Source organism: Tetrao urogallus, assembly GCF_951394365.1.
Source record: "Tetrao urogallus genome assembly, chromosome: 18".
In the NCBI taxonomy this organism is placed as follows: Eukaryota; Metazoa; Chordata; class Aves; order Galliformes; family Phasianidae; genus Tetrao; species Tetrao urogallus.
In genome coordinates, this window is record NC_136831.1 from 10,115,796 (window position 1) to 10,186,756 (window position 70,961).

Genomic DNA, 70,961 nt, shown 5'->3' on the forward strand with positions numbered 1-70,961 from the left:
CCTGGAGAAGATGTGCCGCACTTTGGAAGACCAACTGAGTGAATTTAAAACAAAGGACGAGCAGAATCTGCGCATGATCAGTGATCTCAGTGCTCAAAGAGCTCGCCTGCAAACAGAATCTGGTTAGACACCTCAGCTCTAGCTTGGAAATAATATATTAACCTTAAGGGCATAATTTAATTTAAGATTGGCTGCTGAAATATTTTCTGACTAAAAACATTTTCCAGGTGAATACGCACGCCAGGCGGAGGAAAAAGATGGTTTAATTTCTCAGCTGTCCAGAGGGAAACAGGCCTTTACACAACAGATTGAAGAACTAAAGCGGCAACTAGAAGAAGAGATAAAGGTGAAGACCATTCATGGTTTCCATGCAAATCCAACAGTTCAAAAAGTGATCTACTTAAGAGTACTTAATAAATGACTAGAACATGCAGTCCAGGCCCTGTCAGTGCAGACTCCCAGCTTTCTATAGAGTACTGAGATTTGGCTTCATTTTTTTCATGCTGTGCATAAATCACTGTTTCTCTTGGGAGAAAATACAGTGTCCAGGTGATAGTAAGAGGAGATTTCCCAGAATACCATAATTCCTTATTGCAATAATTTAATTCCTAGGCCAAGAACGCCCTCGCCCACAGCTTGCAGTCTGCCCGCCACGACTGTGACTTGCTCCGGGAACAATATGAGGAGGAGCAGGAAGCCAAGGGTGAGCTGCAGCGTGCCCTGTCCAAGGCCAACAGCGAAGTGGCCCAGTGGAGAACCAAATATGAGACGGACGCTATTCAGCGCACAGAGGAGCTGGAGGAGGCCAAGTATGTGGAGGGGAAGGCTGGTAGAAAGTAGTGGAAATTTGAAGAAATCTCTGAGATACTGAAGGGCAAAAGACAAATAGCAGTTTGGAGAGGAGTGATAAGAAGGGAAATTTGTGCTGTTGAGATGGTGGTTTCAAAAGGACAAATAGGCAATGTGATAGAATGCAAGACAAAGGCAGTGTATGATGTATGCAGTGAGATGAGGAATTGAGGAATTTCTAGACTTGAGGAAAGGAAAAGGGAATAAAGTTGTGGAGACGCTCTGCATTAGGTGCATCTGGGGAGTACACTGCGAAGTGCCTAAGTACGGTAGTGAAAAAGACAGAAAAATCTCCACTTTGCTCCCAAAGTCTGAGCTGTGCTTACAACCTTCCAGGAAGAAGCTGGCACAGCGCCTGCAGGAGGCAGAGGAACATGTTGAAGCCGTGAATGCCAAATGTGCTTCCCTGGAAAAGACAAAGCAGAGGCTGCAGAATGAGGTGGAGGACCTGATGATTGACGTGGAGCGAGCAAATGCTGCCTGCGCAGCTCTGGACAAGAAGCAGAAGAACTTTGACAAGGTATTCTGGGCTCCAGGCCTGTGTTTCCTGGGCACACAATGATTGTCGCATCCGAACTCACGATCTGTTTTTCCTCAGATCCTGGCGGAGTGGAAGCAGAAGTACGAGGAAACGCAGGCTGAGCTGGAGGCCTCCCAGAAGGAGTCTCGCTCCCTCAGCACAGAGCTGTTCAAGATGAAGAATGCCTATGAGGAGTCCCTGGACCACCTGGAAACGCTGAAGCGTGAGAACAAGAACTTGCAGCGTAAGTCGCTCAGCCTTTCCTGCTGGCAGGGCTTTCTCAGAAGCTTTCCTGCCCACCTCTCCACCTGGGTTTGTGCCTGCAGTGATGGGAGCAGACCTGTTATGCTGGGGTCACAGGGCCTTTCCCTCTATGCTCTATACCTGACCATGTGAATGTTCGTTCTTCTCTACAGAGGAGATTTCTGACCTCACGGAGCAGATTGCAGAGGGAGGAAAGGCGATTCATGAGCTGGAGAAAGTCAAGAAGCAGATTGAGCAGGAGAAGTCTGAAATCCAGGCTGCCTTGGAGGAAGCTGAGGTACATGCTCATAATAACCGGCATCCACACTAAAAATATCAGCAGGGAGGAAATCTGTCTAAGAAAGGCATGGTTGTCCTCTGTTCTGGCTACAGGGCATACCTACCTCAGATTTCCTGAGATATTCTGTATTCAGCTAGAAAGTAAGAAGTCGTTTTACTTATATGATAAATGATGACAATTATTTGTCCAGGCCTCCCTGGAACATGAAGAGGGGAAGATCCTGCGTCTCCAACTGGAGCTCAACCAGGTCAAGTCTGAGATTGACAGGAAGATAGCAGAGAAAGATGAGGAAATTGACCAGCTGAAGAGAAACCACCTCAGAATTGTGGAGTCCTTGCAGAGCAGCCTGGATGCTGAGATCAGGAGCAGGAATGAAGCCCTGCGGCTGAAGAAGAAGATGGAGGGAGACCTGAATGAAATGGAGATCCAGCTGAGCCATGCCAACCGTGTTGCTGCAGAGGCACAAAAGAACCTGAGAAACACGCAGACAGTGTTGAAGGTCTGTTCAGCAAAATACACATAAGGGAATGTCTTCCCTGACATTTTAGTCACCTTGGGTTTGCTGTGCCCCTTGTCGTTTCTCTCGTCTCTTCTACAGGATACCCAGATACACTTGGACGATGCTCTCAGGACTCAGGAGGACTTGAAAGAGCAGGTGGCCATGGTGGAGCGCAGAGCAAACCTGCTGCAGGCTGAGATTGAGGAGCTACGGGCAGCCCTGGAGCAGACGGAGCGCTCGAGGAAAGTGGCTGAGCAGGAGCTTCTGGATGCAAGTGAGCGTGTGCAGCTCCTCCATACCCAGGTGAGGCCTTGATGCTCCAACGAGTTGTGTAGGCACTGTTACAGTGGCAGGAAATAGTGGTGCCAACAATGAGAACATGGTCACAGTCCATCAGCTTAGCCCACCACTGAAATTGTGTAAACAGCCATTTCACAAAGAATTCCACATTTAAAACGCAAAGGTTGAAGAGTAAAGAATTGGTTTAGACTGTAGCTGGTGTATTCCAGGTCTCAGAGTACAAGTCTTGCAATCTCTATTTGTACAGAACACCAGCTTGATCAACACCAAGAAGAAACTAGAAACAGACATTGCCCAAATTCAGAGTGAAATGGAGGATACCATCCAGGAAGCCCGCAATGCTGAAGAGAAGGCCAAGAAGGCCATCACCGATGTGAGTCGTGGCCCTTTCACTGCTGACGGCCGACACATTTCTCCCAAGAAGTCTCTGACTCCAAACTGGCTTTGTTGCTTTGCCTCTCCAGGCGGCCATGATGGCAGAAGAGCTGAAGAAGGAGCAGGACACCAGTGCCCACCTGGAGAGGATGAAGAAGAACCTGGACCAGACAGTGAAGGACCTGCAGCTCCGTCTGGATGAGGCAGAGCAGCTGGCCCTGAAGGGAGGCAAGAAACAAATCCAGAAGCTGGAGGCCAGAGTGCGTAGGACTGGTATTTGTGCAAGTGTGTGCAATGCCAGGTCAGAGATAGCAGGGAAGCTCCAAAATGGGCTTTTCATTGCAGGTGCGGGAGCTGGAAGGGGAGGTTGATGCTGAGCAGAAGCGCAGTGCTGAAGCTGTGAAGGGTGTGCGCAAGTACGAGAGGAGGGTGAAGGAGCTGACCTACCAGGTAAGGCTGATGGCATCTTTGTGTTGACATAGCATTCTATAGGAAGCCACTGCATTTCTCTATGAACTCCAAGAGGAAATGTCATTTTGTGGTGTGGGGAAAATAATTTCTCTCTCATTCCTGCTTACTGTCTGCTTTAGTCTGAGGAAGACCGGAAGAATATTCTTAGACTCCAGGATCTGGTGGACAAACTGCAGATGAAGGTGAAATCCTACAAGAGGCAATCTGAGGAGGCTGTAAGTATCACTCTGAGTAGTGCTAAGAGTGCTCTTCAAGGAAAAGAATATGAAAGATTTGGGAAGTTTGATTTGTCAATTGTGGTGGGCTTCAAGTTCTTTGACACATTTATTGATCCACTTTGCCTTTCAGGACAAAAGTAATGAGATGATAAAAAGGAAACAGGCCAAATGCACTTAAATTGTTCTGGAGTATATAATGGAAATGTTTCTAAAATGCATTTCTTAGCAATAATATTAAGTGCACAATATATTAAGAATTTTTCTAAAGAAAATGTTTTTGATCTATTGAGTTTTAAATAAGCGTCTTAAGATAAATGCTTGTGATCCTTTGAAATTCAAAGAACTTGGTAATCATTTGGAAAGACAGGAGCTGGGCTCTTCACGACCAACTCCTTGTCCCTGTACAGGAGGAGCTGTCCAATGTCAACCTCTCCAAGTTCCGCAAGATCCAGCACGAGCTGGAGGAAGCCGAGGAGCGGGCTGACATTGCAGAGTCACAGGTCAACAAGCTCCGAGCAAAGAGCCGGGAGTTCCATAGGAGGATTGAAGAGGAAGAGTGAGGATGTCATGAGGCAGCAAAGCAGCCTGAGGAGTGCACAAAATGTGTCACTTTCTTTTGCAATGTCTTTGTAACCATGTCAGTGTCTAGAGAATAAAAACCATAGATTAATATACATAAGCACTACAAACAGTGGCTTCCTTGTTGTTGTTGTTATCTCCTTTTTGATCTTTTTCCTTTCGTTTTCCTGAATTAGCTTAGGATATTACTGATGCAGCTACATACATTGTTTTCAGTCTCCTTGCACTACTCTTGCCCTCATATATTCTTAATGCTTCTCCTACTGTCCTGTCAGCACAGCTTACGTGCCATGTGAGTGGCAAGAGAGAGCGATCCCTTCCCTTTTTTCCTTCCCTGCTATGGATTGCAATCATGGCAATCACAGATCCTAAACTCTGGTCTCTAACTAAGCTGTCAGATGGCGCAGTGTATCACACCGTGAAGGACAGACAGTTCCTCAGCAGAAACAATTTCCTGCAGACACCAAAATTAGTGCACTGTCATGACACTTTGATGGTGCCTCTAAACTGTGCATTTTCTCTTACTTTAGATTCTCTGAGCTGATGCCATCTATTTGTGGTTTCCCTCCAATGTGGCAGAAGGCTGAGCCCTGCCTGGGGCCACCTACCGAAAGGAAGCCCCCTCAGGGCTGATTTTCCACACGTTGCATAGAAGAACGCACCTCCTCAGCCCATCACCTGAATGTCAGCCTTGTCAGCTCTTGCACAACTGGCTGCGTGCAGCACAGCCTCAGGCAAGGGAAAAGAAGAAAGCTGATAGGTGTTTTACTCCCAGATAGATGGACTTTCGTTTTGGCCTACACAAAGGCTGAGCTGACAGTATTCTAGGGTCTCAGAAGGGAAGGAGGAAATTGACAAATGTTTTTCCTTCCATTCAGACCCTGAGGTGGCACGCGAGACAGGTATCACCCTGGTCTCCTGCCCTCCATGAGCTGTCTTGGCTGAAGTCTTTTGACACACTGCCTTTGGTTGAGGTGAAAGTCACATGGAGTGCATCACTGTATGTCAAAAGCATGTGCAAAGATATCAGCCTAAATGCGTATTTAACTGGCAGATATATACTTCCTAGTATTTTCTCTCCCTTACTTTCAGGAAGACCACATGGACCTGGAAGATTCTCTCGGAAAGAACAAAGGCCACAGGGCTGAGCATACAATGAATCATAACCAGGTTAGTGGTAACTGAGGTCCGTGAATTTAGTGATTCTTTATGTCATTTAAATTTGCACAATTACACCCAGTGTAGCAGCATTTCCCCTGGCTGAAATGTTCGCCATTCACTCCACGCTGCAGGAGCTCTTGGTGCAGACTGATGTGGAGTGGATGAGGAGCCATTAGCAGTTGCTGAGGCGCAGCTGGCACTGAAGGGAAGTAAGAAGCCCATGTAAGAACAGAGAACAGAGGATGTGTTGCTGAAATTTTGTGAGAGTCTGTGGGTTTCCCACTCTGAATATTGTACAAGACCTGCTATTCAAAAGTTGAAGTTGGTCCTCCATGATGTACCAAGCCTAGCAGGGCAGCAAGGATGGGAGTGGGGCTAGTGCTATGGGCTGAAGGGAAATGACTGTGCAGAAAATGACTGTGCCCAAAGCTGAGACAGGTAGCCTCTGAGTGCTTTCAACCTTGATTTGCATACAATGTTTTAAATGGAAAGCTTGTGAGTGGAGCTTCTTGGGTGTCACGGGAAGTGATAAGGACAGTCTCTCGGTCTAAGCTTTGCTAGTCCATGCCAACAGCTCTACCTTCAAACAGACACACTGCTGTGAAGTTGCTCCACAGCTGCATATCTATGACAGTATTATCTACCCTACCTGGCTTCCAGGTGCAACCTCAAGAACCTCATGCATTTTCATCCCTTTCATCCAACTTCCTTGCCTGACAGTGTGCACAGCTCTGCCGCAATAACCACGACCTCTGTGGTCAGCACTGAATATCCAAACTCACCTATAATCAGTGCTCCCTTTGGGTGGCTCTAGAATCCTTGACCACACACATCTCACACCTGCAGGTTTCTCCAAAGCTGCCAATGAGGCTGAATAGAATTTAGATGTCGTAGCATCTAGTGAGCATCCCCATTAACTGTAATGGCAGAGCAAACCTGTACAAACATAAACCTCTAAGACTCTTTGAAATTCTACACTGCAGACCCTGAACTGCTATTGGCTCCACTGTAGAAGCGCAAGGATACATCATCACATTAAAAGAAAGCAAGGCAGCCACAAAGACAGCCAAAGGGAAGAGATAAGGCAGCAGCTCTGAAGAAGAATAAGCAGGCTCCTGGACAAACTGGTAAGTGTGGCGTTTGAAAATAGTTGGCCTGTACAAAGCAAAACATTACAACAAGCACTGATATGAAAGGGAAGGTAACTCTCTGAAGATGAAGCAGCTATCAAGTTGTAAGTCTAACTGCGTCTCCTCTGATCACAGTGTGCACCTGCACAAAGTTACCTGCCGACGCTCCCAGATCCTAAACTCTGGTCTCTAACTAAGCTGTCAGATGGCGCAGTGTATCACACCGTGAAGGACAGACAGTTCCTCAGCAGAAACAATTTCCTGCAGACACCAAAATTAGTGCACTGTCATGACACTTTGATGGTGCCTCTAAACTGTGCATTTTCTCTTACTTTAGATTCTCTGAGCTGATGCCATCTATTTGTGGTTTCCCTCCAATGTGGCAGAAGGCTGAGCCCTGCCTGGGGCCACCTACCGAAAGGAAGCCCCCTCAGGGCTGATTTTCCACACGTTGCATAGAAGAACGCACCTCCTCAGCCCATCACCTGAATGTCAGCCTTGTCAGCTCTTGCACAACTGGCTGCGTGCAGCACAGCCTCAGGCAAGGGAAAAGAAGAAAGCTGATGGGTGTTTTACTCCCAGATAGATGGACTTATGGCCTACATAAAGGCTGAGCTGACAACATTGTGGAGAGTCTGAGGTTGTAGGGGAAGGGAGAAATTGACAAATACTTTTTATACAAAGGAAAATGTTACAACAAGCACTGATATGAAAGGGAAGGTAATTCACTGAAGATGAAGCAGCTATGAAATCAAGAGCCTGTGTCTGTTCTCCTCTGACCTATCACAATATTTACCTGCACAAAGTTACCTGCCGACGCTCCCAGGGATGCGGTCAAAACAAAGCAGGCAGAGGAGTGCCTGAGTCTGGGACAGGCGGGCCTGAGGCCTGCCCTCGCGTCCCCAGCGAATTCTCAGCTCCCTCCTGGCTCCCATCTCCTGGGCTCTCAGGTCCCACCGCGTCGCCCAGCAGCTTCACAAGCGTCATCCCCAGAAGCGCTGACAGGCTGCGGGGCTTGTGCACAGAGCTCTGCACTTGCCTGTGCCAGGAGGATGGCTGTCATTTGTCTCCCTTCAATCCTCAGCGCCCAAAGCTCAAAATAACCCCCCTCGCAAGGCTCCTGCGTGGGGCCGGGCCTGCTGCTGTAGATGATACGCCTCCATGAATAGCACTCGAAGACATTCCTCAGCGGGTAGCTTGCCTTCTATATCTCACTGCGGCGTGCTGCCATGCAGGAGCTGGACAACTGTGCTGTGTCCTAAGATGGCAGATGCTATTCTTGTCCCAGAAAGTCTTGCTCCGTCCGGCACAGCTCCTTTCTCAGCTGAAATGTGAACAGTCAGAAGCCGGCCGGAGGGGCCCCTCTGAAGCCAGTGGAACGGCAGTGTGTGAACGTGGCCCCTGGGTGCTTGCCCTGCTCTGCTGGGGATGTGCTGTGCCACCAGGAGCACGGCTGCTGCACAGCTGCTGTTGGTGTTCAGCTTGGGGTGCGTGTGGTGGGGGTGATCACCTCTCCTGGGTATCAACAAATGAAAAAGATGAGCTGTTGCCCTCAGAGTTCACAGCTGCTTCTCCTTGCAGCCTCAGTGGGTGAGGGACAAGTCAGAGCTCACTCTCAGCTTCAGAGGCTCGCAGAAAGTTCAGCCCCCACAGGCAATCAGGCAGAGGAAGTCAAGGCCCAGAGGCATCAGCTGGGAGAGTGGCTGCGCCTGTCCCCTCGTCCCCTGGCCCGTTTCATCCCCATGAGTTTTCTTTCCCCTCAGCCTCGGGCTCCAGCAGCTCCTGTCAGTCACGGGGAGCTCACGCAGGCAGCCCTGCTCTATTTGTGCTCCGGGCACAAGTTGCCAGCAGGTGGCAGAACGGAGCCGCTGAGGCGGTCCCTCCTTCGGGTGCCGTGTGTGCTACAGCCAGCAGCCAGCTCTCAGGAAAGCTGAGCGCTTCTAAACCTGGTGAAACTACCTGGCCCAGATGTTATCACCAAACGCGATCAAATGGGTTGAAATCTTACTAGATTTGTCTCCCAACTTTTTGTATCCACTGGACCAGGACAAAGACAGGTTGTCTGGACCAAAAAAGCCTTGAAATTCAATAGTCATTAATTGATAAATAAGAGACTGAGCTGACATGAACAGGCACTTGTTCCTGTGCAAGGCCTCATTTGCATTGGGCCCTCTGCTGAGAAAAGACACCAATGGGTTCTTTGAAGCATGCGACTATTGGAAGGCCAGTACGAGGCATTAACCGCTCTGCCAGCTCCACCACGCGCCTGACTGATCCTTAGGGGAGAGCGACTGTAGCAACTCTTCTGCTAGCTCTGCTCTGGCTGGACCTTTACTGTGCAGGGCTCTACAGGAGAGGCTGGGACTCTGGAACCCTGTCACAGCGGGAAGAAATCCTGACTCTCATCTCCCTCCTCAGCCTCTCCCGTCCTGAAGCTTCATCTTGCAGAGAGTGCCCTGCGAGGTGTGAGAAAAATAGCATGTAAGGTTCTCTTTTCTCTCTGAGATCTGTGAGCAGGACCCTGGGAGACAGCTGCTTTGAGCAGCAGTCACTCACAGGCACTGGACCACAGGCTGTCTCCCTCTAGCAAGAAAAGTGGCACCACAGGAGACTGCCAGTGGGGCAGAAGCAGGTGCTGAGGACCCGACACCTACATTATATGGTTTCCAGGGATAGGTGTGTGAAGGTCCCAGGACACTAATGGCAGTTTGACATGGGAGCACAGCAGAAGTGTCCATGATGCACAGCTGTACTTTAATTAAAAGTTATTACCAGCGTGAGTCTGGAATAGACCTTTGTCCATACGGACTGAAGTCCCTAGGATAAAATTCACTATAGCCAGCAAAGAGCAAAGAGCAAATGAAAGAGCGAAGAGCAAATGAAAGACATTCTTTCATATCATTCTTTTGCATTTAAAAGCAGAGATGTTCACTTTCACACTTGGAAACGATGTAACACATGAGATGCCATTTTCACCACACAGAGAATATTATGATTACTTGGATGGTGACCATGACACTGTGGAGTTTTAGATCCTCATAGCAGTAAGGAGGGCGCAGAAGAAGCTCACAACTGGGCTTCAGGAGATTAGATGTTGGCTTCTTCAGGGACCTGCTTGGTACAGTACTGTGGGATAAAGCCCTGGAGGGAAGAGGGACCCAAGAAAGCTGGATAATATTCTAGGATCACTTCATCCAAGCGCAGGAGTGATGCATCCCAACAAAGAGAAGTTGGGCAAAAGCACCAGGATGTCTGTAGGGATGAAGGAGATACTCCTGGACAAAGTCAAACATGAAAAGGAAACCTCCAGAATATGGAAGCAAGGATAGGTAGCTTGGGATTAACAGAGAGACACTCAGTGATCAGGTTAGGAAAACTGAGGCACTGATAGAACTGAATCTGGCAAGAGATTTAAAGGGCAACAACAAAGGCTTCTAAAAGTGTGTCAGTAATAAAAGGCAGATTAGGGAAAATGTGGGCACTCTTCATAAGGAAACAGGAGACCTGATCATCCATGATATGGGGAAGGCTGAGGTACCTAATGACTTTTTTGCCTCAGTCTTCACCACTCATCTCACGGAATTGAAATGCAGAGACTGGGAGAATGAAGAACTGCCCACTGTAGAAGATGATCAGGAGCAAGATGGTTTAAGCAATATGAATGTGCACAAATCCATGGGAACAGATGAGATGTATCTGAGAGTCCTGAAGAAACTGGTGGATAAAACTGCTAAACTACTGTCCATCAAATCTGAGATTTCATGGCAGTCTGATGAAGTTCCCACTGGCTGGAAAAGTGGGAAAAAAATAAATTTAAAAAGGAAAGAAAGAAGAGATAGCTTCAGGAACTTTAGCTCAGTCTGACTCATCTCTGTGCCTGGCAAGATTGTGGAATAGGTCCTCCTGAAAAGTATGCTAAAGCACATGGAAAAAAAAAAGAAGACATGACTACTGGCAGCCAACCCATCTTCACTAAGGGCAAATAATGTTTGACAAATTTGGTGTCTGTCTACAATAGAATTACAGTGTTGGCAAATAAAGGAAGAGCAATGGACGTCGTTTACCTGCACTTGTGTGACACATTTGACACTGGAAGACACGGAATCCTTATCTGCAAATTGGAGAGACATAGCTTTGACGGTTGGACTGCTTGGTGGACAAGGAATTGTCTGGGTGGTCACTCTGAAAGAGCTGCAGTCAATGGCTCTATGTCCAGGTAGGAGGCAATGAAAAGTGGTATTCCTCGGGGGTTGGTGCTGGTATTGACACTGTTTAACATCTTTGCTGGGGATGTGGACAGTGGGATTGAGTTCATCCTCAGCTAGTTGGTAGATGACATTCTGCTAAGAGGTGTAGTTCACACAGCAGGGGGGGAATGCCACACGGAGTGAATATTTGCTTTTCTCAGGAGCGGATTATTTGATGATTGCATAGAACACTTTTGAAAAATGTTTTTTGAGAGAGAAAATTTTCCAGTAGTGTAGGAAGGAGATGGAATTGCAAGTAAAAAGATGATTTATGAAGGGTTATAGACTGATGTTTGTTGTTAAATCAAGATATAAGAAAAGTAAAGACTGTGTATGGGAGTACAGAAATAATTTTCTAAAATGAAAAATAATTAAAGGTTGTAGGTGGTTCTATGATCAAAAGTATAACTGTTTAATTTGCATTAAATATGATGTGGAGTAAAGATTTATGAAATATTTGAATGAGAAATGAGAGTAGCTATAGTCTAGCATGATCTCCTTCGGCCTATGATTTGAATGGTTAGATAAGCATCTGGCAAGGGCTGCCTAGATAGTAAATTATATGAACTTTTGTAAGTTCATATAGTAATATCATAATATCATAATATAATAGTAAGTAAATAAATAGTTTTCCCACAACTGAAACATTGATGATCACCATGTCTATTTTTACATTTATATCTTATAGTTACTAATCCTATGTGGAAAAGCTGCCGTAATTTCTGAGAAGGTGTATATGTCTGATTTTGCCTTGTAATAGCCAGCAGAATTCCATGGAAGTGTTATATCTGTCATATATATTATCTATAAAAAGATTCTTTTTCAGTCAGAGAGACTTCCCATTTTTGGGTTCTGTTTATTTGCCCACCTGAACAGCAAGGTTTGTTTGGGGATATCTGAGGTATATAAAAACATCGAGTTTCAAAATTGATAAACTTATTGCCTTTAATTTGAGACTGTAAACACCTGTTTAAAATGAGAACTCTGATTATTTTTATGGACCTACTACGAAACTATTTTTTCAGAACTATTCAAACTGTAAAGACATCCCTAACAGTGCTATGTATCAGTATAATAGTCTAAACTTGATACATTAAATACTGATAGAATATGTGAAAAGAAAAGAAAACCAGGCATTCTCACAGTTTGTTTTCTGCTGAACTAACAGTACAGTTCAGCTGGGGAGGCCATGAATGATGACGAATTATCAGAGCCCAAGTAGTGTACCAAGGAGAGGGACACCAAGGATTCCTTCCTCGCTCCTGCTGCCATCAGTGCAGAATAATAGCCTTTTGCACTGACACACTATTTATGGAGTTGTGCTGCCTGCCAGCTGACAAGCACTAACTGACCAGGGGGAAAACACTGCTCCTGTGCTGGCCATAAAGGAACATCTCTGCAAGAAAGTTTAAAATAGATACAGTGCATATGTTCCAACAGAACGCTGCCCAACAGCAGAGGACCTGCGATCCGTGAGCTCTGGTCTGGAGGGACGTGTATTTCCTGAGCAAGTAAGAGCTATTCTGCATTAGGGGAATAAACTTCTTGAAACATGAGGAAAAAAAAATTCAGTTCTAAAGCTCCTTGCACTTACTGATCGATCTGGCATATAAGCAAGAAAAGTGTGTACAAAAAGAGGTCCTTTCTTTCCCCAATTTCCCTCAAATGCAGAACCAAACTTCTAAGAGTAGAGAGTTCCAAGAAAGATAGGACTGTGGACAAAACACATCAGGTTGCTAAGGGGCAAACTGTGGGCTTACTATGAGTGTAGATTAACTGTAGAATACTTTATTGAGACATTTTGTAGATATTCTCTGTAGTTTAATCAGTCTTTTTGCTTCCTCAAATGTGTGACTTCATATGAAAATTAGAAGTGTGAAGAATATATTTATTTGTAGCATTCAGCGAGAGATAGTAACAAAGTGAAGAAAACTACGTTTACTTGTCTGCTTTTCTCTGAGTTATCCTCAGTAGTGCATCACAGCAATATGCCATGCATTCGTAGAACAGTCGACAGGTTGAAAAAATATTTGGACTAATTAATCTGTTGAAATTCATCATGAGCTACTGAATACCAAGACATCATGTCCTATTTAGGGTCTCCATAAATACATACTGCTGGCAGTGGGTGAGTTTTGATGAAATGTCACTCTGCATTGCCTTAGGCAACATGTGTCTCCTTCCTGGGCATCACTTCCAAACACAGAAAGTTGGGCCACAGGGACCTTTGATATCAAAAGTACAGCTCATTCTGTGTTGCCTGCAGGGAGTAATATCATGCTCCCTCTCTCCTTTCCTTCCCCTTCCTTCCTCCTCCCCGATTCCTGCCACTTGCTGTTTCCAGGACTTTTTAATCCGGTGGTCTCCTAGCCTGCACACTCCACTCACCAGCTCTGTAACAGGAGCCCCTCAGCTGCTTTGCTGAATTATGGAAAGGGCATCTTGAATGTCATCTTGTTGGCCAGAATGTGCTGCCCAGATCTCTTCCACTGCTGTTAGTGCTGCAGAAGGGAGGAGTCTCAGTAATGGTGCACCTGTGGTATGCATCTGAATCTGCTCATTTTCTGATCACAGATTATGGGCTTTGTTTGCCTCTTGTGTTCAGTTAACTCATTCTAGGAACTTCCAAGAACACCGCTCTGTAGGAAGCTACTTCACAACACATCTGTCACCAGTGTTCCTCTTAGGAGAGACCTGTTCACCTTCCTTGACATTTAGTGAAGGTAAATCATAACTGCATTCCAAGCTGCAGAAATTAGTTTCTGAATGGAGCACAAGGGACAAGGCAAAGCAAGGCCATCATAACTTCTTCATAACCAGTCTGTGACTTTTGCTTGTCTTTACAAGTGCTCACAGATAAACCAAGGAAGTTTTGATTGCATTCACCATAGCAAAGAATGAGTGATTCACAATCATTTTCAACCTGTGGGTTTTAAGTCTCATTCATTATGACCCTAAGTAATTCTTCCTGGGAAAGCGTTTATTGCTTCTATCAGTTCTCTCACCTCATTCCTTCAGGCACACTTACTGATAGTGTTTGTTTAATGGCACATTTCCCATCTAGATGGTGCATCAAAAATATGGAGTAAACACATTCTGCAGGAAGCAATGAGAGCATGCACCTTAGCAATAAGCTGAACTGATAAATTCCCCTTTAACATGGAAAATGTTTTCGTACCGCCTGCGGGGTCTAGTCACATCCTATCAAAGGGTAGGGATGAAAGGTTTTGTCATAGAGTAGCATTCTGACATTTCTGCTTGTCCAGTGCTAATGTTCCTGTGAGCTCTCCTATTACACTGAGAGCAGCAGAAATGTTGGTACAGCAGAGGTTGGGCATTCTATGTCAGGATGTCCAGCAGGAGCTACGGAGCAAACTGACGTCTAGACAGACCTTATCATAATAGCAGCATGGCCAACAGCAGTGGTTGCATGCTGAAAATCATGAAAAGATATATATATATTTTAAAGTAGCGAGGAAATCAGGGAACTTCACCCATTCAGCAGCACAGACTTCTTGCTCTCTGGTTGCTCCATGGGTCCTGCTATAGCCAGGAGACCTTGAGGAAGTCACTCAATCATCAGCTGAAGGGATTAGCTGGAGCAGCCAGCTAGGGCTGCCAGCAGGGCATGAGCGGGTGGGGGCTGCAGAGGTAAGGAAGGAAGGCCTGGAGACATTGGAGGAGGAAGGGGTACACAGCTGGAGGAGCTCCTGGGAAAGGAGCAGCTAATGAGAATGATCAGGGATGCATAAAGCATGTAGAGCCTGACAAGTTTTCTGTTCTCCTCTAGCGCAATCCTCAAAGATTAACCACGAGATTTGCCCATATGTACTTTATCCACACAGCCCCACTGCATACACAGCAACCTCCACACAGCATAGAACAGTAATGCAGAAACTTCAGGGCTAAGCTGCAAAGGATTGCTCCTCCTCATCCAAGTCTTTTTGCTAAGTTCAAAGAAGGCCTCCTGCCACCCAGCAGGACATGGGCACAAAGAGTGGCAGGAAGGCCTGGAGAGATGCAGAGTATGTTCTTAGCACCTCCTGCTATACAGTGCTGATGCAAGATGTAGATGCCTAGTCCTCTTCAATATAGCTAAGAGCACAAGAGACTTCCACACTGCTCTCAGAGATTTTTCACCTCTGAAAGATTTCACCTCCTACAGTCAGGTTAGGAAACACCTCTAGAAGTTGTCTTGTGATAAAAGTAAGCATAAAGCCACCTATGGCTAGAGCTAGCTACCCTGGAAAATGGTGAGCATGAGACTGGAGGGGTCTAAGTGCGTTTGTTGGGATCTAAGTGCATTTGTCTCTATGGGAACTAAAGCCATAATTTGGGAACAATGTTGGTGTAGGTCATGTGCCTGCCTGCACAGTGGACAAGCTTCGAGATGGGGTTGTGGACAATGCATGCAACCAGAATACATCCTTACCTGCTGGTAAGGGACCAAGATCTCAGAGGCATGTAAAGGATGCTGAGCATGCACATCGCTCCTTAGCTGAGAAGAGTGCTGCACACAGACCCCACTTTCTGGGCAAATGCTCTGTGAATGGGACTCTCAGACAGAGGGCAGTTATGTTGGGATCTCTGCCCTAGTGATGCCACATTTAGAATACCATGTTCTAGTCCTGGTCTCCCTAGACAGGGATCTTCTCTCATGTATCTAATGATAGGTCTGGAGGGAATGGCTTCAAGCTGCGCCAGAGGAGATTTAGGCTGGACATTAGGAAATACTACTTCTCTGAAAGGGTGGCCAGGCACTGGAATGGGCTGCGGGGGAGGTGGTGGAGTCACCGACCCTGGAGGTGTTCAAGGAACGTTTGGATTTTGTGTTGAGGAACATGGTTTAGTGAGAACTGTTGGTGATAGTGGATGGTTGCACTGGATGATCTTGTAGGTCTTTTCCAGCCTTGATGATTCTGTGATTCCGTGTGACTCTGCGAGTACCTTATTTTGTTTTGCTTGCTTTTGCTTTGTCTATTAAGGTATCTTCACCTCAGCTCACAAATATTCTCATTTTTACTGTTCCAATTCTCTCCTGCTGAGATAGTGAGCAAGCAGTTGTATAGCACTTAGTGTCTATCACAGCTAAAATGCAATTGCAAGGCAGAATTTGGGCTGCAAAGTGCTATGGGCAATGACAGTCTAAGGGATGGAAAGGCATCTAGGCAATCCCCTGACAGGAAGTGGAGGACAGTTGGGTGGCATCTTGCCCATGGCATAGTTGCTTTGATTCTGTTGATCTCTTCTGTCTTGCTTACTGGATTTGTTCCTGTGGTAGAATATAGGAGCCTGTAGAGGCTGCTGAGGGAGCTTGTAGACTGCTGTCCCTTGAAATTGCAGATACTGAGATGAGAAAGCATTTATCCAGCTGTGCAGAACTGTGACAGTTTGGGTATAGTACTGCAAAAGGTGGAAGCTCACTCTGCTGTTGCTATACAAAGTTTGCATGTCCTTACTCTCACAGAGAATCATAAAGTCATAAATCATAGAACAGTTTTGATTAAATTGGGCCCCTAAATATCTTTTTGTTCAAACTCCCTTGCCATGAACTGGTCACCACCCACCAGCTCAAGCTGCCTGAAGCCCCATCCAGCCTGGCCATACTCACCTTCAGGGATGGGGCACCCATGCTTCTTTGGGCAGCAGTGCCAGTGAACCACCTCTCTCTGAGTAAAGATTTTCCTCCTAACATCTAATATAAATCTCCCCTCTTTTAGTTTAAAACCGTTGCCCCTTGTCCTATCACTGTCAGGCCATGTAATAAGTTGGCCTCCATCTTTTTTTATAATCTCCTTTCTAAGTACTGAAAGGCTGCAATGAGGTCCAAAGCATTCCCTTCTCCATTCTAAACAACCCCATAGTATGTGGTCAAACTAGAGCCATTCTCAGCCACTCTGCCACAGTCCACAGTGCAGACATCTGCACATCCATGGGATGTTTCCTAGTGGAGCAGAAGCAAACATTCCTGAGCCCTCTCCATCCTTGCAGGACTGACGAGCAGGGAATGCAATGGGATTTGTATTTACAGAAGCATTACAGGCCTCTCCTAGGAATCTTGCATGGTACTTGCAAGCATGAAGACCAAGAATTTCATTCTGTGTGCTAGAGTTCAGGTTGCCTTACCTGGTCTCTGATGCAGGCTGCTATCCGCAGGCACTCTTGGCTCTCCTGCTTCTCCTGCATTGAACTCCTTTTTGATATGAGCAAAATTAACCAAGCCTCTTTCCAAGTGAAATTGCTGGTGACATGACACTGAAGGGACAGGGTGAGATCAATGCCATCTTGAGATCTCTTGCTGATCTTTAACGTGAATGTGTTCTCTTCACATTTGCAGCCAAGTAAAAGGAGCTGGTGCTGGTCAAGATCACAAAAAGCTTCGTGAAATTTTGGGAGAGCCTGTGGATCCCAGTGCAAAGGAAACAACTAAATATCTTTTTAAAAGCATCCTCCATTTGGCAAAGAAACTTCATGTTTCAGTATGTCCTGTTTTTTGGCATCCACTGACTGGATACCCACCTGACTTGAGCACACCTCCTCTAAATGGCCATGAAATCCATTGTGCAGCTGCTCTAGGATGGGTGTATGGCTAACTGAATCTAGAGACATTAACAAATGTATCTGATGTTCTCATGAGAGCATGAACTGTGTGACAGTGATTGTGATGCTGTGCTTCTTCAGAGAGATGACAGCTCACTAACAGGTACTTTTCATTCACCAGATTGAATTCACCAGAGGCCAAGGTTAAATCTTCCATCATGCATACTGACTCCCAGGAAGATCCATTCTTAAATTTTCCTAGGTCATTTTCCTTGTATGGTCTGCCAGGATTTACTTTATTTGATCTTCCCTAGGCAGAAAAGATCAATCCATTTGAAATGGAGACCAGGCCAGTGGCAACTTTTCATGTCACTGCAACTGTCCAGGAGGTCATGTTCAGAGCAGCTCCAGGTAGAAGGAACAGAGGACTTAAACAGAAGGTCTGCATATGGTTCCATGGTAATTACATGGAGATATTGGATGTGAAATTTTTTTCTAACTAAACAGGCTACAAGGTTGATGCTGTTGCTCCAAAATGCAGAGATGAGAATGTAGTTTGCATTGAACCATGAACTCAGGAGTGCTTGGTTGTGCTCCACTGTCACCCTTCAACACTGTCATGAGTGCCTCTGCCTCCTCTCTTCATGCTCACTGAACACAAGACAAGGAAAGTCAACATCATAACACAGCAATTCTGTGATTCTGTGATAACCAGGAGTTGGTGTTTGTAGGGTAGCATGGTTGTGCTTAGCCAGGCCTCTAAGTGTCTATCAGGTGTGAGTTATTTTGGTGCTGAGAAATAATTGGAGTTATGGATGTGCTTGACTGTTTCAGCGTGAAAAAGGGATTGAACAAAGTAACTTCAAGGGAAGGTAGAACCATATTTGTTTATGGGTCTTTTTTTGTTTGTTTGTTCTGTTTTTATGCTTTTTTTTCCCCTCTGCTTGGTGAATTTTCCTTTGCTTTTCAAGAAATTGGGGATGGCAAGGCAAAGTACTGTGTACTCTGAGGAGAACTGTGATGCAGTAGTGACAGACGCAGGGCTACAGTGAGTTTTCTGGAGGAAAGATCCAGTGCTTCATAGCATAGATCCATTGCAGCATCAGGAATCTGCTGTCTTGTGAAAATAGCATGTGAACAAATGAGGGCTTCTGGAGCCAGTCAGACACTTTACATGGCCATGGTTAGATCTCTGCTGCAGCCATAGTAGATAGACATTTAAACAATACTCAGAATTATGCTTTAATTTTTAGGTAGTCCTATGTGCAGACAGGAGTTGAACTTGGTAATTCTCTCGTGTAAAAAACTTGGTGTAGTCTTTCCAACTCAGAATATTTTACAGGAACTTTCAGAAAATGGGGTATAATCTGTTTCCAGCATGTCTGGATGTCGTCTCCACTGTGGGAAGCGTCAGCACTATGTTCACCACTGTACTGCTGTGCAGGACTGCCTGCATCCATGGATTTCTCACGTTCTGCATCTTCCAGCTGTGCTGTGGTTTCCTTCTCGTACCACTGGACTCCAGGCTCTGCAGCAATGAAAACAGGGATGGCAGAACATCTGTGGTGTCAGGATCCCTCTTCCCTCCTCCCATCAGGACATGGCTGCCTCCTCCTGCAGACCCCTCCTTGTCAAGGACAGGTGCTGACTTGGCTGCCCCACACTTGGACAGAGCAAGTGGGTCAGAGTTTTCTGGGGCTTAATCCATCTGGCTTCTGGATCCAGTAGTTCAGATTACTGAGTACTCCTATGCATGAAGAGGGAATGCCCAGTGGATCCTGTCACAGAAAAGTATTGCTTGTGTAGGACTGATAATCTCTATAAATAAAAATAAATCTGAAGCTCGCGATCTGTAGACAAGAGTTTTTTAAGGGATATCTGTCTGAGTATCCTTATGCCCAAAATTTTTAAATCTTGTGGGTGAAAATTCGTCAATATAGTTTGCCTGCAAGTATGATTTAATATATTCTTCATCTTCCAAAAGAACAACTGGAGAATATGCTAAAAAAACAACAACAAAATAACAAGAAAAAAAAACCCAAAACAACAAAACAAGACAAAAAAAACCCACAACAATTTTGGTCTTGTTTTCTCCTGAAAGTTCTTCTGAACTGCCCATGTTGACCTCCCAGTTTTCTATTTTCTTCCAATAACCTTATCAGCTTCTAGTCTCTCCAGGTCTAGTACAAAGAATAAGGAGTTCTCCCTTTGAAATCTGCTCTGACAAGTAATGCACTGTTTCTTGTGAACAGTAATGCAGCAATGTCAACGCTGCAGTTCACAATTTTCCTTCCACATCATTGTCTAACATCAGCCTGTTAAAACTTCAGGGCAAATATGATGGTTTTATACTCTATTTAGTTGGTGTGGAATGGAAAGTAGGCAAGACTCAAACCAAGTGTTTAGACAGTGCCAGTGCAGCGAGGCAATTCTGGTGATTACAAGCAGTAAGCACTGGATGCAGCGCTATCTGACACCAGAGACTGCACTCAGAAGTAGATTTATTTAGTACTGAAGATGCAGTCTTAATAGTTAAATCTCCTTACCTACACTGTCTAATCTTTATCTGATCAAAAAGCCCAGCAGGTTTGAGAAGTATTACTTCCTTTACAAATACAAAAGAAGGGCTGTCACTTTTTTCCTGCGTCCATTATTTCTGGTCTATTATAGTGCCTCTGATTTGTCCAGTACACACATCATACTTACTGCACTATAGTTCTCTTGATTTCCCTGTAAACCCTTTTAATACCATAGAATACCATTAGTCACCTGAATTTCCAGGGAGCAGTTTCCATGCCAAGTTAGGAAATTTAACTTCATCTTTGTTTGTCTAGACCTTTGGACGTCTGCATCTGAGAAATAAGAAATAAAGTTTTTGCAGTGAAAGTGCAAGACAAGAGCATGAAATTGGCATCATCATCAGAAGCTAAGTCCATAATTGGCAGAGGAATAGCTGCAAATACAACATTTTGAATGGGAGACAGAGAACACAGTTGGAATCATGGTGGTATATTGTGCATTATTGGAGCATGGGCATGGGAGGGTACAGGCTGCTTAGGAAGAATAGATAGGGAAGATGAGGGGGATTTATGCTTTATGTTAAGGTACTCCTTGATTATGTAGTGCTGATATTTGAAATTGTAGATGAGAACTGAGATGAGATGAAAATGAGGCAAATTTTGATGGGGTCTGTTATAGATGCCCTGTTTAAGACAAAGCTGGGAAAGACATTTACAAACTAGCAGAAATCACTTCCTTAGAGAGGATTTCAGCATGAGGTCACCTGCTGAGAGAGCAACAGTACTGGACAAACAAGGCTGGACTTCTCAAATAGTGCTAATGACAGTATCCTAACGTAAATGATGGAGGAGCAATGCTGAGTTCTGGAAGCAGAAATAAACTGCTGTCAAATACGCAGCTCAGTCTGAAAGTAATGTCTCCTATTTATTTCCATAGAAACTACGACAGGTAAAAAGAGCACAGGAACGCTATTTGAAAGAGCACATTCTCACCTACAAAGTAGCATTTCTTAGCAGAGTCACCACCATCAGCTATGCATTTTTGGCAGCAATGAACAGGAGTCTGTATGCTGCACTCATAGAAGTCTGCACCTGTGGAAATGACCCATTGTTTCACAGCACCTATGACAGTATTGTTGCTGAAATGCATCACCCACTACCTCACTGTGTTCACATCCACTGTTTCCTCTCCATAAATGTTCAGCAAGCACTGATGAATGTGGGTGGATGCCTTTTATTTGCATGGAGATGTTCAGTGACACACCTTTGGTTCACATGCACTTTCATGTCAGAGTGCCTCTTTGTTGCCATCTGTCATAAAGCAAGAAAATGTAATGGAATATTGTTGCAAAGGTCCACCCTCTGCTGCCATCCCAAGAACATCTGCTTCTCATGTGATCCAACAGAATGAAGTAGGGGGCCTTGCTTTTCGAGTGGCCCTCATATAATCCCAGTTCAGGCTGCATTAAACACATGATGACTGTGTGAAGGAGCTAGTGGAAAGTCAGGGAGGTAAGCAGCAGAATTGAGCACTTCAGACTTCATAAGACCAGAATTCACCTTATTCAAGGAACTGTTGATTCAGGGAATACCCTTGAAAGCAACTACGCAAAAGAACACTGCTCAGGAGAGACAGCTTGTGTATAAAAAAAAATACTGAGACCTCAGGAACAAATCACCTTGTTCTTCAGGAAGACTAGCAATTTCATCTTAGCTTCCTGGTGACTTAAACCACAAAATTATACAAGATGTGGAAACAAGGACTGGCAACAAAATAGTAGTGTTGGGCACATAGGGAGATTAAGCATAACAGTTCTGTGGGTATGATGCAAAAGAACACTCAGGGGAAACATGCCTCCCAATGAATTTAGGAGACCACCTGGTGCAGGATGATACAGAAAATACTTCAGTATGCAGCAACTTTTCTTCATCAGTCTTCACAGTCAAAACTTTCACTCAGACATCTGCATCTTCCAGCAGTGTTTTTTTCCTCCTTTTTTTCCTGATAATTAGCATACCTTTGCTCTGAACATTCACTGTAACGTCATGAAGTAGCTGTCAACATACTAAAACTGAACTGCCTCCTTTCTATGTGTTTTATTAACAGAATCATACAGCATTTTTGGCTATTTTAACTCTTCAAAGATGTTGCCTATAGTCATACTACAATTATTACCACGTAGCAAATGTTCAGCAATTTTTCACTTTTAACTATGTCCACAGACGCATTTGAATGAAATAGCTCAAGACTGCTTATCCTTCAGACTAATCCCTAGCTAGTGTTTTTGTGAAGCACTCTCTGACAGTGTTCACAAATACAGTTTTGCCACTACAACATAAAGTTAACATTTTCCCATTCTGTATGGAGTAGTTCTAGTCCCTGTTGCTGTTGCATTCCTTGCTCTAGCAGTGTGGTACTCCTCTCTGAACTGCAAGTAGTGATCACGTCCTGAGAGGGTGGTTGATGAGAAGTGAGAAGAGACTTGGTGAAGGACTTGAAGCTGAAAACTTGAAGTAATCTACTTCTGAATTCCCTGAACAACGTAAGCATGGGCAAATGGTGACACAAGTTTTCAATGCTCAACATGATGTCTTCACAATTTCCAAATATTTTGAGTACAGTCTATTTGATTTGAATCTGCTGTACAACTGAAAAGAAAGAGCAGCAAATTGGCAGTATATGTTCCTAATCATAGAATCATAGAATCGTGGAATTGCTCAGGTTGGAAAAGACCTTAAAGATCATCGAGTCCAATCACAACCTAACCATACTACCCTAGCAGCCCTCCGCTGAATCATGCCCCTGAGCACCACATTCAAATAATAACTGAATGCCTCATTTTTTCCAAGAATCCATGACTGACTGGCTGCAGATCTTTTCTCAGACTGCCGGTGTTACACAAGACAGTCTGTTACCTCCATAGCTCTTGTGTCGATAGTACTGTGATGTTAAACTTTTTCTTGGATTGTGAACGTGTAAATATAAACCTTTTGATGGGATGGTAGTGCTGGATAGAGGATTTATTAGAATGCACAGCATCTACAATGGTACGCTGAGGTAATATATGAGATTGTGTCTACAAACATGACTGGGTGAGGGATACTGTCCTGGGGAGCTGTAGGCAAGGAAGGGATTGGGGGCATCTGTAACTGTGGTTTGACAAGAGGGGATTATTTATGTAGATGACACATACATCAAATGCATGTGAAATGTGTAAGAGAGTGACCAGAGAGAAAGCAGAAGTTCTAGGGGAGTCCTTTTTTAATGACATACACACAAAAGCATATATTATCTATGCATACATAAATATATATTTTAATTTGATATCTCAAAGTCAGCTCAGGAATCTGTGTAGAGTTCCATTTCAAACTAAAGTCTCCTGTTACTTGGAAGAGCCTCCTGAACTTCAACTCAATGTATTTCAAACCATCTCAGCTATTGTGACTGTCCTATATAGAAACTGCAGCTGTAATACATTTTGACTTCCTGATTTTTAGAACATGCAAATGCAAACAGTTCTTAAAAACAATTTGCTGATTTTTGACCTACCTTTCCTGTTGCTTTCAGTGTGTCTGTTCCTAAAGCATCATAGACATGCTGTTGTTCCCATTGTGTGACTAAAGAACTGTGGTATAAACATACCAAGCAAACTGCCATGGGTCAAACAGCAAATCACTGAGAAAGCCAGCAATAGAAACCATAAGTTCCAGCATCCAAGTTCTCTAAGTGCCTCGAGTAGTCTAGATTTTCTCCTTAACACACTTGATAAATTATTTATAGATATATTCACATAGTCAGTAAGATATAAAACCATTCTAATTATATCATTCAAATCAAATGACAATTATGTCTGTAGTTTGCCAGACAATGCTTTGCCAAAGAAATTTTGCCAGAAATGTTTTGACCGAAGAAAGGGGGAGCATCTACAGCTTCTGCAGACGAGACACTATAAAATCTCCCAGGGACAAGTCTGGCCTGTCTCCACAGAAGGCTTCAAGGTAAGAGCATGCATTTTGTGAGCTTGGAAAAAGAGGACACTGTCCTTGCAATAATCCAGTCAATTTATCCTGCCCCTGCCGACCATTTCCATTATGGACTGTCCATGTGAACAAAACTGTTTATATAATTTCAGTGCATGTCTGTAACTGCAATCTAGGAATCTTCTCTAAAACTCTTTGCTGCATCAAGAAACAACTGCCATTCCTATTTCACAGGACTGACAATTTTCCCCTATAGAAGTCATTCTTAAAGGGCAATGCTAAATAATGCACTCCTACAGTACAGACTGTTTACAGGATTATTTACAGCTGCATGATTTCTCATTGTATCAGGCTTGTACAGACGTGCTTAGGCTAGACTGTTGAAAACAGGAAAGATCTAAAAAGTGAAGTAACTTAATTAATAGTCCACATGGTAATACTTTTAAAAAGGAAGCACTGTCTTAATGAATCATCATTCATAATTAAGGACCAGACAGAGAGTGGTTTTCTCCAGCTGTAGGTTCTTTTATGTGAAGGTCTCAAAACTGATCAGAATTGATCAAAGAGAGATGCAAAACTGTAGTCAGTATTGAGATGATATTCTATTATTTATTGTTGAGGTTTTTCAGAAGTCCAAGTCCCTCTCTTGAGTAGTACTTAGAACTTTTAAGTTCAAGTCAGAGTGAATGTAAGTGGTTGTTGCTAAGAGGCTTTCCTGAAGATTAACTAGAATTTTATTAGCTTCATTGTAAGGAATTTATCAGTGATCCACAACATTTTTGCCCCACCAGATTCTGCTAAGGTGCCTTCAGTGAAGAGCAGCCATGGCTTCTTCAGATTCTGAGATGGCTGTCTTTGGAGAGGCAGCTCCCTACCTCCGAAAGTCAGAGAAGGAAAGAATCGAGGCCCAGAACAAGCCTTTTGATGCCAAGTCATCTGTCTTTGTGGCCCATCCAAAGGAATCCTTTGTGAAAGGGACAATCCAAAGCAGGGAAACAGGGAAGGTCACTGTCAAGACTGAAGCTGGAGAGGTGAGAAAAAAGCAAGCTTCAGATCAGCATTTAATCTTCACTCTGAGCTTTTAGCTGACATAGGCAGATCTTTCACTTCCTTTACAGACTCTGACTGTGAAGGAAGATCAGGTCTTCGCCATGAACCCTCCCAAGTACGATAAAATTGAGGACATGGCCATGATGACCCACCTCCATGAACCCGCTGTGCTGTACAACCTCAAAGAGCGTTATGCAGCCTGGATGATCTACGTAAGTACCAGCAGCTCTCTTCCTTGGCTGGTAGCTGGGGAGGACTGCTGTGCCAGGCTGAGTGGAAGCCAACGTGCCGTGTCCCTTCCTTGCAGACCTACTCGGGCCTCTTCTGTGTCACTGTCAACCCCTACAAGTGGCTGCCGGTGTACAACCCGGAGGTGGTGTTGGCCTACCGAGGCAAAAAGCGCCAGGAGGCCCCTCCACACATCTTCTCCATCTCTGACAACGCCTATCAGTTCATGCTGACTGGTGAGTTGATCCCAAATTCATTCTACTAAAATGGTGTTTTAAAAATAAGGAGAATTTTCCTGATGACATATTATCTGTGTTTTGTTTGAGTTTTAGCATTAATCAGTGCTTCTTTAAACAGGCTTTTTGACATTTGTATTTCTACAAAGGAAGTACAGAACCACAGATATTTTGTTAGGAAAAATGATATGCTAACTGCTACCATATATGCTAATTGATGAGTTTGCTTAATCTCCTGCAAATTGCTACTGTAACGAGCTTTAAGTAGGTGGAAATATAGGAGTCTTTCTTGGAAACACAACAAACATGCAACAATCAAAATACAGTGTTTGAGATTAATGGAAAATTAATGCACTCAGCTGTAAGGATCCGTATTTGCTGAGTATTGTATTCCCATTACAATCAATAAAGGCCTGGACCATGTAATGAATGTCTCGAAGGAGTAATTTCTGTGTCAAGAAGACACCTAGTGTCTGGTCTAGATTATACTGATCTATTGAGAATGAGGATAAAATGAAATGCTTTTAGAAAAATGATACAAAGGGAAAATAAAAAGCTTTTAACAATCAATCTACACTGGCTTTCATCAATTTATTTGCTTTAGACTTTTTCTTCTCCTTATTTTCTCTTCCAATGAGTATATTTAAATCAATGGTTCAGATTTTATATCTTCTTTTCCCGTTCTTTTGTTACATGATGGAAAGTAAATCAAAATTAGAATAAAGCCTGTCTATTTATGATCTCAGAAATATATAATTTCTGTATATGTAGAATAAAAAATGAAATAAGTGAAACTTGATGAGAAAGATTGGTTAGACGTTATTGTTTGTGAGCTCTCCAGATTTTCCCAGCTATATTTCATCTCCAGGAGAATTTAAGTGAGATCAATCCCCAATCTCAATAATTTTGTCATATATACTTAGCACTGATTAGAGAAATCAGATGAAAAAAAAGAATACCTTAAAAGGCATATCAAAGGCATATATCTTTAAAAGAACATAAAAGTTACTCTGAAGTGATATCTTTACTGAACTTGCTGAGAATTCGTGTACTGGGGCTACATAGCATTGCTACACATTAACTGGAATATCCAGGGATTTTCATTGCTTTCCATCCCCGCACCCCCTGCAGATTTCCATTCGTATTTGTCTCCTAGATTTTGTGTTTCTTGTTATTGATGAGCAGTAGGAAAAGCTTTTTTTTCTCTGTCTTTTCACAGACCGTGAGAATCAGTCGATCCTGATCACGTAAGTATGCTCCTGCTTGAGTCCCTGCGGGGCTGCCCTGTGCCAGGGGACCTTCTTCCTGACCTCACGCTCTCTGCTTCTCTGTTTGGCTCGACAGCGGAGAATCCGGTGCAGGGAAGACTGTGAACACGAAACGTGTCATCCAGTACTTTGCAACAATTGCAGCTAGTGGGGAGAAGAAGAAGGAGGAGCAGTCCGGAAAAATGCAGGTAAGTTAGGGAAAGTAGATAGAACACTTGATCTGTGATTGCCCTTGCAACTAAACAATATTAATGAATAATTATCATCCTGTAGGGAACACTTGAGGATCAAATCATCAGCGCCAACCCACTGCTGGAGGCCTTTGGAAATGCCAAGACTGTGAGGAATGACAACTCCTCACGCTTTGTAAGTTGCTGCTTAGGACAAAAACTTTCACAGAATCACAGCATGGTTGAGGTGGGAAGGTGTGTTTGGAGGTGATCTGCTCCAACCTCCCTACTCAAGAGAACATACCCAGAGCAGGCTGTCCTGCAGCACGTCCTGGCAGCTTTTGAAGATATCTAAGGAAGGAGATTCCACAAACTCTCTGTGCAATCGGTGTCAGCCATCAGCACAGTAAAGATGGAACTCTTGTGTTCCAAGTGTGTTTGTTTTTTTTCTCCTACTGTGTTTTGCCCTATCAATAGGCAAGACTGGAAAGAGCCTGATTCTGACCTGTTTGCACCTTCCCCTGAGGCATTTCTAGACACTGAAAAGATGCCCCTGACATTTCTCTGTCATTTCTGTGCCTTCCCTCACAGAAATGGTGTTTCAGTCCTTTATTCTCCTTGCTTTATACAGGAGCTGTGAAATGCATCCAGGCTGAAATTGTTCTTTTTCCCCTCAACAGGGTAAATTCATCAGAATCCACTTTGGGGCCACAGGCAAACTGGCTTCTGCTGACATTGAAACTTGTAAGAGATGCTCCTGGCCTGCTCACATTCCTTCCCAAATTCCCACCTCCATGTCCTGTCTTGTACCTGACTCTTTCTTCCTTCCTTCTCAGATCTGCTGGAGAAGTCCAGAGTCACTTTCCAGCTCAAGGCAGAAAGAAGCTACCACATCTTTTATCAGATCATGTCCAACAAGAAGCCGGAGCTAATAGGTAGGAAGGAGCATTACATCTTTTTGGAGATGATCACTAAGCAAGTATTTTCTCTGCTGCCCAGCTGAAAAACTAAGTTTGTATCCTTTCTATCCCTGCTTTCAGACATGCTCCTTATTACCACCAACCCATACGATTATCACTTTGTGAGTCAAGGCGAGATTTCTGTTCCCAGCATTGATGACCAAGAAGAGCTTATGGCTACAGATGTGAGTAACATACAAAACGGGTAATTTTATGGTCAGCGGCTCTTTTACAAATGTATTTATTTTACTGAGTCTGTTACCAGAGTGCCATTGACATCCTGGGCTTCACTGCTGATGAAAAGACTGCCATCTACAAGCTGACAGGGGCTGTCATGCACTATGGGAACTTGAAGTTCAAGCAGAAACAGCGAGAGGAGCAGGCAGAGCCAGATGGCACAGAAGGTATCATCTAACTCAAGATACAGTATTTGTCACTGAAAGAGAGCTAAAATCAGGAAGATTTCAGGATTTTAGTATGTAAAATTAAGAATTAAAAAACAGAATTCAATGGTCATGTAATTTTTGATACACCTACCTCATCTATCATATTTCTGTTTTAATTCTTTGACTACTTATTAAATAAAAATCTGGTGTGCGCTGGCAGGAATTCAGGAACCATAGGCACTTGCTGCATTAATGTTATTGGTCATACACTTGTTAGGATAGATTTATATTTTGGGGTAATTAAGTGCTCTAGTTCTAATGGCTCTAACACCTATTCACCCTCACCTGCTGGGAAGGAACAGATATGTGAGATGCATATTTGATTCCTCTCCTGTACAGAAGGACCTAAAGTCCACACCTCCAGTTCTCTGAATCAAGACTCACTTGCTATAGGAATAGAAAGTGTGAAGTATTGTAGTCACGTCTGAAAGAGGATAAAAGCAGTGAGTTCTCCTTAATAACATTTGTAAAAACCAAAGCTTAGAAAGAACTTTGTGTCCTATAGAGAACAGAGACATTAGCTTTGTAGCTTTAACTCAAATATTTCTTTGCAAATTTGTAACAGTGAACATGGCTGTTACTTTTGAGACAATCTCTAAGGACCAAACTTAAGGCACTGTCCAACATTTAACTCTCTTCTTACTCTTTCTTGGTGCTTAGTTGCTGACAAGGCTGCCTACCTGATGGGTCTGAACTCAGCAGACCTGCTCAAGGCACTGTGCTACCCTCGAGTCAAAGTTGGGAATGAGTATGTGACCAAGGGTCAAACTGTGCAGCAGGTAAGAAACACAGTCACCTGAAACCATGCTTTGAATCAAGATCTCTTTGGTTCTCCTCTGCTCCATTATCCAAACCCTTTCTCCATGCATCAGGTGCACAATTCAGTTGGTGCTCTGGCAAAGGCTGTCTATGAGAAGATGTTCTTGTGGATGGTTGTTCGCATCAACCAGCAGCTGGATACCAAGCAGCCCAGGCAGTACTTCATTGGTGTCCTGGACATCGCTGGCTTTGAGATCTTTGACGTGAGTAGCACAGCTTTCCTAGCAGTTTCTTAAAACAGCAATTGAGAATAAAGGGAATTCTGAGACATATTTAAGAGAAGATACAATCCTCTGCACTTTTTGTTTGGAATTGCCTTTTCCTTAATCACAGAAAAAAAGAAAAAAAAGAAAAAAACAAAAAAAAAAAAAAAAAGAGGGAGACCTTAAACTATAATCCATGAAGAAGAATTACACAGCAAAAAATCTTGCTATTATTCCTGAGCCTTGCAAACATTTTTTGCAACTCTTTTTACTTTCGGCAGTTCAACAGCTTTGAGCAGCTGTGCATCAACTTCACCAATGAGAAACTGCAACAGTTTTTCAACCACCACATGTTTGTGCTGGAGCAAGAGGAGTACAAGAAGGAAGGCATTGAATGGACATTCATTGACTTTGGGATGGACCTGGCTGCCTGCATTGAGCTCATTGAGAAGGTATATTTCCATCAGCAAAAAAGATAAGCCTCAGTTAATCTTCTCTGTCAAATGATCATGAAATGCACAGAAACAACCTTCTTTTTGACTCTACCTTCTTTTTAATCAAAAGATGCCTCCTTTTTTATCTGTTTCTCTGTCCTATCTGTTGTGCTGTCTTCCAGCCCATGGGCATCTTCTCCATCCTGGAAGAGGAGTGCATGTTCCCCAAGGCAACTGACACCTCTTTCAAGAACAAGCTCTATGACCAGCATCTGGGCAAGTCCAGCAACTTCCAGAAGCCCAAGCCTGCCAAAGGCAAGGCTGAGGCCCACTTCTCCCTCATACACTATGCTGGCACAGTGGACTACAACATCACTGGTTGGCTTGAGAAGAACAAGGACCCCCTGAACGAAACTGTCATTGGGTTGTACCAGAAGTCATCTGTGAAGACACTGGCCTTACTGTTTGCCACCTACGGTGGAGCAGATGCAGGTCAGTTCTGTAAATTCTATCCTTTCATAAACATTCAAAGTTAATTGGAGCAGGGAACACTAAATGTTTAATGTCTCCAATATGCAGAATCCATATTTGGTACTCTTCATTTTTATCATTTGCAGAGGCTGGCGGAGGCAAAAAGGGTGGCAAGAAGAAGGGTTCTTCTTTCCAAACTGTTTCAGCTCTTTTCCGGGTACAGTAATGTATTCCTTATCTCTTTGTAACATGGAGAAAGGGTAAAAGCAATATTAAATATTAAGGTACTACTTTTGAATTACTGTGAAGTTGATAAAATTATTCTCATTACTGTTATTTTCAAGATTAATTTTAATATTGTTAATATGTATTGCTCAAAATCAAGCTTTTATGCTTCAGTTATTAAGAAAAGAGAATCTTATTTTAGTTTGTTTGTTTTGAGAAGATTGTACTATTTTTTTAAGTCTTTGGGTCAGACTTCAGCTGTAATTTTAGCATACCTGCATTTCTATGAGGCTTGTATTATGGTGAATTCAGAGTCTCCTTAGAAACATTTTCCAAGAAGGTATTTAACTTATTTAAAAACAGAATAAAACTGATTTTTACTCAAACAGATTAACTTTAGTAGGTAGAACACAAAAAACTTCATTATTTTGTGTGGAAGTGAGAAACTGTATAATAGTTTCCACTGGATTAACAGCACAATAGCAGTATTTCAGAATTCAATAATGACCTTAACTATCTACAAATGGAATAAATGTTTGGGCTTTGTGGCTTTACCGGAGTGTTTGGAAGCAGAGCTAATTCTGACAAGTCTCAACAGTCATTCCCATAAGCTTGATGTATCAGACACTAGACAAAACTGACATTACTTACTGATCCCTCTAGGAGAACTTAAACAAGCTGATGACCAACCTGCGGAGCACTCACCCCCATTTTGTCCGCTGCATCATCCCAAATGAAACAAAAACACCTGGTAAGAAGCTTAAGCAAAAAGAGATTTTCCTCTTTTACAACCATTCCCTCTTTGTAGAAAACTGGTATTCATTTATGCAATGAATTGTTAGGTGCCATGGAGCATGAACTGGTGCTGCACCAGCTGCGCTGTAACGGTGTGCTGGAGGGGATCAGGATTTGCAGGAAAGGCTTCCCCAGCAGAGTCCTCTATGCAGACTTTAAACAGAGGTAAAAGGCTTTCTCTCCTTACTGATTTTAGCTATGCTGAGCACCCTGTACAACTGATTAAACCCACTCTATTTCCTACTCTATGCACTGCACAGAATTTCTTTATTCTTTTCAAAAAAGAGGCTAATCCTACGGACTCGTCTCCATAAATATCAGCTTAAGTATCAGTAATACTGAGGTTCTGCACACATCTGTTTCATTAGCATGAAAACAGTTCCTATAAAACTATCATTTCTCCCGCAGAACATCAAGGCATTCAATACAAGCAGTGTTTGCTTGTTGAATACATCCTAATCTGTTTTTGACTGCAGATACAAGGTTCTTAATGCCAGTGCCATCCCCGAGGGACAGTTCATTGATAGCAAGAAAGCTTCTGAGAAACTCCTTTCATCTATTGATGTGGACCACACCCAGTACAAATTTGGTCACACCAAGGTACCAACTCTCCTCAACTCAGTCCCTGTATCTGTGTTTTGTTCTCTCTGACAGTGATGCACTGCGATGTTCTGTTTCTCCAGGTGTTCTTCAAAGCTGGGCTGCTGGGACTCCTGGAGGAGATGAGGGATGAGAAGCTGGCACAGCTCATCACTCGCACACAGGCCAGGTGCAGGGGCTTCCTGATGAGAGTGGAGTACCAGAGAATGGTGGAGAGGAGGTAGGTGTTCCCCATCTTCACTTAAAGGCACTTTGGGGAAAGTCCTAGTGATCATATCACACAAAATAATCAAATGTGCATTTTAATTATGCTTCAGAGAGTCCATCTTCTGCATCCAGTACAACGTTCGTGCATTCATGAATGTCAAGCACTGGCCCTGGATGAAGCTGTTCTTCAAGATCAAGCCCCTGCTGAAGAGTGCAGAGTCTGAGAAGGAGATGGCTACCATGAAGGAAGAGTTTGAGAAGACCAAGGAAGAGCTTGCAAAGTCTGAGGCCAAGAGGAAGGAGCTGGAGGAGAAAATGGTGTCCCTACTGCAGGAGAAAAATGACCTGCAGCTCCAAGTACAGGCTGTGAGTTTATCATTCACTTATCACAGAGAAAATAAGTTTGCATGTTCAGATTTTTCTTCATCAAACAGAAGGTCAGATTACAGAATACCACAAGTCAGAAATTTGGAGATTTATCAGTCATTTGTATGCACTGTTTAGGAAACAGGTGTTTCCACATGATAAGCCCTCTTGAATGCCCGTACAAAGAATAAGTGAACATGAAGTTGGAGTCACTGCTTTTGCTTTGAGCTAAAGAAGTTATATCTACAGCTAGTAAACATGCAATACTCAGAGTTCTACCTAAACCCTCGACACCTTCTGAGCAATTGAATTCTGCAGAGGCTGTCTTCATAGCACCAGGATGTAGAACAGTGAATTCCTTCTGGAGTGTAAATGCAAGCCAGAGTTTAAACTACTATAAACTGTTCAGGGGAAGCCATCCACCCTTTTCTTATTTACTATAAACTAATAATTCACTCTGAAATTGGGAAATACATCTTCTTATTTCCACTTAGTTTGAGAAGATACAGACACCGAGTTCCTGTTTCTGAGAAACAGTCATACCACCTGTGGGTCTTTTTCTGTCCTCCGCTATTAATTCCATAATAGACTCTATGTGCTTTTGATTTAACTAGTGTAAATCAAGGTCAAGTTATAATGAAAAAAAATATTTTTAAAGTTTTTTTGAACACTGAAATTTTTTGCATCTCTTTTTTTTTTCCTTTTTTTTTTTTTTTTTTTATTTGCACTGTATGGTAGCTTATTGTAAACAGTGCTCTAAGAACCCTGTAGAGACACAGCACTTTACAAAATAAAACACTGATTAAAAATAAGCACAAATATATTTAGCATTCAAGAATCACTATAAAAATCAGCTTAGATTAGATAAATTAACAGATAAAACCAGTACACAGTACTTAATTATTCAGTTATTTGAACATTCCAATAGAAAAATAGGAAAACTGTGTTATCTATTTTCCCTGGTATTTGAAGAAAAATAAATACCCCATTAAAATCTCTTGTCAGATATTTACCTCTCAAGAGTATTTGGAAAAAAGCAAATTTATAATATCAAAAATCTCACCAGAGTAAGAGGATGTGGTGTTCAGTTGAAATCTGCATATGAAACTCCATACAAACTTTGGGAAGATGATAGGTAGAAGATGTGCATGAGTTATACCCCATTTAATGAAGGAGCATTCTTAATAAATTTATAGACTCCTTTTCTTCCTTTAAATTGTTCCTTAGATTACCAAAACTATTACTCCCCACAAAAAAGTGTTTTCTACGGGATTAAATCACAAAAGAAAATTCAATACAGCATTTTTGAAGAAGAAAGAGTCTGTAACATCTTTGTTTACTGTGTAAGTGAGAATTTCTCACACTTACCCCATCCATCAGACGCATTTAGGAGAGAAAAAAAATTCAGAATCAATAGTTTCCAGAGAAAGGTTGTATACCCTTCCCAAAAACAAACAAAAAAACAAAACCAACACATTCAGCAAAATAAGTCAGTTGTGTGAGTAATAGACAATTTCAGCCCTGCTTTTACAACACATTTAGAAAACTTCAGAACATAAATGAAGAAAATATGTGTCTTCCCCTCAGGAAGCAGATAGCTTGGCTGATGCGGAAGAAAGATGTGACCAGCTCATCAAAACCAAAATCCAGCTGGAAGCCAAAATTAAGGAGGTGACAGAACGGGCTGAGGATGAGGAGGAAATTAATGCTGAGCTGACAGCCAAGAAAAGGAAACTGGAGGATGAATGTTCAGAGCTGAAGAAAGATATAGATGACCTGGAGTTAACATTGGCCAAGGTTGAGAAGGAAAAGCATGCCACTGAGAACAAGGTATGAGGCAGAAGTTGTCACTGTGGAAAGAATTCTGCTTTGATACACAGTATGAAATTGTAAACAACATTTTTTATATACATTTACTTTCCACTTGTCAAAGGTGAAAAACCTCACAGAGGAAATGGCAGGCTTGGACGAGACAATTGCCAAGCTGACAAAAGAGAAGAAAGCCCTCCAAGAGGCCCATCAGCAGACACTGGATGACCTGCAGGCTGAAGAGGACAAAGTCAATACGCTGACCAAAGCTAAAACCAAGCTGGAGCAGCAAGTGGACGATGTAAGAACAAAAGCATATGGCTATTATAGGACAGCTGTGGAGATAAATATGGCTGGCAGAGCACTGATGATCCCATTCTATTTAGCTGGAAGGGTCCCTGGAGCAAGAGAAGAAGCTGCGCATGGACCTTGAGAGAGCAAAGAGGAAACTTGAAGGAGACCTGAAGTTATCCCATGATAGCATAATGGATTTGGAAAATGATAAGCAGCAACTGGATGAGAAACTGAAGAAGTAAGTGAGGTTGTGGGACACCTGAGTGCTGGGCAGGTGCACGTAGGAGGTTTTGTTCAGGTGTTAACACAGTTTGTTTTGTGCAAAAGGAAAGACTTTGAAATCAGCCAAATCCAGAGCAAAATTGAGGATGAGCAAGCCCTGGGCATGCAGTTACAGAAGAAGATCAAGGAGCTGCAGGCAAGTCTCTGGTCCTTCCCTTCTGGCCTTCAGAAAACATCTGAAGGAGAAGGACATGGGTGTGAAGGGTTCCTGATGCTCCCCAGGCCCGTATTGAGGAACTGGAGGAGGAAATCGAGGCAGAGCGAACCTCTCGGGCCAAAGCAGAGAAGCACCGAGCTGACCTCTCCAGGGAGCTGGAGGAGATCAGTGAGCGCCTGGAGGAAGCAGGAGGGGCTACGGCAGCTCAGATCGATATGAACAAGAAGCGTGAGGCAGAATTTCAGAAGATGCGCCGTGACCTGGAAGAGGCCACGCTGCAGCACGAAGCCACGGCTGCCGCCCTGCGGAAGAAGCATGCGGACAGCACAGCGGAGCTTGGGGAGCAGATCGACAACCTGCAACGAGTCAAGCAGAAGCTGGAGAAGGAGAAGAGTGAGCTAAAGATGGAGATTGATGACTTGGCCAGCAACATGGAGTCTGTCTCCAAAGCCAAGGTACAGGATACTTTAGACTTATTATCCTATGGCCAAAAACATGATTCTGAACCTTTAAATTACAATTTGCAATCGTACTCAGTAGTGTTACTTTTCATCACAAGAGCATCATACCAGAATATAATGATATGCTCCTTTTCTCTAAATGTTCTTCATACCTAGGCAAATCTGGAGAAGATGTGCCGCACACTGGAAGATCAGCTGAGTGAGATTAAGACAAAGGAGGAAGAGCATCAGCGCATGATCAATGACCTCAATACTCAAAGAGCTCGACTGCAGACAGAAGCAGGTAAGGTATCCATACACTCCCGAAGAATGGGAAAATTTCCAAGTAATTCAGCCAAGAAAAGTGCCATGTTGTATTCAAGTTGGCCTATCCTCTATAAACTAGCATGAAGTGTTATAAGCGCATCTTGTTTTAGTATTTCTCTTGAAATTACAATCTATCTGTAAAATTTTTCAGGTGAATATTCACGGCAGGTGGAAGAAAAAGATGCTTTGATATCTCAGTTATCAAGAGGCAAGCAGGCATTTACTCAACAGATTGAGGAATTAAAGAGACATCTAGAAGAAGAAATCAAGGTACCTCCTTTGTTTTGTAGCAGGGTAGGCTTGGGATTCAGCTAATTTTTTTCTTAAATAATTCCTGTAATTCTACATAAAATCAAAATTTTCATTTTGCACATTTCGAAACTGGTGGACAGCTTCACAAACCACCCTACCTATTGGAGGAAGAAAGTCAAAGAAGGCATCACCTCCAAAGTGGATATAAAAGTAGGAAAGGACATCCTTAGATTTTCAGTTGGTTTAATGATGGTATATACTGTTTATATACCATTGCCTAATGGTGTATAAACAAGGCTGATATACGTCTATATAAACTGAGTTTCTATTTTACTTTAATGCAGTATGACATTCAGAACAAATTTCAAAGAATTCAGACTAACATTTTTTCTTTAGAATCTACCCATCATATCTCCTCAACAAACATTCCATGTTCTGATGATTGAACTCTTAAGAACCTTTTGAGAATATATACACACTTTTTCATATTGAGCTGACCACAGATTTCTGATTCAAATTGCTTTAAACAATTTTCCCTTTCTCACCATACTACTGTCTCACAGGCAGTTCATTGCCTTAATAAAATTTTCTCCACAGGCCAAGAACGCCCTCGCCCACAGCTTGCAGTCTGCCCGCCACGACTGTGACTTGCTCCGGGAACAATACGAGGAGGAGCAGGAAGCCAAGGGTGAGCTGCAGCGTGCCCTGTCCAAGGCCAACAGCGAAGTGGCCCAGTGGAGAACCAAATATGAGACGGACGCTATTCAGCGCACAGAGGAGCTGGAGGAGGCCAAGTATGTGGAGGGGAAGGCTGGTAGAAAGTAGTGGAAATTTGAAGAAATCTCTGAGATACTGAAGGGCAAAAGACAAATAGCAGTTTGGAGAGGAGTGATAAGAAGGGAAATTTGTGCTGTTGAGATGGTGGTTTCAAAAGGACAAATAGGCAATGTGATAGAATGCAAGACAAAGGCAGTGTATGATGTATGCAGTGAGATGAGGAATTGAGGAATTTCTAGACTTGAGGAAAGGAAAAGGGAATAAAGTTGTGGAGACGCTCTGCATTAGGTGCATCTGGGGAGAACACTGCAAAGTGCCTAAGTACGGTAGTGAAAAAGACAGAAAAATCTCCACTTTGCTCCCAAAGTCTGAGCTGTGCTTACAACCTTCCAGAAAGAAGCTGGCACAGCGCCTGCAGGAGGCAGAGGAACATGTTGAAGCCGTGAATGCCAAATGTGCTTCCCTGGAAAAGACAAAGCAGAGGCTGCAGAATGAGGTGGAGGACCTGATGATTGACGTGGAGCGAGCAAATGCTGCCTGCGCAGCTCTGGACAAGAAGCAGAAGAACTTTGACAAGGTATTCTGGGCTCCAGGCCTGTGTTTCCTGGGCACACAATGATTGTCGCATCCGAACTCACGATCTGTTTTTCCTCAGATCCTGGCGGAGTGGAAGCAGAAGTACGAGGAAACGCAGGCTGAGCTGGAGGCCTCCCAGAAGGAGTCTCGCTCCCTCAGCACAGAGCTGTTCAAGATGAAGAATGCCTATGAGGAGTCCCTGGACCACCTGGAAACGCTGAAGCGTGAGAACAAGAACTTGCAGCGTAAGTCGCTCAGCCTTTCCTGCTGGCAGGGCTTTCTCAGAAGCTTTCCTGCCCACCTCTCCACCTGGGTTTGTGCCTGCAGTGATGGGAGCAGACCTGTTATGCTGGGGTCACAGGGCCTTTCCCTCTATGCTCTATACCTGACCATGTGAATGTTCGTTCTTCTCTACAGAGGAGATTTCTGACCTCACGGAGCAGATTGCAGAGGGAGGAAAGGCGATTCATGAGCTGGAGAAAGTCAAGAAGCAGATTGAGCAGGAGAAGTCTGAAATCCAGGCTGCCTTGGAGGAAGCTGAGGTACATGCTCATAATAACCGGCATCCACACTAAAAATATCAGCAGGGAGGAAATCTGTCTAAGAAAGGCATGGTTGTCCTCTGTTCTGGCTACAGGGCATACCTACCTCAGATTTCCTGAGATATTCTGTATTCAGCTAGAAAGTAAGAAGTCGTTTTACTTATATGATAAATGATGACAATTATTTGTCCAGGCCTCCCTGGAACATGAAGAGGGGAAGATCCTGCGTCTCCAACTGGAGCTCAACCAGGTCAAGTCTGAGATTGACAGGAAGATAGCAGAGAAAGATGAGGAAATTGACCAGCTGAAGAGAAACCACCTCAGAATTGTGGAGTCCTTGCAGAGCAGCCTGGATGCTGAGATCAGGAGCAGGAATGAAGCCCTGCGGCTGAAGAAGAAGATGGAGGGAGACCTGAATGAAATGGAGATCCAGCTGAGCCATGCCAACCGTGTTGCTGCAGAGGCACAAAAGAACCTGAGAAACACGCAGACAGTGTTGAAGGTCTGTTCAGCAAAATACACATAAGGGAATGTCTTCCCTGACATTTTAGTCACCTTGGGTTTGCTGTGCCCCTTGTCGTTTCTCTCGTCTCTTCTACAGGATACCCAGATACACTTGGACGATGCTCTCAGGACTCAGGAGGACTTGAAAGAGCAGGTGGCCATGGTGGAGCGCAGAGCAAACCTGCTGCAGGCTGAGATTGAGGAGCTACGGGCAGCCCTGGAGCAGACGGAGCGCTCGAGGAAAGTGGCTGAGCAGGAGCTTCTGGATGCAAGTGAGCGTGTGCAGCTCCTCCATACCCAGGTGAGGCCTTGATGCTCCAACGAGTTGTGTAGGCACTGTTACAGTGGCAGGAAATAGTGGTGCCAACAATGAGAACATGGTCACAGTCCATCAGCTTAGCCCACCACTGAAATTGTGTAAACAGCCATTTCACAAAGAATTCCACATTTAAAACGCAAAGGTTGAAGAGTAAAGAATTGGTTTAGACTGTAGCTGGTGTATTCCAGGTCTCAGAGTACAAGTCTTGCAATCTCTATTTGTACAGAACACCAGCTTGATCAACACCAAGAAGAAACTAGAAACAGACATTGCCCAAATTCAGAGTGAAATGGAGGATACCATCCAGGAAGCCCGCAATGCTGAAGAGAAGGCCAAGAAGGCCATCACCGATGTGAGTCGTGGCCCTTTCACTGCTGACGGCCGACACATTTCTCCCAAGAAGTCTCTGACTCCAAACTGGCTTTGTTGCTTTGCCTCTCCAGGCGGCCATGATGGCAGAAGAGCTGAAGAAGGAGCAGGACACCAGTGCCCACCTGGAGAGGATGAAGAAGAACCTGGACCAGACAGTGAAGGACCTGCAGCTCCGTCTGGATGAGGCAGAGCAGCTGGCCCTGAAGGGAGGCAAGAAACAAATCCAGAAGCTGGAGGCCAGGGTGCGTAGGACTGGTATTTGTGCAAGTGTGTGCAATGCCAGGTCAGAGATAGCAGGGAAGCTCCAAAATGGGCTTTTCATTGCAGGTGCGGGAGCTGGAAGGGGAGGTTGATGCTGAGCAGAAGCGCAGTGCTGAAGCTGTGAAGGGTGTGCGCAAGTACGAGAGGAGGGTGAAGGAGCTGACCTACCAGGTAAGGCTGATGGCATCTTTGTGTTGACATAGCATTCTATAGGAAGCCACTGCATTTCTCTATGAACTCCAAGAGGAAATGTCATTTTGTGGTGTGGGGAAAATAATTTCTCTCTCTTTCCTGCTTACTGTCTGCTTTAGTCTGAGGAAGACCGGAAGAATATTCTTAGACTCCAGGATCTGGTGGACAAACTGCAGATGAAGGTGAAATCCTACAAGAGACAAGCTGAGGAGGCTGTAAGTATTTCTGGTAGAGTTAATAAATATAACTTCCTGAGGTGGAACAGAAAATATATCAGGGACTTGGAAAGCATAGAAACTGGTGAATAATGATGGCTTCAACTGGATATTGTTTTGTGTTTACCTTCAAGAGACTCCTCCTTATGAAGCCTCTGTTGGATGGTTTACCTAGAAAGTTTAATGGCTCTGGTAACATATTCCTGATAATATAACTGGTGTTGCTTTATTTGGGCCATGCTGTTTTCAGGGGTAAACTGAGAGATATGCTGTAGTCTCTTTCATACTGGAGGGCAGACTGGCAGATAGGGCTCACAACCATTCTCTTAGCTGATAAATTTCTGAGGTCTGATTTCAGCCAAGTACAGAGAAATTTTGCTGAACTATGATGTGTGGTTGATTTGAGAGGGGGAGATTTAGGGCATCTTAACTGACTTACCTCTTTCATGTTCCTCACCTTATATTAGGGATTGCAGAACTAGGACACTGAACCAGAAGAGGAGATAGAAATTTTTAGTTATTCTGTTGAACTGGAAAAAAGTTTCCATTTTCCCTGCAAAGCAATCAACTTCCTAAAAAAAGTAGTGAGTTAAGAGTTACTTCCCACAGAGGCTGGGAGTATGGATTGCAAGAGGTTTGTATGGCTATGGAAGGGAATCACAGAATCACAGAATTGTAGGGGTTGGAAGGGACCTCCAGAGATCATCGTGTCCAACCCCCCTGCCAAAGCAGGTTCCCTACACCAGGTCGCACAGGTTGGCATCCAGGCAGGTCTTGAACATCTCCAGAGAAGGAGACTCCACCACCTCCCTGGGCAGTCTGTTCCAGTGCTCCGTCTGTTCACTACTGTTCACTGTACAGAAGTTCTTGCGCACATTGGTGCAGAACTTCCTATGCTGCAGTTTCTGGCTGTTTCCCCTTGTCCTGTCTCCACTCACCACTGAAAACAGTCTGGCCTCGCCATTCTGCCCCCCACACCTTAGATATTTATAGACCTGGATCAGGTCCCCTCTCAGTCTTCTTTTCTCAAGGCTGAACAGACCCTGTTCACTCAGCCTTTCTTCATAGGAGACATGATCCAGGCCCTTCACCATCTTCGTGGCCCTCCGTTGGACTCTTTCCAAGAGTCCATATCATGCAGTTACATATCAGTGCTGTCACAGCAAATGTGGAGAAGGAATGTGAAACTACACTCACCAGTGGCACAAGAAGGCAGTTCCCTATGGATCACTTATAAACCCACCTGTGGGGAACAAGCATACTTCCGTAGCCCAAACTTTTTAGTATGAAGACTAAACAGACTGCCAAAATTACACTACAGTTAGACTGTTGAGCTATGCTAATTTCAGACACAATCTGGAGGGCAAAAGTGAGATAAGACTTCAAAAACTGCTTTCCTTAGTTCAAATGGGATAATTTAAATAAGTGAAAATGAAAAGGTCTTTGGGAGGGTTCTGGGTCAGCAATGGGAGACAGGAAGTCCATGCTTCGTGCTGGGGAGACACCACAGTCCCTGAAAGCCTGCACACAGGAAGACTGAAAACGTTGTCTTGGGTCCTCACCACCAACTCCCTCTCCCTGTACAGGAGGAGCTGTCCAATGTCAACCTCTCCAAGTTCCGCAAGATCCAGCACGAGCTGGAGGAAGCCGAGGAGCGGGCTGACATTGCAGAGTCACAGGTCAACAAGCTCCGAGTGAAGAGCCGGGAGTTTCACAGTAAGAAGATACAAGGGGAAGAGTGAGGATGTCATGAGGCAGCAAAGCGGTGTGAGGAGTGCACAAAATGTGAACCCTCTGTCGCTTTCTTTTGCAATGCCTTTGTAACCATGTCAGTGTCTAGAGAATAAAAACCATAGATTAATATGCATAAGCACTACAAACAGTGGCTTCCTTGTTGTTTTCTTTTTCTTCTTTTCCTTTCTCTCTGATTTTCCTTTCCCTTTTTTCTTTTCCTTCTTCATTTTACTTTTTCTTTTTCTTTTTTTTTTTTTTTTTTTTTTTTTTTTTTCTGTTTTAATTTCCTTTCTCTTTTTTGTTTCCTTTTTCATTTGAATGAGCTTGGGATATTACTGATGCAGCTACATACATTGTTTTCAGTCTCCTTGCACTACTCTTGCCCTCATATATTCTTAATGCTTCTCCTACTGTCCTGTCAGCACAGCTTACGTGCCATGTGAGTGGCAAGAGAGAGCGATCCCTTCCCTTTTTTCCTTCCCTGCTATGGATTGCAATCATGGCAATCACAGATCCTAAACTCTGGTCTCTAACTAAGCTGTCAGATGGCGCAGTGTATCACACCGTGAAGGACAGACAGTTCCTCAGCAGAAACAATTTCCTGCAGACACCAAAATTAGTGCACTGTCATGACACTTTGATGGTGCCTCTAAACTGTGCATTTTCTCTTACTTTAGATTCTCTGAGCTGATGCCATCTATTTGTGGTTTCCCTCCAATGTGGCAGAAGGCTGAGCCCTGCCTGGGGCCACCTACCGAAAGGAAGCCCCCTCAGGGCTGATTTTCCACACGTTGCATAGAAGAACGCACCTCCTCAGCCCATCACCTGAATGTCAGCCTTATCAGCTCTTGCACAACTGGCTGCGTGCAGCACAGCCTCAGGCAAGGGAAAAGAAGAAAGCTGATGGGTGTTTTACTCCCAGATAGATGGACTTATGGCCTACATAAAGGCTGAGCTGACAACACTGTGGAGAGTCTGAGGTTGTAGGGGAAGGGAGAAATTGACAAATACTTTTTATACAAAGGAAAATGTTACAACAAGCACTGATATGAAAGGGAAGGTAATTCACTGAAGATGAAGCAGCTATGAAATCAAGAGCCTGTGTCTGTTCTCCTCTGACCTATCACAATATTTACCTGCACAAAGTTACCTGCCGACGCTCCCAGGGATGCGGTCAAAACAAAGCAGGCAGAGGAGTGCCTGAGTCTGGGACAGGCGGGCCTGAGGCCTGCCCTCGCGTCCCCAGCGAATTCTCAGCTCCCTCCTGGCTCCCATCTCCTGGGCTCTCAGGTCCCACCGCGTCGCCCAGCAGCTTCACAAGCGTCATCCCCAGAAGCGCTGACAGGCTGCGGGGCTTGTGCACAGAGCTCTGCACTTGCCTGTGCCAGGAGGATGGCTGTCATTTGTCTCCCTTCAATCCTCAGCGCCCAAAGCTCAAAATAACCCCCCTCGCAAGGCTCCTGCGTGGGGCCGGGCCTGCTGCTGTAGATGATACGCCTCCATGAATAGCACTCGAAGACATTCCTCAGCGGGTAGCTTGCCTTCTATATCTCACTGCGGCGTGCTGCCATGCAGGAGCTGGACAACTGTGCTGTGTCCTAAGATGGCAGATGCTATTCTTGTCCCAGAAAGTCTTGCTCCGTCCGGCACAGCTCCTTTCTCAGCTGAAATGTGAACAGTCAGAAGCCGGCCGGAGGGGCCCCTCTGAAGCCAGTGGAACGGCAGTGTGTGAACGTGGCCCCTGGGTGCTTGCCCTGCTCTGCTGGGGATGTGCTGTGCCACCAGGAGCACGGCTGCTGCACAGCTGCTGTTGGTGTTCAGCTTGGGGTGCGTGTGGTGGGGGTGATCACCTCTCCTGGGTATCAACAAATGAAAAAGATGAGCTGTTGCCCTCAGAGTTCACAGCTGCTTCTCCTTGCAGCCTCAGTGGGTGAGGGACAAGTCAGAGCTCACTCTCAGCTTCAGAGGCTCGCAGAAAGTTCAGCCCCCACAGGCAATCAGGCAGAGGAAGTCAAGGCCCAGAGGCATCAGCTGGGAGAGTGGCTGCGCCTGTCCCCTCGTCCCCTGGCCCGTTTCATCCCCATGAGTTTTCTTTCCCCTCAGCCTCGGGCTCCAGCAGCTCCTGTCAGTCACGGGGAGCTCACGCAGGCAGCCCTGCTCTATTTGTGCTCCGGGCACAAGTTGCCAGCAGGTGGCAGAACGGAGCCGCTGAGGCGGTCCCTCCTTCGGGTGCCGTGTGTGCTACAGCCAGCAGCCAGCTCTCAGGAACGCTGTACCTGACACATAGGCTGGGTGGTTTTCAGGGACACGTGGGGGGTCCAGAATGTTAATCGTAGTTTAAGGTGGGAGTACAACAAAGGTGTCCATGCTGCACAGCTGTCATGGAAGCAAATATCTGGAACTGAGAGATCTGCTACAAGATCAAATTCCTCTTTAGCACTAAGTATTAGTGAAGACATGCCCAAAGATCATGCGTGCAGTTTGTGCTAATTACATCATGATGGTTTACGCAGACCTGAGGTGATTCAGCAGCTGGGTAACAACATTCCCTAGAGATGCTGTCCCTGCTGTAGGGTAGAAGGTCCAGCATACGAGTTTCTGTGCTGCCATGACTGCAGGTATAGAAGAGCCCCCCTTCTTGCTGCACCGTTCTTAAAGTTACCTCCTTTCTCTTGTTGAAAAGCGTGAAGTCTTTTTTTTCTAATTTTGTCCCCATGTGGATGAGCTAGCCACAACTACAAGTGGAGAGAACTTTGAAATGCCAAAAAACATGGATACTTGCCTTCTTTAGGTGAGCTCTGCTTCATGCCTTTGTTTGTGTGGAACACCTCTCTAAGGAGGAGTCTGTGTGCCTTTGGCCCAGAATGTGATATTTCCTTTATGTCACCTCTACTGAGATGTAAGTAGTCTGTACTAGCATGAGACTGGCAGGGACCTTTGCCTCCAGAGACTGACGTGTCTAGAATAAAATCTACAAGAGCATTTTGGCATCCCGCCCTGTCATTTCTGTTGGGTTTTAAAGCAGAGGAGTTCTGTGCCACACTATGGAACCACACAGTATCGTGAACATGTGCTTCCATTTTTGCCATAAAGCAATTATCATGATTACCTATTGTGTTTACACAAGATGGCCTATACACTTTGTGAAGGGTTTGAGAGCTTCTGGGAGAGGGACATCAAAGCACTATGGCAGGACAAAAGGGGATCAGGATAATGAGAAGCTGTTCTAAAACGGAGAAACTGTCTCCAAATCAAGAAAGAAATTTAATGAAGAGGAACAAAACACTTTTGGGAAGATATGACAGAGAAATGCACAGCTTTTAGATGTTAACCAGAAAAGGAAAGGAAGTGAGGTCTGGAACAAATCACTGGCACTGTGTCACAGCTATGAAAAAGGGATATTTTGATATTTTTGAATATGCTCCTAACAATTTATTTGGTTTGTACTGGTGTTTGGATGTTATTGTTGTAAACCTACAGTGTTTCTATAGAAGGAAACGATTTACATTTCGCTTAGTTGGACTGGTAATTATATGAATGTGAAAATCGCTAGCTTTATGTTATAGTTTTAACAAAACAAAATCATATTAGGATTTACTTTAATTTAGAAATACCTTAAATATGTAATTTACCTTCAAGTAGGATTGAAAATTATCCTATTTGAATCATAGAATTATAGAATCCTTAGAGCAGGAAGGGATCTCTGAAGGCCTGACCCTGCTAAAAAGTCTGTTCCTGTACCTCCCCTAAGATACTTAAGATACTGTTTTCTGATTATCTGCTATGTGTGAAGGTCAGGGGTTGATTTGCACTGAGGCACTATTTTTAGAGTAAAATTGTCTGTCATCTGATCAGTATTAGTGCAAAGGTCCTGAGAAAAACATTGGCCCCTGGTGGTCTAAAGAAAGATCTCCCAGAGGAAAATTTAAAATAGATGTAGATGATGTGCTCATATAGAGCTGCTGTTCTGTGTGGTTTGAATGCATTATCTGTGTTCTAGTTACAGCAGAGAAAATGGCTGTAAATATTTCCCTTCAATGTCACTAAAGCCACACTGAACAATTCACACTGTGATATCCTGATAGGAGCTTCAAGAGGAAAACACACAGTACCTGAGCCTTCCTGTTAGGGTTTCATGACAGCACTCTTACAGTTCCAGCAGAACTGACACCACCACCTTCTCATACCAGCAGCTCCCTGAGGTCAGCACAGTGCTGCCTGAAGAAATAAAATGTACACGGAAGGTTTGGAAATGAGGCACTAGGGGTAAAATGCAGGCTTAGCAAATATGAGAGGCAGACAGTAGCGCAGTTGTGAGATGGCTCTGCTCTGAGGCCCAGCGAGGCATCCCGCTCACAAATGATACTGGTCAACTGGAAAGCTTGCCAGGGAGCTGAAGACATTGACTTGCCGTGGAGATGATATATACCTGTGCTGCCTGGCAAAGCAGTGACCAAGTGAAATGGTCTGAAATTTAGCTGATTAGGCTAATTTAAGTTAGGCTAATTTTACTTGAATGCCAGTGAAGTCTGTTCTCTGTGCGAGGTATTCTGCCATGGACTACTCTCCAAACTGAAAATAAGTTTTAAGAATGTTGCTCTTTCAATGTAAATAATGAATATGGGAATAACCAGTGGAAAATATTTCACATGATGTCAATACTGTATGTTGTTTCTGCAGATGTGAATGCTTTTTATAATTTATTACTATGACTATGACTATGACTATGACTATGCCTGTCATTTTTTTTTGTTTATTTTAATAAATAAAGCAGGATAGTTAGACATATAACCACTTCTAGTAAAAAATATTAGCTATGAAAAATCTGTACAAATCTATCTCCATAGAGTAACCCATCTCCCACATATGAACTTCCAGTTGAAAAACATACTATCACCATTCCTTCTTTCATTCCATTCTCCAATTCTTTTTGCCTTTTCCTTCCTCTTCTGCTGTCATCAGAGCATGTCTACTCACCTGCTCTGTAACTGGAGCTGTTTATCTGCTTTGTCATCTGATGAAAATTGCGTTCTGAATGTCTCCTCCTCAACCAGCACCCACTGCCCAGATACAATTCACTGTGACATTTGCTGGAGAGATAAGAGGAATTTCAGAAACTGTAGAAATTTGATGTGTATTCAAGAGCTGTTCCTCTTCAAAACTAAGTTCTGTATTTTCTTTCTATCTAATTTCTAGATGATTTTGCCCTCCATCTTCCCTTTTCTTTGTAAGAGTGACTTGTACTGTATGGGTAGCTCCTTCAATGGTATTAGAGGGAAGTACAGACATTCCTGGTTTTCAAATCTACTGTTGAAACTTCCCAAATAGAAGTCATTTATCTTTTCCCTGCTCTAAAGTTAAATAGTAATGGTATCAGGCTTTGCATAAATCAGTCATCAAACAAAGGAATAGGATTAGAAGATAACAAAATCGTCTGAGCCCATTCACAGCTAGCCCAATATACAAGAATTTTCTCAAGAGAAACAGACACAAAGGTTAACTCACCTAACCTGAGGATGTATCTTGTCTTTACCGTTATCAAACCAACAACTGGGCCAGGATGCCCTTCATATGACCAGATTAATTAGCCGTTTCATTTATTGGGCTTATCACTGGGTTTTCCCAATAAATCTTTTCCAACTTCTTTTCTGATCCATCCTTTCTAGCACTGCTCATCTGGAATAATAGCTAAAATCCCTTACCCAGACTAGATAAACTACATCAGGAACAAAGAAAACTCTCATCATATTATATTTAAATTGACACATCATCCAACTTTCAATAGTATAAAGGGAACTTTTTAAATGGAAAATGTCCTTACCATCTCCAATGTTCACTGCTTAGCCACAACTTAGCAGAAGTGTCAGGATGAAGAGCTTTGCACCAGAGAATTAGTATTCCAGCATTTCTCCTTGTCTCATGCCAGCATTCCTGAGAGGTCTTATTTTACTCAGGGGTATGAGGCTACACATTCATTGTCAGTCTGTTCATTAAGGATCCAAGGGCACAAAGATTCCTCTTGGAATGTCCTATAAATATTAACAGCAAAGCTGAGAACAGCATTTGCAAGCTGCAAATCCCATCAGGAATGTTCTTTAAGATTAGTATAAAAACTAAAATCAAACAGTAAAACAGGGGAGGACATGGGAAAGCTTTGTCCCGCCTGCTTCAATATGGATAGGGTGAAGTCTTCTGAAGAGAAGACTGGACCTTATCTGACAACACTTAAACAGGATAGGAAAATGATGAAGTAACTTCCAGAGTGAGTGTGAGAGATGTAAGAGAGAGATCTGAACACAGGGCCTGCAGCATGACTAGGGAACAGCATAGCAGGAAGGAGGCACACACTTAGGTATCAAAAGTGTAAGACAGTAAGACTTCCAACAGACTGGAAAGCTCTGCTCATAGGAGACTTTTGTAGAGCTTGTTGAACTAAAAATCTTACAGCTGGTGAATGACCTAGGCTGTCCTAGACCCTGTATAAAAGCTGACCTAACCATGTTCATCTTCCAGGCACTTTCACAGAATCACAAAATGGTTTGGGTTGAAGGGGACCTCAAGGATCATCAAGTTCCAACTCCATGCTGCAGGCAGGGTTGCTAACTGTCCTTTCTCTTCTGTGATGATCTCAGGCTCTGTCAGGGGTACTCTGAAACCTCAGCAAAATTTAAAAGTTGTTGTTTGGATTATACCTTTTTGACGAAAAGACAGAAATGCAATAGCACAAACTTATGCTGTCACATCTATTAAAAACTGCAGTTACTTTGTGGAGAGAGGGAATATCCTAACATGAAAGACATTCATGAAGATCAGCCATTATAACTGTTGGTAATAAACCTTCCAGTGCTATTTTCCATAAGCATATATTAGAGCACTCTAATTAATTACATTTAATGATATTAGATGCAGCCCTTACACTGGTTGTGTACTTCTGCAATGGAAACCCAGCTGTTTCCTGTGAAAGTCACAGGTGAAAACAGTGAGTACAAGCTGTCCAGTGTACACCAGGCACTGTCTCTGCAGTCAGTGGAGAGAACAGGCACTCCTAGAGCATGTCCTAACTGAACGGTTTTAATTGTCTTTATAGGGTGCAATGAAACCACATCCTAGAATGCATCAAGTACAGCATTGCCAGCTGGTTGAGTAAAGTGACTGACCCCCTCTACACTGCACTGGTGTGGCTTCACCTTGAGCACAGGGTGCAGTTTTGGGTACCACAGTCCAAAAAGGGCATAATACTATTGGAGAGTGTCTAAAGGAGGGCTAGAAAGATGGCAATGTTCTAGGAGTGTGTGAGGAGCAGCTGAATTCCACTTTTGGGTTTGTTCAGCCCAGAGAAGATTGAGGGGAGGCCTCATGGTGGCCTGCAGCCCCCTCAAGGCATACAGTCCCCTTGTGGCCTGCAGCTCTTTATGGCCTGGTGACCAGTGATAAAACCTGAGAGAACAGCATGGAGCTTCATCAGGGAGGTTCAGGTTGGATATCGGGAAATGGTTCTTCACCAGAGGGCAGCTGAGCAATGGAACAACCTCCTCAGTGGTTTCCTCAGGTTTCAGCTGAGATGGAGTTCTTCTCTTCAGAGTGTCTGGAGTGATGCTATATTTTGGTTCTAAGAGTAAAACAATGTCAGTAACACACTGATGTTTATGATTGCCTCTAAGAGCAGCAATGCAGAGCCAATGCCATTCTCAGTGAAGGGCCCATGGAGCTGGGAAGGAACAGAATTAGGACAGGTGACTTACACTACCCACAGGGATATTCCATTCCATGTGACATCATGCAGAAAGAGTTTTGAAGGGAAGTTCGTCTCCGCTTTTCCATTGCTCAGAGGGTTAGCTCAGGATTGGTTAGGGGGTGTTGAGCAATTGCTTGCACATCACTTGTAACATACACACACACATATGTGTATGTCATCATTATTATAATTTTCCTGTTCTCTATCTTAGTAAATAGTTTTATCTCAACCCACAAGTTTTTTTTTTTTGTTTGTTTGTTTTCTCTGACTCGCTCTCCTACCCTGCTGGGAAGAGCAGGGAATAAGAATGACTGTGTGGTGCTTAGCCACCTGCTGAGTTAAACCACAACACCCAGGAAGTGGTGCTGATACCAGGTTCACTGGAGTTCAAGAAACCTCAGGACAAAGATCTCAGATACAGGGTCTGATTGTTGGGTAGTCCTGCATGGAGATGCAAGTTGGACTCAGTGATCCTTATGGGTCCCTTCCAACACAGGATATTCTATGTTTCTATGAAAAGCAGCGTAATCATATCCAGCTTTCTCCAATACCAATACAATGAAGTCTTTCCCTGTACATTTCTACATGTGAGATGTACACATCTCACTCCCAATGTCCATTATTACCTCACTTCCTACTAGTTAATGTTGAATGAGCTTATGAAATGCAAAGGTCAAGCTTCATTGACTGAATTTTATCACAAGAGCTTTATAATTACACTTGGTATCATCTCCTCTTGGTGGAAACCCAAGGGAGCAGAGAGGTTTAATTTGGATATTAGGAAAAGGTTAAGAAAACCACTGAGCATGGTTGTGCATGGCTTCTTGGGGCAGTGGTCATTGTTCTGACATGAGAACTCCTTATTTTGAAACTCGTGGGATGAAAAAGAGGTGGTTTCTTATGAACTTGAATTTGACATTTCCAGCTATGCAGAGAGGATGACTGAGTACCATACATGTCCTGTACAGTAGCTGGTTTAAATACAGGACAGTGAAGATAGCTACAGCCTTGTAGGAAAGCACTGCAGGCTGCGTGAGTTCCACTAAATGCTTTTGGGGTCCATCCTCTGAGAGTCACAGAAGAACATTCAAATAAAAAAATGTTATGCAGAAAGCCAGTGGGAAATGATATTTCACAGAGAGACAGACTAAGTTTTGAGGGAAAGATTTCTCAAATCTCTCATCTGCTTTTCAACTTCAGTGTCATCAACTTAGGCACCATCTGCAGCTGCACAGATCTGCATTCTCACATTGCTCTTACAGAATGCACTGCACTTTGACATGATGCATGTGCAAAAAGTGTGATCATGGCAGACTTGCAAACTGGCATGAAAGGGCACAGAATTTCATCACAAATGTAAACTTAAATCTCCAGAGAACTCAGCTCCTCTTGGCACTTTTGTTTGTTTTTCTGATATAGAAATATTGAAAAAAATCAGTGAGCAATCAAAGAACACTTCATTCTGAAATTTTCAGTGCTTTAGCAAGTTTCCCTCTTGATTTCTACAGGTGCCATATCTGAGATTACCTCAAGCCCTTTCAGTTCCCAAAATTTTGGGTCCAACACCAACACACAACACACATTATTGCATCCAATTCCTGTCCTTTCCTTTGGGCTCTTCACTCAATTCTTCTTCCTTTCACCACATTCACTATCCTGCATTCTCCCATCTCATCTTTCTCACTGACGAATCTCTTTCATTCCTCCCCCACTCACTTCCCTGATTGCAGTCTGTCCCAGAGCTGTATGCCAGCCCTTCCCCTGTCCATGCTCAGGGCTCATGTCTGTCCCATCTGTATTTGCAATCAGTTCATGCAGGGCCACGGTCTATCAGAGGAGCAGCACATCCACACAGATATTCCAGGTTCTTCCTGTGGCTTTAAGCCTCTTCAATTCACTGTTAGGACATCAGGGCCCCTGATTTCTGGGGGAGGAGTAACTGAGGTGAACTGTCCTCAGGCTCAAGAGACACTATCTTCTGAATAAGCTCCTAAGCCTTTTTTTCAGGCCCAGGACTTTTGACCTACAAGAGAAGGTTTCCTATCTAGCAGAAGCTGAGTAGCTCTGAACATTCTCCAGCATCTCAGGGCTCAGCAGAAGGGGCTGTTTGCTGTATCCTGTGAGTTTCATAGGCTTCATGCTGAGAGGGGCGTCAGTAGTTCACTTGAAGTCACGAAAGCGAACATGCTTTTAATCTTCATCTGCTGGCAATGCATCTTGTTATCCACTTTGAGTCACTTTCCATCTGCACCTTTCCAATGCCATGCTGATACATAAACAGTCAAATCTTGTAAGGCATAGATCGCAACTATTTTACACTGGATATTTCTAAAGCTTATTGACTTGAATGAATTCCTGTCAAAAGTGCAGTCATTAAACATAAAAGCTATAGCATCCAGTTTTCAGGAAAAGCTGCATGACAGAAAACAAGAATCACAGTTTTTTTAATTCAAGGAATGATACGACTTCAAATTAGAAGTTCCTAATGTTGAACATTTCTTTGTGAGATGAATCTGTAAACTAGGACTTCCTAATTTATTGCCTGTTGAGCAGATGACCTAGTGGATAAGCCAGATGTCCACAACATATCTCAGAAGTTCTTGGGATTGTACCAGAAAACCTAGTGAAAAAGAGGAAAGCTAATGAGACTGCCAAACACATCTGATGAGGGTATAGAAGTTATGAATGGCACAGAATTTCGTTCTGTGTGGTTATGTAATATAAAATGCAACCTCACAATTTGTTCTCTGCTGTACTGTAATTTGCTGGCTGACACTGCAAATTACATCCTTTTTATAGTAAGTTTTACCATAAAGAAGATGCAAACTGAATGTAAGAGATCAGCAGCGGTTCTCTTCAATGACTCCTATCAAACAGATGAGTGCTAGATCTGGGGCCTGTTATCATTCTTTTCCTTGGTTCATTCTGGGCAGAAGACTTAAGAACAGTACCATGGGGTTTCTTCCACTGATGACAGCATTGAAACTAGTGGATAACAGCAATGAAAGAAAACATCACACTACTAGATTGTGAAAGTTCTTTCCACTGAAACATAGCAAGATCAAGATCTCAGTTCACAATGAAAATCTAAAACCAAAATTCATTGTTTCTGTATGTAGGCTCTAGAGGGAAATCTGTGTCTGCATGTGTATTTTCAGTTTAGTTGTGATCTGTTGCTAAGTATTCTGTCTCTCTGTGCCTACTAACCTTAGAGCCTGATTGTGGAGAAGTCATAGCTTAAGGGCTGGCAGAGAACAAGGCAGCTGCACGATCCCTTTCTCAAGATGATTCTATTTTCAGCATGCCTGAAACTCTTCTTCTCCATGGGAAATGTCAGCGCTGCAGTACCTTGCCCACACATTACTTTGCAGGACATTCTGTACCCAGGGATTGCTCTCATTCTGCCTCTTCTCTTTTTGACTGTGCTGTGTTTTATACCCAGCTGCAGTGGAGTTATGTCTGCAGAGACAGGAACAGAACTGAGAGAAAATTAGTGGCTGATAGGATCTAGTTCATTTTTCCTTTTCCAACATCTTCAAATCTAATCCATCTTTCTCTTCTAAACCTGTACTGGGAATTCCTGTCAGTCTTGTGATCAACATCATACGGTCTGTCACAGCTGCCATCGCTATCAATTATTTTTCCTTGCTTAAAATAAATGGATTTTATTATTATTCACAGAAAAGCATGGAATTTCTTGTTGATGATGAGAACTGGAAAAAGAAAATTGCATGTTACTACAGATTTTAAAAGAAATGTTAGATATTTTGTATCTTTTTTTTTTTCCACACAGCAAGTTTTTAATTGCCATTTGCACCAGGAAAGCTTACTTAATTTACACTGGCGTTTGTTTCGTTTGCAGTAAGTGGATTAACGCCCAGCACTGAAAAGTTTGTTGTTTAACCTGACTGAACACCTATATTCTTTACAGGCCCAATAAATTAACTGTCACCTTAATAGTGCAACACAGCAAACTGAAAAATGGGCAAGTACACTAAGAGTAGTCCATATGGATAACTTAAAGGAGGGTATACTTTTGAAAAATTTCTGTTATTAGAACTTTTAGGAAAAAGCAAAACCCGTAAATATACAAGCATATGAGTAATTTTTGCTAACTTTAAGGAATCTCTCTAAATGTGACAATATTTTTTGCAATGACATTTTAAATATTCAATTATAAAACAAAGCTTCCATTTCACTGTATTACTATAGCTGCACTGTCTTAATTAGCTCACTTTGGACTTTCCAGTAGTACTAAAGAACAGTAACAAAATCCCATTTGATACTAGACCTCTCACTTAACAATACCTTAATCCTTGCTAAGCAGTAATCTACAGGTTTATGCATTCTGCACACTACTAGCAATTAGTTCCAGAGAATTTTGCTTATGTAAAGCCTACGAAGGATCATAAATACTTTGTTTTAATAGTTTTATGGATCCGCTGATGAGGGTAAGTCCTTTAACTGCAAGGACATTTCTAAACCAGCCCTGCTCTTGTACAAATCTCTCAGTGCTCTCATGTAAGCAAGGTTCTGTCATCTTTCAATGAGATGATTATATACTTCACTTGCCTATTCGTGAAGGTGAAGTTCACAACAATTAATCTCAGAGCAAGAAGAATGAAAATGAAATAGCTACTTCGCTACTTTTTTTTTTTTTTTTTTTTTTTAAGGGGAGGGGTGGAAGGGGGAAGGAGGGGTCAGGAAAACAATATTTCCATGAAAATTTGTGTCAAAACATGGATGAAAGATCTGAACAATTTGCTGATATGCCTTTTTTTCAAATAATTCCAGCAGCTGTCAAATGCCCTTATACCACCAGCTGCATAATTCCTTAGATTACTGCTGAAGTTATAGTCATTTAGCTCAGTGTATGTATAGATTCTGGAGGTCACCATAAGCTTAAACCACAAATTAAATGGATTTGATCTCTGCAACCACCAGTTGCCAATTTAGATACATACAATGTGCAGTTCCTGCACTATGCAAAACAGCAAATGTGGTCCATGAGATCTCTGCTCACAAACTACTACTATCCCCTGAAATTCACATTTACACACTGGTCGTTCCAGCACTGCTCAGGACCTTCCTGCAGGGGTTGAGACAACTTTTCTTGCTTGTAGAGGATCTGAGAGGGGTCCTTTTACCTGCCTCCTTTCTTCCCCAGTAATACTTCCTAGATAACTTAGAGCAAAATTTCACATATCTTAAGAAAATACATTTCACTTGAGATTTCCTCCTCTAGCAAACACTTCTTTTGCCGCTGTCTCACATTTAGATACAACATGGATGGTCTCAATCTCTTCATTCCATTTTTTGTCAGAAATGCTTAGTGAAATCCTCATTGCCATATTTCACACAGAGGAAGATTAAGCTCTCCGAAGAAGAATTAACAAGGCTGTGTGTCTGCAGATTCCTCACTGTTTGTTTGGGAACTCTGATATAATACCTTAAGACTTTCTGAAAGTCTTCAGTGAACTGAAGCAGGATGTGAAGGCACTGACATCAAAAGGTATAGGTTGTGGTACTTTCAGGAACAAACTACTTCGAAAGGGACATACTGAAGGTTTTGGGTTTGCTTGTGCAGAGCTCCAGAAAAGCACGCTGTCCATGCTCAGCACTCCCAGTCTGAAAACCTGGATTTTGAAATGTCTGTACATTCTCTGCTTTGGCTACCCTGCTTATCCAAGCAGACCATGTTACTTGCATGGTTCTTCTTTTCAGCCCTACAGAAATTTGACTTCTAGCTACAGTGTCTTTTACACTTCAAAGACCTATTGAAAATGCATACAGTTGTTTGCCATCACTTGAATTGGCACTGCACAGCACTGCCCTCCCTGTGCCCTGCTTTCACACACTGACACACACTGGCGGTCTGACTGTTGCTGAGTACGGCCACAGCCCAGGGCGGCTCTGCAAGGAAGAGCCGCTGCCTTGAAATCGCAGGGCTGCATGTGTGCCGCTCGTAAAGGGGCTGTGGGTTGGATGTACCTGTGCTACAGCATGCCAGAAGTGGGAGACGGATGCTCTCTCCTGAGCCTGAGAGAAGGAAACCCCCAGCTCTCCCACCCTGGGAGAGGCCTTATCCATCTCTGCTCGCCCCAAGCTTTGCTCTTTGTTCATGGTCTTCTGAACCCTGTGCCTGGAGCTGCCAAGGCCCTCTTGTCACCTCTCGGCCAGACCTATAGCCACTGGGATGCAGGGTTCCATGTGGCACCTCAGGGCACCAGAGTGGTGAAGAAGTCTGTCAGAGCAATGCTTACAGGCCTCACCCTGGGAGCCCATTTGCACTCTGTCTTGAGGCAGGAGCCCACATCAGAGCCCCCCAGTGTCCAGTCCCAGACAGGCAAGACTTTATAGGTATCCTGTGGACATCGTTTCACACCGGTTTGCTCTGAGCTCATCCTGGACAGGACATTTCCATCAGCTTACCCATCTAGGTGGGAGTTCTAGGTTTGGGCTCCAAGAAGGAACCTGGACATCAGAAAAACATGCATGGCAGTGCAGAAGTCACCTTTGGAACAAGTGTTCATGCACATGGCAATGCTGATGCTGGATTTTGTGTCACATTCCATGCATTGGTTTTCTAACATTGTCCCTGTTTTCACTGAACTCTATTAGTGATTAAAATGCCAATGACCAAGAGAAGAACTCGTTTAGTTCTGAGACAGTTCGAATTTGCTCAATAATAGCTGTTTCATATTTACTGTGGCTGAGCCCTGTAAATAAGGAATTTTGTCTTTGCTCAGCAGATTATACTTCATTTTTTTTACATACACAAGGATACTGTGTTTTTAGCTGTTAAAATCAGAAGACACTTTTTGAACCTCTATTCTCACACTGCGTAACAAATGTTAAGATTTGCAATTCCTGGTTCATTATTAGTGGCATACACAATGTCTGTAGGTATCTCACCATTTTTAAGAAATAAGGTATATTTATATATCCATCTGCATTTATCTTTTAACCATAGAAGTCACCTCAAAAGCTCTATAAAAAGCTATATTACAAGAGCTGATACAATGCCTATACAGTAACCTGAACTACAGGAAGTGTCTTGTTTCTGCTACTGAAGAAAAATTTCCCGGTTTAAGAAGCAATGGGTTTTATGAGTTTTAGTTTTTGGCACCGGTATTTGTTATTTTCCAAGTATTTCTTTACAAACTTCACAGTATCATCGTGGTGAAGATCAATGCACTGATCTACCTGCACTGCAGGCAAAATTTTTGCAGCACTGTGTGCAAAATAATCTGTCTTAGATGGATCAGAAAGTCATCAGAAAATCATGGAACCATAGAATCATAGCATCACCAAGGTTGGAAAAGAACTCCAAAATCAAACAGTTCAACTGTCCACCTACTTCCAATATACCCCTCTAAACCATAGAACAACCACAGAATTTTAGAATATAATTATTAGTAAGATAATTATATATATATATATTCAAATCTGTTTACAATTATGTCTTTAGGTAAGTTTGCTATGCAGTTATTTGCCAAATAATGTTGTCCAAAAATGCTTTGACCAAAAGAAGAATCCAAAGCATCTACATACCAGATACTATAAAATCTCCCAGGAAATCCCCTGTTCTGTCCTCACTGAAAGTCTCAAGGTAAGTGTATTGGTTCTGTAGGACTGTGTAAACTAACCAATATCTGTTTATCTAGAAGGGGTTGCTTCTGTCAGCTGGAATTTTCAATCCACTTTTCACAGTATGTTTCAAACTTAAAATTTCTCTCTGGAGTGCTATGGAACATGAGAGGAAAGTTAACAACTTGATAATAGACTAGTAAGTAAGAATGTGTGGTGTCATAAAAAGCAACACTCTAACAGTGCCTAAGTGTTAGGCAAATTAACTGCAGGTAATTTTCCTATATTCTCTCCCCTTTTTCTGTTTTCATACCCATTGCAGAAAGATAAGACTGAGCCTGGTAACACGCATTTAATGTGAAAGTAAGTAAATTCATTTTCCACAGATCATGGGCCAATTAGAGATTCATTGATGATAATCATGAACAAGAAAAGAGACAAATTTGGTTTAGAATAAGTTTTTCATGTACTGTAAAATGGAAAAAACACACCTGGATTAATTGCAAAATTGCAAACAGTATTAAAAATTCTGTTCATGAGTAGAAGACTCGAGAGATTTAGAATACTGTCTCATTCTCAAATAGGGTGCTGGTACTTAAGTATTCATAATAAAACTATCTTGTAAAAACTGTTATTGAAAATATAATACTACTTTAAATACCAGGAAGGTGAAAACTATGGGATTTCATCACTGGCACAGAAAACTATTTTCTAACTGATGGAAAGTGTTTTCTTCCCCATTTAGTGTCCTCTTCTGACTTGCCTTCAGTAAAGTACAGTCATGACTTCTTCAGATGCTGAGATGACAGTTTGGGGAGGTAGTAGGGAGTATACTGAAGTATTGTGAAAGGAACTCTAGAAATTTACTTTCATAACTGCAGAGCAAATAGAATCATAGAATCAGACATTTCTTAAAATGATTACACAACTTAGAATCATAGAATGAGAGTTTGATGGAAAGCAGAATAAGAAATACTACAGGACTGTTGGTGCTGCATCTCAAGAAAAATTTTAGAAACAAACATTAATAATATAACATCTATGCCACCAGGTAAGGAAATATTTCTGGACAATAGTGATCTTCAGAGATGAAGGAAGTAACAGAGCTTAAAAGGCAGGAGACAGAATGGAAAGTGGAAGACAGGCAGAATGAGTAGATAAGAAATGGCTGTTATGTCTTAAAAATAAGATCTCAGGCTAACAATGGGTAATTCCTTGGCTCAGTTCTCAGAACAGAGGGAAACAAAATGGATATTAAGGATTATTTGGGAAAAAAGAAAAAGAAAAAAGCTAAAAGAACAACACAACCATTATATTCCATTAAAAAGTGGAACATTCAAATTTTAAACAAGTAAGCAGTTCTTGTTTTCCCATGTTAGAAATGGATATAATGGAATTCAAGGAGGTTAACTTCTTAACTGAAGAACCAGTCTTCATAAGCATGTCATACATTTTGTAACAATAAGAATTAAGTGGATAAGTACCCTTTGAGGATAGAGAATATGACAGAAAGGCCCAAGGCATCAAGAGTTACATAAAGGAAGACAGTTCACTCTTCCCTTCTATCTTGCAGGAAAGCAACTAGGAAGCATCAAAATGAACTTTCAGTTGAGACATTTAAAAAAAGGCAAAGGGAATAATAAACTACGTAACACTTAAGTCCTGAAAGTTCATTATCAGAGAAAAACACATGTCCAAAATATCAACGTCAATGAAGAACATAAGGAGACGAGCTCATGCAAAATCCATCTCTTGTGTCTAAGGAAAATTATACCATGTCCAGATCGAGAAAGCCTTTAGTCTGATCTGGGACTCTTCCGTCCCTAGAAAGTTTCAGATCATTTTCAGATTGTTGAGTGACTTCAATCATATTAATACCAGAAAATAAAATAGATTTTGGCTGTTTCCCATATCAGAAATGATTAACTTGATTTAAACATGATACTCTTAAATAGAATAAGGCATGATATTTTGTCTGAAATCCATATATGTATTAGTCCAAATTAGATATCAGATTTTCCTGTGGATAACTTCAACAAGCCCTGAAAGGGTTTAAATTTTCAGGGTTTTTATCTGGAAATTGATTCTCTAATCTTCCTACACCCTAAGGATGCTTCAGTTCACTGTTCATTTCCTTCGGAATTTGACTTCTCTCCATTCTTGAGCACTAAGAAAACTCTGTTTTGTCACAGATCACAAGAATCAGTCAATCCTGATCATGTATGTCTATTTCTTGCTCAGTTCACTCATGGGGCTGCCCTGTGCCAGGGGACCTTCTCCCTGACCTCACGCTCTCTGCTTCTCTGTTTGGCTCGACAGCGGAGAATCCGGTGCGGGGAAGACTGTGAACACGAAACGTGTCATCCAGTACTTTGCAACAATTGCAGATGGTGGGGAGAAGAAGAAAGAGGAGCAGTCTGGAAAAATGCAGGTACATCAGTAGATACAAGCTTGAATCAATACTTTGTTCTGTTCCTAGCATGAATTTTGGAAAGTATAACCTGTAATAATTGACATCCTGTATGGACTGCTTGAGGATCAAATCATCAGCACCAAACCACTGCTGGAGGCCTTTGCAAATGCCAAGACTTTGACAGATGACAACTTTTCATGCTTTGTAAGTGGTTGCTTTGGCCAGAATCTCTCCTTCTCACTATTACATTAATAATGGATAGTGTTATTACACATAAGGAGATGTCCAAAGAATCAATCCAGGGTAAAATATGTGCTTTTTTTCCCCATAAGAGGTCAAATTCATCAGAATCTACTTTGGGGCCACAGGGAAACTGACTTCTGCTGATGTTCAAGCTTGTAAGAGGGATTATTAAAGAACATATGTAGTAGGCATAGAAAAAAGACAACGGAGAAAAAATATCTTCAGTGTGATTAATTAAAAGTCTTTTTTTTTGTCTTCAGAATGCAAGTACATACTTCTGAAGGACTATTGGGAGAACAAACTGGAAAGAGGCCTCGTATTTGTCTGAAGAGACCTAATGAAGAGTGAGAACTGCACAGGGCATTGTGACTGCTAAACCTTAAGAATATTCTTTTTTTTTAGAACTCGTTAGTCCAATAGCCTTGAGCAGCTGTGCATCAGCTTCACCAACAAGAAACTGCAATAGTTCTTCAACCACCACATGTTTGTGCTGGAATAGGAGGATTACAAGATGGAAGCAATTGAATGGGCATTCATTGACTTTGGGATGGATCTGGCTGCCTGTACTGAGCTGATTAAGAAGGTATCCTTCCTATTCATATGCATCAATGTCTGAGTTCTCTAGTTAATGAAGGATAAATAATGAACTGGGGTATATTGAATTAAAATGTTGAATTTAGTTAATAAGCTGCTCTGTATTTTTGTGATTTGTTATGGCAAGAAAAGGAGTTTCTCTTTCCAGACTTTCTCAGATGTTTTCCATACACGTTTCCTGACTTTGACTCTTCTCACTTGAAGAAAGAGAATTTAATGTTAAAAGTGAAGTTATAAACTCTTAAAGTCCTAAAGCTGAGGAAGACCATATACTACAAAGAGAAATGGAAATGAGTGTTCTTTTTTTCACATGGCATGGCATACTCACACTAAGATATGAAAAAGAGACGTATTTCAAATGGTTGAGCATGCTGTAGTGCAGATTTTTTTTCATGCACCTCTTTTTTTAAGCTAAATACGAGCTTGCAAAACATCAGCTTCTTCCTGCTTATTGACAAAATTCCAAACATTTTTCCAAAATGAGGTTTGGGACTTGTGAATATTTCAGCACTGCTGCCACGCACCACTCATAAATGATGGAATAATTCTGAGAAACAGAGAGACTATCTATAAGATTTTTGCATAGAAAAGCCCAGGTGTTCTACTGATTCATGAGAGCAGGCACAGAGAATTGTTCATTGTTTCCACAGCCACAGTTTTGGGGTACGAAGTGAGTTATATCCCAGCCTCTGTAATATAGAAATTATGATGACAGAATAGCCAAATCCTATTTTCTGTTAATAGATGGACAAAGACAAATGAAGGATAAAGCTATCTGCATTAATATGAAAACATTATAATCCAAAGATTAACTCCTTCCCATGGTTGAAATTCAGACAGCTACAGGGAAGAGATCTTTCACATTTGTTCTAAACTTCATCTTGCAGTCTCACAGGAAAACTTAAATAAGCTGATGACAAACTTATGCAGCATTCACCCTCACTTTGTTCGCTGCATCATGAAAACAAAGCAACTGATAATGGGTTCAACAGGTGGAAAGAAGATCTTCTGAGTGTCAAACAATAGAGTAACAACAAACAGTGGTGTTTGGCAGGTACTATGGAACATGAACTGCTGCTACATCAACTGTGGTATAATGGATAATGGTGTGCTAGAATAGATGAGGATTTACAGGAAAGTATTCCCCACTAGAGTCCTGTATGCTGACTTCAAACAGAGGTAAGAGTGTTCAGTATTAAATTAAGTGAAGTATGGAGTTCCACAAGAGTAGAGAGGCCTTGCAGACAGATTTTCATACAGCACCGGACAATCACCAACTGTATGAAATATAACAAGGGCAAGTACCAAATTCTGCATGTGGGACAACGTAATCCTGAATATATATGTACAGGTGCAGGACAAAATGCCACAGAGCAGTCCCATGGAAAGTAATTGGAAGGTTTTGGCAGATGGCAAGATGAATTTGAGTCAGTATAATACCCCAGCAGCCAAAGTGACCAAATGTAACCTGGGGTGCATTTAGAACAGCATTGCTAGTCAGGAAAGGGAGGAATTGTCCTGTTCTGTGCTGGTGTGGTCTTATCTTGAACATTATGTGTAATTCTGGGTGCCACAATATCTAATCAGGAAAAGGACATTAAAGAATGTCCCAAGATGCAACAGTTTTGGCCATGTGGTTCTTTATCATGTTTGGTGGCTCTACTTTCTTTGGGGCATGTTGCAGTTAGGGATGGACTGAGGGATGGACTGAGGGTTATGTGGCCTATTTTACTCAGGTAAATCAAACTAAAATTGCAAAGGGCCACATCCATTAACTAGAAGCTCATGAATCTCTGTCAGTGCTCAACATCTCAGGGTTTCCCATCCTTGGGATGGGATTTAACATAGACTTATATGCATCCAGCTGAAGCAGCAAATACCAAAGAAGTCTGAGGTTGTCTGGGAGTTCATTGTTTCTGCAGTCACAGTCCCCATCTAAGGCCTTACCACTGGTGTTGAAGACAATGACAAAGAAGGCATTAAATGTTTCTGTTTTATATGTGACCCTGCTTGTAAGCTGACCATCCTCATCAACTAATGGATGGGTGGTTTCTCTGGTCCTTGGTTTGCTGTTAACATATTTTGAAAAGACCTTTTTGTTGTCCCTGGCCAGTTTCAGCTCTGAGTTTTGCACAGATTTTCTCCTTAGAGTGGCAAGTAGCAACTCCATTGTCCTCCTGGGTTGCCTGGTCTCTCTTGCAGTAGGCATACCCTCATGGAGGTAAGGAGCTAAGTCCTTGGTAGACTTTATTAGAGTGAGCTGGAAATCTCAGCAGGACAGGGGATGTTAGATCCCCTGACTATTAGCCTCCCACAGTGGGCATCAGCATCCTATGACCCTTGTGGCTGGCTGCCTGGAGTCATCATCATTTTTCCCACTGGCACTGGTCTGCTTTACACAGCTGACTTGCTCTTCAAGTGAGCAGGGCCTTGTACCTGTCCCTATTATCTGAGATGGTTGCCATGCAATGAGCTAAAAGAGAAAATCTGACTGCCCTAGTCAACTCTAAGTATGCAGATGAGCCTTTCCAGAGACAAGAGCTGAGGTGAGCTCTCTGACTTCTAAAAAGAGCTGTGTAAAACATCACTGGAAAAATATCCAGCCCCCACATAAGTAAGGGTACGTTACTGCAGCCCTTTCTGGCATTTATCAGTTCCTCTCTAAAATCCCACAGATGCTTTAATCATTAAAGTTAAAAGTGTCAATATTATACCCTTCCTTAGCTGTCCAAGAGTCAGACAGATAAGCCAACCCTGTATACAGCCACAGTGGGACATTTCTGATCAGCAAAGGAACAAAGGGACATGTCTTCCTTCTTTCAGAAATAAATTACCTATGTTTTTATTGTTTATTAATTAATTTCTAACCTACCCTAACCTGCTCTTACTCAAGAGACCTGCTCCTCTCCTCACCTGCTCTATATCAGTAGTCATCCACTTACTTTCATAGCTGATGGAATGAAAGGATATTCACAAGGTCACCTTCTCAGCCAGGATCCACTGCCCAGCAATGACTGGTTAGCTGAGAACATGAGAGGTGTCTGAGCAAGTGTGCAGATTGGACAGTTGTTCATCTGATGCCTATCTTCAAATGACAGGTCTGTCCTACCAGCCTCTCTGCTTACCTGTCTGGTTAGCTGATCTGATTCTTCTCCAGTGAGATGCTCAGTGGAGCTTGGGCTTCAGGAAGCCATGTAAGGTCAATCACTGGAAAGAGAAGATACAAATAATGCAAAAAGCTGTGATTCAAACCCCCATAAAAAAAGTTGCATTCACTTCCCTTTTGCTTTCCTGCAGGGAAGACCTGCTGTTGTTCTCTGGGTGGAGAAGTAAGGTTAGGAGATGGCATCCCAGTCTCTCCATGGCTATCCTGACATAGGGTATGTCTTAATCAAATAACCCTCAGACTCCTACAGGGAATAGGTACGTTTTGCTAGAAGTGGAGAAAGCACACATTTTTAATTCCACATGACTCAATGTCCATAAGCAGAACAGACAGATTCTTGATGAGGATCATGTGCCTGTATCATACCCAGGTTCAAGCAAGCACTCAGCTGTGGGTTCAGCACAAAGGCAGGGAAGAGGAGTTGTTCTCCAAAGGATTAGAGTGCCAGCACTTCTGTTTGGCTGGGGCCAGCATTCCTGGGAGGTCTGCTTTTACACAGAGGACAGCAGAAACACTGTTGAACTTGTAGGCATTCTCTGTCACACTGCCCATCAGATATGATGACATCTCTCTCAGCACGCATAACAAATAACTGTAGCATAACTGACAGCACCATTTGGAAGCTGGACTTCTTGCCATAGGTGTTTTCAAATATTTCCTGCCTCTGCTCATACTGAAAATTCTTTTGCTTTATCTCTAATTTCCTTCCTTGGTTCAGTGCTGAGCAAATGCAACCCAACTCGTTACTTGAATGGAAGTTTACGAGGACTTCATTTTTTCACCTATGAAGTGCCACGAAGCCCCACCCATGGGCAGCAACACCCATTAATACTGTGACAAGAAATCCAATGTGTGAAACAAATCACAGACTCTGGAAGGATACGGATGTTTTAATGACAAACTAACAACTCATCTCTGCTGTAGCTGCCACTTCAGAAACCAGCATTCTCTGTTATGTCTGCTCTGGTACACACCAGCTTGAGGCCACATTTTCCATGTCACACTATCCACTTGTCATTCTCAGGGGACAATGATCTCTACAAGCATATTCTGCTAAGCCTGGCAGCATGGCTGATAACAACACTGGCATGCTGCAAATCCCTCAGGGAATGCTCTTCCCAGTCTATCAGAATCACAAATTCTATTCCACTTTTCTAGACTTAGCAGAAGAGGAAAAGGTCCAGCTCCGCTCCGCAGAAGCACTTAAAAAAACACTGAGAAAGTGTCTGACTCCATCCCGCCCTCTGCTCTTTCTAGAGGTGGTCTATTCCTTTACTTAGGAATGTGTTCAAGACTGAACTGTCTGTGTAACATTTGAGTGAAATAATGGCTCCAACAGGAACTGGGGGAGAAGCCCACTCTGGATGGGAACAGGCACCATGGGGCCCAGGGAATGTAGAGACTTCTGCGAAGACTCCAAAGGCCAAGCTGAGACCTCATACAAACATACAAACAGGGTTGAGGTCTGGAAGAATGTTTGCTGGCTGGTACGAATTGGAATCCCTCCTGCTGTGTGCAGGACCAAGAGGTACCTTCATGCTCACTGGCATGAGAAAGGGCCGTGCTGCATGAGGAGCTGGTGAAATGAGCACCTGAAATGTGTTTGACTTGTGCTCTGCAGTTGTTGTTATTGGGGGCACTTCCACCAAAGGCAATCATGCCAGAGTGGGAAGGAAATATTAATGTTGCATGCAGGTAATTGATTTCTTTCATCTACACCCATTCAGCAGCACAGACTTCTTGCTCTCTGGTTGCTCCATGGGTCCTGCTATAGCCAGGAGATCTTGAGGAAGTCACTCAATCATCAGCTGAAGGGATTAGCTGGAGCAGCCAGCTAGGGCTGCCAGCAGGGCATGAGCAGGTGGGGGCTGCAGAGGTAAGGAAGGAAGGTCTGGAGACATTGGAGGTGGAAGGGGCACACAGCTGGAAGAGCTCCTGGGAAAGGAGCAGCTAATGAGAATGATCAGGCAAGAACTAGGAATATGTGCTGTGGTTTCCTTCTCGTACCACTGGACTCCATCCCACCCTCTACAGCAATGAAAACAGGGATGGCAGAACATCTGTGGCTGTCAGGATCCCTCTTCCCTCCTCGCATCAGGACATGGCTGCCTCCTCTTGCAAACCTCTCCCTTGTCAAGAACAGGTGCTGACTTGGCTGCCCCACACTTGGACAGAGGAAGTGGGTCAGAGTTTTCTGGGCCTTAACTCAATGAGAACTGTGAAGCTCAACCTGTGTGGATTCTGGACCAACAACTTCCCTTGGCAGACTCCCATTGTCTGGGAAGCCTTTAGATGCCTGCATGCAAAAATTAAGCACTCCTTGAAAGAAAAAGGAATTGAACTCAAACCAATGTTATGTTTCCCTGTGGCCTTCTGGGATTGCCCTTGTGAGTCCTTTCTCTTTCCCTCCAGGAGCCTTCTGCCCTGAAGAGGGCAGTTCAAGGATTTGCTGCCACCAAGCTTTTGTTGGTATTTAGTTCCCAAAGGAGGAGTTATGAATAGTCATCTTGTTGAATAAGTAACATGACTCTTATCAGGGCCTCTCTGGAGTTCATTTCTGGTTTTGCATGCTTTGTATTACAGTGAAATTTCTCAACCTGAGCCTTGAATTCTGTAATGCTTAACACTTTCAGACTGTCATCACCACTGGGTCTGAGCCACCTAGCTACTGTATCTGCATTACAAGTCAACTGACAGAGAGATATGGAGACACACCTGGTGGCACTTGCAGAAGTCACTCAGTGCTGGGGGTAGCACCATTTGATGGAGAGCCTGTGTGGTATTTAGTTGAGATGACTAAGCAGAAGTATTTTCAGTGTGAAGACTGAGCCACCATTTGCAAGAGCACTGAGAATTTTGCTTGGAGTGTTTTTCTTTCTAAATCTAAATGGGAGTTGTCTCCTTACCTTTCTCCTCAACTCTATGTTCATTTGGACTCATATTATTTATACAAGAATTGTCCTTGAACTATTCTCATGTTGTAACTTCTGAATGTGAGTAGTGGTCAGAGATTGCCCAGAGAGGATGGGCTTAATACATACCCCTATGGCACTGACTGCCTCTCAGCTTCTGGCTCCTGGTTTCCATCATCCTCCTCACTCCCTCTTCAGTGGGCCCAGGATGGAGCTCTGGATTTGGTCTCCCATTTTGGGCCTCAGAAACCCAAAACATGGGTGCCATAGTGCCAGAGTCCTCTTCATGCACAGGTCTATACCTGGATATTAGATCAAATTAATCTTTTCTTGGAGCTTTTAATAACCAAAATGTCAACTACCAGCAGAAGAGCATGTTTAGATCTGAGAGCATTCAAAGCAGATCAAGTGAGAGTGCCCTTTTCCTGTACCTAGGTTAGTCACTCTCCAGGACTACCAGCAAATTCCTTCTTTCTCAGAGCATTAGCATTGTGCAGGACTGCCTATCACCTCTCACACTCTGTTATGAGCATCATCATGTCGATAGCTTTTGTTTTGCTGAAAGTGTATGAATGTGTAAGTAAGTGTAAGAAAGTGTAAGAATGTGCAAGATATTTGGGATGGTATGGGAATGCTGGACTAGGAATATGTCAGAGTGCATTGGGCTGTGAATTGTATGTGAATGATTGTGTGTGTAGTTGTGGTTGTGTGGAGTGGCTCCTGTTTTTGAAGTTGTAGGTAGTGAAGGTCTACAAGAACCCATCTTGCTTTCTGGCATTGTTGAGGTTATTCTTGTACAAACTATCATGAGACACACAATCTATTTAAGCTGGGGTAACAGGGCTTGTTCTAGTGAGGGGAAACGGAAAGTATCACTACTTATTTATGATTTATACATATATTTGTTGTTGAAGATTTTTATTGGTCTAGGTTACTTTTGCCTCTAAGATGTCTTGGAGTATTTTCAGTAATAGTGAAGAAACATAAATAACTGACTGTTAGTGACTTCTCTGTGAGGAAGCACAAGTGCTAGTCATTAAATGTTACGCATTTCTTCCAAATCAGCTCTTAAAAAATCACTGAATATTTTACAACTAGAACTGTTTCAAAAAATGCTGTATAATTTCTTTCTTTTGAGTATGAGGTACTGCAAGTAATTTTTTGTTTTAGACTAAATGAGACTTTCCTTTAGTATCAGTTATGTCTGACTATGAAAACAGCAAAAATTTCCCTACCTTGCATTTTTTTATTATCTAGTTTTTACTGAGGAGTCAATTTTCATGCTCTAAGTACAGACGACGTGCCTGAAACTGAGTTCTTATTCTGATATGCTGTATCATTTCCTTCTTCTAGCACTGTTAAAGTCAATATCCTGGCTCAAGATATGTGTTTGTTTTTCTTATTTTCCATATAAAATGGAGTGAATTAGTAAAGAACATTCAGAATTTTTCTTTCATAAAATTGTCGTTTCTCATACTTTAAAGATATTTTTTAAATTCACAGGACTGTATATGAAAGATATTTTGCATTGTTCCCTTTTTATTACTAATATAATTGAGGTACAGAAGTGTCAAACAATCTGACCTGATTCAAAGACTAAGCTGTTACCAGAGTGGTGAAACAACCTATAAATTTTGCATCCAACTTCTTTATGTGTTTTGACTCATGAAGATCCCCTTATTAACAGCCCTTTCAGACTATTTAGAGTAAATATATCCACAGGAGTGGTAAGATATAAAACATTTCTAAATATATCTTGTGAAATCAAATGAAAATTATGCCATTAGTTATGTTTGCCAGACAGTTTTGCCAAAGAAAGTTTGCCAAAATATATTTTGACTGAAGGAAAGGGAAACATCCAAAGCATCTGCATACCAGACTCTATAAAAGTCTCTATGGAGTGCTGTGCCCAGTCTTGACAGAAAGTTTCAAGGTAAGCACATGGCTCCAGTGAATTTCTGGGCAAAAACTTTTATTCTGTTTTACTTCTTACAAGCCTTGGACACCTACTTCTATGAGGAACTATATCTATTACCAGTATAGGTTTGAAGGCTTTTTTTTTTTTTTTTTTTTTTTTGCTATCCACTCAAACATTAACTCTGGATATATTTTATATATATTTTATCTGTGCAACAGATAAAACGAGTTGCAATATTTTCAAATAGCAGTGACTGACTTCCAGCCTCTGCCATAAGAATTGACAACAAAATGTATCAACTTTTAAAGACCACGAACAAATGCTGCAGCTTAAGTTTTTGAGAAAGCAGTGTAGGCAATCATGATATTAATGTATGTAAAAGTGCAAGATGAATTTTCCATAGCAAGTAAATTCTATTAGACAAGAAAGTCTCTCAGAGACTTTCAGATAGTTTTTAAGCCAACATCACAGACTTATTTCATTTGAAATCTCTGCAGTGGCATCATCAAAATTCATTATAATCTACCAAGATAATACAACACTGAAAGATTGTATTGCAACAATGCAGCACTCAAAAACAATTTCTTCCTTTAATAGCCAGATGTAATTAGGAATTGATCTTAATTTCAGGAAAGAATACAGGTATTTCCAACCAAGATAGGTAGGCTGAAATAAAACTTTTGTGTTGTTTATACCTACTTTTATATTTTAGATCTTATATGCTTGTATACTCTAGATTTTCTCTTTTTCACAGAACAGTATACTCACTGACTGAGCATATTTTCTTTCCTACAGAGCGCTCTTCTGACTGTGCTTCCTGTGTAAGCGCAGCCATGGCTTCTCCAGATTCTGAGATGGCCGCCTTCGGAGAGGCCGCTCCATATCTCCGAAAGTCAGAGAAGGAAAGAATCGAGGCCCAGAACAAGCCTTTTGATGCCAAGACATCTGTCTTTGTGGCCCATCCCAAAGAATCCTTTGTGAAAGGGACAATCCAAAGCAAAGAATCTGGGAAGGTCACTGTCAAGACTGAAGCTGGAGAGGTGAGAAGAAAACAAGGGTTAAGAACTGAAAGTAATAACTACTTTCAACTGTTAGCTGACATTAACAAATCTGTGTTCCTCTGTTAGACTCTGACTGTGAAGGAAGATCAGGTCTTCGCCATGAACCCTCCCAAGTACGATAAAATTGAGGACATGGCCATGATGACCCACCTCCACGAACCCGCTGTGCTGTACAACCTCAAAGAGCGTTATGCAGCCTGGATGATCTACGTAAGTACCAGCAGCTCTCTTCCTTGGCTGGTAGCTGGGGAGGACTGCTGTGCCAGGCTGAGTGGAAGCCAACGTGCCGTGTCCCTTCCTTGCAGACCTACTCGGGCCTCTTCTGTGTCACTGTCAACCCCTACAAGTGGCTGCCGGTGTACAACCCGGAGGTGGTGTTGGCCTACCGAGGCAAAAAGCGCCAGGAGGCCCCTCCACACATCTTCTCCATCTCTGACAACGCCTATCAGTTCATGCTGACTGGTGAGAAAATTGCATTGTTTTTATTGAAAGTTAATATTTGCTTTAAAAAAAAAAAAAAATCAGTCTACATAGAGATGTAAACCTCAGCATGAACTTTTAATGAACTGTTATTTTAATATTTGCTAATATTGTGCATGAAACATAGTTCTGTTGTAAATATTTATAGAAGTCTTATTAATAGCATGCAAAAATGGGCACTGAAAAAAGTTACAGTAACAGTAATTAATAAGACATATTGGGTCAAATGAAACAAATAATTGAATCATAGAATGGCGTGGGTTGGCATGGACTTCAAGGATCATCAAGTTCCAACCCCCCTGTCACAGGCAGGGTTGCCAGATGCTAGATCATGTACTAGATTAGATTGCCAAGGACCCCATCCAACCTGGCCTTGAACATCTTCAGGGACAAGGCATCCACAGCCTATCTGGGCTACCTGTTCCAGCACCTCACCACTCTCAGTAAAAGACTTCTCCCGGACATCTAATCTAAATCTTACTTCCTTTATTTTAAAAGCATTCCTTCTCATCCTATCACTATCTACCTGTGTAAAAAGTTGATTTCCCTCATGTTTCTAAACTCCCTCAAAGTACTGGAATGTCACAATGAGGTCTCCCTTTAGCCTTCTCTTTTTCAGACTGAACAAGCCCAGTTCCTTCAGCCTGCCTTCATAGGAGAGGTGCTTCAGCCCTTGGATCATCTTCGTGGCCCTCCTTTGGACCCTCTCTGAAAGCTCCATGTCTTTCCTGTGTTGGGGGCTCCAGACTTAGCCACAGTACTTCAGATGAGTCCTCACAAGGGCAGAATAGAGGGGGTCAAATAGAGTCCCCTCCCTTGTCCTACTGGCTGCCCCTCTTCTGATGGCACCCAGGATATCACTGACCTTCCAGTCTGCAGGTGCACACTGCTGGCTCATGCTAAGTTTTTCATCAACCAGAACCCTAAGTCCTTCTCAGCAAGGCTACTTCCAAGGAATTCTTCTCCAAGTTTGTATACATATCTGGGATTATCTCACCAGAGTGCACTTTGCACTTGCACTTTGCTTTGTTGAACCTCTTAGCTTCACAAGGGCCCAGATTTAGAGTTTATCAGGGTCCCTTTAGATGGCATCACTTCCTTCTGCTGAATCAATCAATCACTTGACTTAACTTAGTGTCATCAAAAAATTTCCTGAAGGTTCACATCTTGAGGTGCACTCATGATGTTCAAGAGTACCAGACTGAAGATGGGCCCCTGGATGAGGCCACTCGTTATTGGCCTCCATCTGGACATAAATAGCCATTGACCACAAGCTTCTGGCTGTGACCTTCCAACTGATTCCTCATCCACTGAATAGTCCATCCTTCAAATCTCTCTCTCTCCAGTTTAGAGATAAAAATATAGGGGGCCATGTTAAAGGCCTTG

General features: G+C 42.9%; 3 protein-coding genes across 5 annotated transcripts in view; all 3 read left to right on the top strand.

Moving 5' to 3' along the window:
- The window catches only part of LOC306953314 (myosin heavy chain, skeletal muscle, adult-like), a gene marked incomplete at both ends in the record, with an annotated part of 16,109 nt that extends 11,773 nt beyond the window's left edge, over positions 1 to 4,336 (top strand). For both annotated transcript variants that reach the window (XM_079544206.1, XM_079544207.1), the window contains 13 exons: positions 1 to 122; positions 228 to 346; positions 613 to 809; positions 1,186 to 1,369; positions 1,448 to 1,613; positions 1,786 to 1,910; positions 2,104 to 2,412; positions 2,512 to 2,715; positions 2,960 to 3,085; positions 3,177 to 3,347; positions 3,433 to 3,537; positions 3,678 to 3,773; positions 4,184 to 4,336. The exon at positions 1 to 122 is cut by the window's left edge and continues 5 nt beyond it. In XM_079544206.1, the coding sequence (XP_079400332.1) occupies positions 1 to 122; positions 228 to 346; positions 613 to 809; positions 1,186 to 1,369; positions 1,448 to 1,613; positions 1,786 to 1,910; positions 2,104 to 2,412; positions 2,512 to 2,715; positions 2,960 to 3,085; positions 3,177 to 3,347; positions 3,433 to 3,537; positions 3,678 to 3,773; positions 4,184 to 4,336 (2,077 nt within the window). The remainder of the gene's footprint in view (positions 123 to 227; positions 347 to 612; positions 810 to 1,185; positions 1,370 to 1,447; positions 1,614 to 1,785; positions 1,911 to 2,103; positions 2,413 to 2,511; positions 2,716 to 2,959; positions 3,086 to 3,176; positions 3,348 to 3,432; positions 3,538 to 3,677; positions 3,774 to 4,183) is intronic.
- Positions 4,337 to 24,757: 20,421 nt separating this feature from the next.
- Positions 24,758 to 41,476, top strand: LOC306953541 (myosin heavy chain, skeletal muscle, adult-like; the record flags this gene model as incomplete). Of its 2 annotated transcripts, none has more annotated exons than XM_079544474.1 (38): positions 24,758 to 24,964; positions 25,052 to 25,195; positions 25,291 to 25,447; positions 26,667 to 26,694; positions 26,792 to 26,903; positions 26,989 to 27,081; positions 27,566 to 27,629; positions 27,722 to 27,820; positions 27,926 to 28,029; positions 28,110 to 28,248; positions 28,951 to 29,069; positions 29,163 to 29,312; positions 29,594 to 29,764; positions 29,929 to 30,238; positions 30,364 to 30,434; positions 31,106 to 31,193; positions 31,285 to 31,402; positions 31,714 to 31,837; positions 31,921 to 32,057; positions 32,155 to 32,410; positions 33,998 to 34,240; positions 34,344 to 34,520; positions 34,606 to 34,751; positions 34,841 to 34,931; positions 35,018 to 35,407; positions 35,570 to 35,696; positions 35,871 to 35,989; positions 36,569 to 36,765; positions 37,142 to 37,325; positions 37,404 to 37,569; positions 37,742 to 37,866; positions 38,060 to 38,368; positions 38,468 to 38,671; positions 38,916 to 39,041; positions 39,133 to 39,303; positions 39,389 to 39,493; positions 39,634 to 39,729; positions 41,316 to 41,476. In XM_079544474.1, the coding sequence occupies 38 exons, from the start codon at positions 24,758 to 24,760 to the stop codon at positions 41,469 to 41,471; spliced, it is 5,823 nt and encodes a 1,940-aa protein (XP_079400600.1). In that variant the 3' UTR covers positions 41,472 to 41,476. The 2 variants fall into 2 exon arrangements, with proteins under 2 accessions (XP_079400600.1, XP_079400601.1); XM_079544475.1 differs by having other exon boundaries at positions 24,779 to 24,964; positions 29,929 to 30,247; positions 30,376 to 30,434.
- A 27,391-nt stretch (positions 41,477 to 68,867) lies between these two features.
- LOC306953242 (myosin heavy chain, skeletal muscle, adult) overlaps positions 68,868 to 70,961 on the top strand; it is a gene marked incomplete at its 5' end in the record, with an annotated part of 20,907 nt that continues 18,813 nt past the window's right edge. The window contains 3 exons of the mRNA XM_079544112.1: positions 68,868 to 69,074; positions 69,162 to 69,305; positions 69,401 to 69,557. Of these exons, the coding sequence (XP_079400238.1) occupies positions 68,868 to 69,074; positions 69,162 to 69,305; positions 69,401 to 69,557 (508 nt within the window). The remainder of the gene's footprint in view (positions 69,075 to 69,161; positions 69,306 to 69,400; positions 69,558 to 70,961) is intronic.